At 50.0% G+C, this 71,420-nt stretch overlaps 2 long non-coding RNA genes across 2 annotated transcripts in view; both read left to right on the plus strand.

Moving 5' to 3' along the window:
* The first annotated feature begins 22,304 nt into the window (after positions 1–22,304).
* On the plus strand, positions 22,305–58,227 carry LOC146892505 (uncharacterized). Its single transcript, XR_015004370.2, has 4 exons — positions 22,305–22,423; positions 40,973–41,104; positions 48,889–49,037; positions 57,790–58,227. It is a non-coding gene; the product is annotated as an uncharacterized LOC146892505 (long non-coding RNA).
* An 11,321-nt stretch (positions 58,228–69,548) lies between these two features.
* The window catches only part of LOC146892504 (uncharacterized), a 15,792-nt gene continuing 13,920 nt past the window's right edge, over positions 69,549–71,420 (plus strand). Inside the window, exon 1 of the long non-coding RNA XR_015004369.2 lies at positions 69,549–70,031. This is a non-coding gene — a long non-coding RNA (uncharacterized LOC146892504). The remainder of the gene's footprint in view (positions 70,032–71,420) is intronic.

A 71,420-nucleotide genomic window follows, 5' to 3' on the forward strand; every position in this document is an offset into this window, starting at 1 on the left:
TCAGGGTGGGACAAGGCGGCATCCAGGCGGATCTGGTGCTGGAGAAGGAGCGAGAGTTCTACATTCTGATCCGCAGGCAACAGGAAGTGAAACTGTGTCCCTGGGCGTAGCTTGAGCATAGGAGACTCAAAGTCCACCCCCACAGCAGCACACTTCCTCCAACAAGGTCATGCCTACTCCAGCAAAGCCACACCTCCTAATAGTGCCACTCCTTATGGGAGTCATTTTCTTTCAAAGCAACACAGCAGGCTGTATGGTAAGAACGTCTCAGCAGCCGTGGAGGAGTTGGAACCCACAGGCTGTGCCCGTCTGCTCGGCATCTCCACCACTCTGATCTATCCAGGCAGAAGGTCTAGCCAGAAGACTCCTGTCCTTCCTAGGACTGGGCAGAAGTTGGAAAGTGGCTTCCGATCCTGCTATTTGGGGCTGCCACCCTCCTGGGAGTGTGTATTCTCCTGAAGGCGGTCTACGATCCTCAGCAGGCCATTCCTTATTAGGGCAATGTGAGAGAGACCAGATGCCCATACACTCACCCGGCCCACCAAAGTCCAAGTCCTTCCTCTGAAAAGAAGTCTGTGGTACTACCACCCCACTGTTCTAGGATTGGCAAGACAGCAACCACCACAGCCTCTGGGATGAGATGGGAGACCCACAGGGCATGTTAAGAAGTTCTGTCTTCCAGAGCCCAGACACCTCTTTGCTGGAGCCGACATCGAGATGTGCACTCACAAATACGGATGAAAGGGAGACAGGTACCACACCATGCAGCAAGCCAGGGGGTTCACAACGCTTGCGGATCCCAGAAGCAGGTCGGCAGGAAACATCTAGGGTAGTGAGCTGGCATAGTTACTACAGTCAGGAATAAAAGAGGCCTCTGGGCCAGTAATGCCTGACTCCACCTGGGTGGGGGTCACCTGAATGCACTAATGTAAAAACTCACCACTGGTCAAATTGAGTTTCCTGAAACCTGATGACATAAACATGCTCCCACACACACAGTTATACACTGCGCTGATGGCGTGCAGCCAAGATGAGAGCCATACTTTAGCAGTAACTTTTGTTACTTTTCTTGTTGTGACAGAAGGCAAGCTATAGAAGAACATGTGTATTTTGGCTCAGGTTTAAGAGTGTGGTCCATCATGGCAGGGAAGGCATGGTGGCAGGGGCATGAGGTGGCTGTCACGCTGTGTCTGCAGTCAGGAAGCAGAGAGAGATGAACACTGGTGCTCAACCTGCCTTCTTTTTTCTTCAACCCAGAGTCCAGTCCACGGGACGGTGCTGCCCACATCCAGGGGTATTCACTATTCAGTTAAATCTCTCTGGAAACCTCCTTGTGTACATACCTGGAGGTGTGTCCCCTGCAGATTCCAAATCTAATTAGCTGATGGTGAAGGCAATCGTCTCAGACACTTGCCTCGGGGGGGCTGCCTCCCACACCACCACCCTGGTCCAACAGCACACCCCAGTGGAAGGTCGCTCTGCTGTTTGCTGTGAGCAAGGCAAGCCGAGGCTGTCACATCAAGAAGTATCCGAATGGATGGAATGACCAAATGTCTCCTAGACAGGATCCTGGAGCAGAAAATAGACCTCAGGGGAAACTAGAAAATCTGCACAGCCATGGACTTTGTTGACAATGTGGGAATGGGCCCCTGAGATGCAGACATCGGGAAGCCAGCGTGGGAACTTCATGGGCTTGCTGAGCAATGTTTCTGTAGAACTCAACTGTCTAAAGGATGAGGTTACAATGTTTCTGTGTGCAGAGTAGAGAAAAAGCCCAGACTGACTGCTAGTCTTTGTTCGCTGGCTGGCCATGAGGGAAGGAGGCGGGCAGTACCACACCAGCGGCTTTTATGGGTGTTTGAAATCTGCATATAAACATGGGTTTGGTACTGATCGGCAGAAACCAACAAGACAATACTTGGGAATCCGTCTGCCAGGCTTGTAGCCGCACCCTAGGGCCTTGTTGAGACAGGCTTTGGGAATCCACAGCACACCTTGACTTCCGCTCCCTGACCCTGGAGTGGTTCCCATCCTGCAGATGGCACTGCCAGGACTCGGGGAGAGGGTGGGACTGGGCGGTCACACAGGAGATACTGAGACAGCCGCAGGATAGGGGTGAGTTACATTTCCATCCATGGGATGGCTCTGTCGGATTCCTCTTGGTTTTCTAAGTGACTCCTTCATGCAGAGTCTTGAGTTCTGGATGGGAGGGGAAGGAGCTCCTCGTTTGTTCGTTCACGGTCCAAACCTGTTCTTGACCTCAAGAGGGAAGAGACGCCTTAAGGACATAAGAAGAATGGAAGAACTCCTCTTCAGGGCCCAGGGAGCCACTGACTTCTCTAACCTCACAAGTGGGTTCATGGCACAACCATTCTAGGCTATAGACAAAAAAAAAAAAAAAAGAAGAAGAAGAAGGCTGGACAGGAGAACACTAGGCCCCCATGGCAGCCTTTGATCTCCCCTGCCTTCACCCAAACCCACAGCTCCATACCTGACCTAAAGATTTGCCTGCCCTCAACCAACCCAGTGACCAGTCCAGGGAGGGAATGAGGCAGATGCCTTGTGGAGAGCTTCCTATAGCAGGAGGGCTTTGGGTGTGGGTATGTAGAAAGTATGCCCCTCGTGGGGGCATTCAGGGTTTGAGGAACTGAACCCATGGTCACAGCCTGAAGAAGCATCTCATCACCTGCAGGGAGAAAGGAATTTTTGGCTACTCAGTTGCCTAAATAATGACACAGGGATACAGCCCTGGCTCCACAGACTTGGAGGGACTTTGTGTGGCTGGGAAGCCTCAGTGACCTGGACTCAAGTATGTGGCTGGGCTCCACATGTATCATGGATGACCATGGAAAGCCTATTTAGTTCCCTCCTGGGGCCAGACTGTCAACTTCGCACATGCCAGGTGACTCTCAGCTTCCTAATGAGCTAGGTACTGTTTCCCATTTTACAGCTGTTTCCCATTTTACAGCTGGGAAAACTGAGGTGTGAAAAGCTAAGTGGATGAGGGAGAATGGAGTAGGAGTGAGGTTCTTGGAAGGGCCTCGCCCCAACAGGTCTTGGCTGGTCTTCGTTTATCCCAGGGGGCAGAGAAGCTGAGGTCTGAAGTGCTGAGTGGACTTGCCTCCAGTCATGACCGTTGGAGAAAGAGGCGGAGACCTGAGCATGACCATCAGGAGTTCTGAACATCAGGAAAAGGAAGCAGACAGGCTAATAGCCTCCAGGGATTGGATCTGCCCACCGCTTGAATGCCTGAGAGGGAGTCTCCAGAGTCCAGCCCAGACTGCAGGGTAGACACCGTGTGTGAGAGACACTCTATAGAGGCCTGTGCCTCTGTCCTGACCTGAAAAGCAGAAATGGATGCTGTTTAAGCCACCCACTGAGTGGCAGCTGGCTATGCAGCCATCGGAAATGGATGTGCTCCTCCTCTGCCCGCCCCCCCCCCACACCAGGCTCAGGTTGTGTGCTCACACAAATGACTAATGTGATCATACAGGTGTGTGCACATGCACATGTAACAGGCACAGTGGTACATGCTTTTTTATACACACATGCATTCTGGAGTGTAATGCATGACTTACTTATGAGAGTTCTCTCTCTCTCTCTCTCTCTCTCTCTCTCTCTCTCTGTCTGTCTCTCTCCCACACAGACACACACACACAGACACACACACACACACACACACAAAGAGAGAGAGAGAGAGAGATGACTGGCACCTTCATACAGAGACCCTGTACCAATTTTGAGGCCTGCAGAGCTGCAAACATACAGACTTACACAGAGAGATGCCACACAGGCAAACCATGCAGGAGCAAAGGCTCAGGAAAGCTCTGGAATCCCAGGACTGCAGAAAGCCTTCCCCTCAGGTTGTAGGTCAGGTCATGAGTTCCCAGGGCCAAGTATTGCCAGAGCTGGGTGGCTGCGGCCCAGCACAGAGGGCGAAGCTTGCCCCCTTCCAAACCAGCATCCCTAGTTCACCCAGGCTCCGAGCAGGGTTCACTTGGGTAGGCTGCGTGGTTTGTGGGGTGGGAGGCGTGGGAGAGGTGGGAGGGAGGGGTGGGAGATCTGGGAGGTGTGGGTGGCTTGTGGGGTGGGAGGGGTGGGAGGTGGAGGTGTGGGAAGGGTGGGAGGTCTGGGAGGGGTGGGTGGTTATGGGGTGGGAGGGGTGGGAGGTGGAGGTGTGGGAAGGGTGGGAGGTCTGGGAGGGGTGGGTGGTTATGGGGTGGGAGGGGGGGAGGTAGAGGTGTGGGAAGGGTGGGAGGTCTGGGAGGGGTGGGAGGTTATGGGGTGGGAGGGGTGGGAGGTGCAGGGAGGTCAGAGGGCTGGTCTCGCCTTGTCCCTGTAGGCTCTAGTCGCTCACTTGACCGCCTAAAGGTTAGTTCCCATAACACAGCCCCTGGACACATGGGAGAGCCACGCGCAGCATGTCCACACTCACTGCCCATGCCTGCTGTCTATGGGACCACTCCACTTTTGAGAACCTAGGCGGCTGAGTGTTTTCTTAGAAACGGCTGAGGGAGGCAGATGCTGGGAGGAGGTCTCAGAATGACCCTTGGACGTGACGGGGCTCTGGCATGTGAAGGTGGTTGAGGAGGACACGGCGAGGAGGGGATCCAGCAAAGGGAGGTGAGGTTCGCAGAGGGCATAGCTGCTTACCAACGGGCATGAGCAATCCCCACGAAGGGCAGTCTCCTGTGTCCTGCTCCAGTGAGGAGGAAAATGAGAGCAGGCACCTCCCTCCCTCCAGCTTCTGGGATGGGGGTGAGCCACAGCCTAGAAACTCCCTTCCTGCCACCATTTGTGGGTGAGAGGGAGTTAACCCACCTCAAGCCCACATGCCCTCTGGTCTCCTGCCCGACAGCTCTTGAATCTTTAAACAGCATTTTCCGGGCTGTGCTCTGATGTTCCAGGCAGGGCTGACCGAAGGCAAGTGGGACCGGTGGCCAGCCCATGTCTGGATGCCCAGCTTCATCTCACCCTGCCGCTCCCTCTAGCCCAGCTATGGCCCTGGAGCCCCTGGAGCTTCCTGGATACTGCTGCCACCACCCCTGCAGAGCTGCCATGACCTCCAGGAGGGCTGTGGGGACCCACCGCCCCATGTGAGCCTCTGCCCCGTCACCTCAGATGTCTTTCTGTTCCCCAGACAAGCCCATGTACACCAGCAGACAAGAGCTGATACAGTCTTCCCCCTTCCTGTGCTTTCTCTCTCTCTAGGTCTCTCTAAAGACTCCTACCTCCTCTGGACCCTCTCCCAGCAGACCTCCCAAGAAGCTCCTGGTTTACCTGGCTTGACCTACGGGGCTGACACTCAGCTGAGCTCAAGCCTGCCTTACCAGCATGGACCATCCTCAATCCTCCTGTGTGAACCTGAGATGGGCAATCAGTCTGTCCTGGAGGTTCAATTTGCAAATTTAAATTTGCGATTTGGATTCAGCAGGGACAAGAGGGTGGTCAGAGCGCCAGTCGGGGCCAGGAACAAGTGACTTGGGGCTTTACCCAACAATTTTCAAGAGGCAATAGATGGTGAACAGCTGTGGAGGGGGGCAGGCATTAGTTCAGCATGGTAGGAACCCAGCAGCCTCAAGGAAGATGCGGGACAGGGGCACCAGAACTGTAGCTTGTGTGCTCAGATGAGAGGCCTGGAGGCAGGGCAGGCTTCATGGGACGGTGGATGGGATAGACTCCCTGCTCTTACGGGCAGAGAGAGGCAGATCTCCCCACCAGGTAGGTACTCAGAAATCATCTATGGCTACGGGTCCTCAGCATCCTCTACCTGGGACCATGCTTGAGCCTACACCAGATATGGCCTCTCCTGCAGCTTGCTGCCGCCCATATTACCCATCTCACTGTGCCTCGCAGAGCTGGCCCGTGGGGAGGTGCTGGGGGAGCAGTACCCCGCTGGAGGCTCCATTGCCATCCCAGGCCTAGGAGAAGGTGACCTTGACTGGTGTCATTTCAAGTTCTCTCTGCCTCTCTACTGGGTTTGCATCTCTTAGCCTCCCCAGTGGCTGCAGGCATTGGGGTGCTGGTGAGTCTTATTAGATGTCCCTGAGGATGGCTTCTCAGTGGACCCAGTCATCACCTCACAAATACCCTACCTAGGTTACCACCGTAGAGAGAGGGCCAAAGTTGAAGCTCTCGAGAGCTGCATGGGACCAACGCTCTGAGACAGTAGGCTGGTTAAGCTACTGCCACCAGTAGCTTAATCTGGGAAGTGTGCATAGTGTCACTTGGCAAAGGTCACACTACTGTTTTTATAAAGTGCTCAGTCAAGGTGGGTTAGTGTTTGCTCAGAGTCCCAGAAGAGCAGATGCCACCATGCTAGGACCCTCTCTGCGAAGTTACAGGATAGCCTGAGCAGAGGGGGCATTTCTCTGACTGACTCCCGGTCAGAAGCACAACATGGAGGTTCTGTGGTTCCAACTAAGGAATGAAAGTGAAGCGTGATTTGGCCTCATTCTGGGGTAGCCTGTGTTATTCTTTTGGTTTGGTCCCTTTAAGGGCAAGCCACGCCCACTCCCAGCCACTTCTGACCCCCTGGTCGCCATCTTAACCCTTTCCTTCTGTCCCCCTCTCTCGGTGTGTGCACATGTGTCTTCTCTGTGTCTCTTTTACGTCTGTCTCCATGTCTCTCTGTCTCCCTCTTCTTTAAGTAATAAATGTTTACCTTTATGTTTAGCCTTACGTCTATTTACTATGTCCTGTAAATCTTTTATCCGCTGCACCCGCCCGCCTGACTCTCCCGGCCAGCCTGCCACCCTGGGGATCTTGCAGGGACCCACAGCTGTCCTTGTCGGACTAGCGGCTGCTCTGCGAGCCTGCCGGGGCATGCCAACATTATTATATTTTTAAACAACAGCAGCCTGTGCCATGTACTATGACACATGATGCTACCCTGTCTCTCTGAGCAACTTTGTGGGCCCTGGACTTGAGGCTGACAGGAGGCGATTGTGTAAGGACAGGGGTTCATTTACAGCTGGGTAAGCCTAAGCATTAGGCAGACCTACAGTGTTGAGGACAGAGCCTGCCAATCTCAACTCCCCTAATTCAAATCTATCTTTGATAATGACATTTATAACTCAGTCACATGACAGCAGGGTACTTTGGTCTAACATCCACATTTGGTACACCAGGAATGGGGATGCTGGGGACAATCTGGTCTGTTTTGGGGACCCTTCCCTGCCCATTGGATCCTCACAGCTAGCCTGAGGAGCCAACGTTAATACTATGAGAGTCACCAGAAGCTTTTCGCTGGCCTTGGGAACTCAGCAGGGGCTGCCGTGTTCCTCCAGGCAACTAAATACACTTACTCAATAAAATTTTATGGAGTCTCAGTCAGGTCCTTGAGCAGGACTTTGGAGGACACAAGGGCAGTGTGGATCTTTAGCCTTCCTGCCAACTGTGGGAGAGACGGTCCTTTGTTCCTTCTGTGAGGCACCTTGCTTCAGCAGTTAGCTGTACTCTCTGGCTGTAAGGGGAGCCCTGGGCTGAGGAACCCCCTGACAGCCCTGTCCCGCCATTGCAGAGAGGGTCCGGTACTCTCTTGATGCTTTCCACAGAGTGCACTGTCCTCTCACCAGAGCCCTGTTGTCAATGAACCCTGTAAACCAACAACCAGACACCCCACAACCTGCAACAGCCACAAGCTTAATTAATCACCTAATTTAGAACCACAGGGCAAGAGAACTTTGAGACTGAGTCCAGGGCCTGATTCTCTAGCTAAGTTACTTCCATCAGGAAGATGAGAATGAAGCTGGCCAGTGGCCAGACATCAGGTCACTAGGCTGAGCTCCAAATGGGCAAGAAGGGCAAGTCGATGTCCAACAGGTAAATGTCAGGTCACTGAGGGTAGGTAAGCTTGGGAGATGATGTGCTGTGCACTGTGGGCCTGAGCATGCACAGAGAGGTGATGATGTGCTGTGCACTGTGGGCCTGAGCATGCACAGAGAAGTGATGATGTGCTGTGCACTGTGGGCCTGAGCATGCACAGAGATAATGATGTGCTGTGCACTATGGGCCTGAGCATGCACAGAGGTGATGATGTTCTGTGCACTGTGGGCCTGAGCATGAACAGAGGGGAGGCGATGTGCTGTGCATTGTGGGCCTGAGCATGCACAGAGAGGTGATGATGTGCTGTGCAGCTGTGCACTGTGGGCCTGGGCATGCACAGAGATAATGATGTGCTGTGCACTGTGGGCCTGAGCATGCACAGAGGTGATGATGTTCTGTGCACTGTGGGCCTGAGCATGCACAGAGGGGAGGCGATGTGCTGTGCACTGTGGGCCTGAGCATGCACAGAGGCACTCTGTCACACTTCCAATACTGTTAAGTATCCAGTCTCTGCTGAGTATGTCTACGGGTTAGGGTGCACTCCTGCTCTGTGAGTAGACGCCTCAATCCCTGGTCTGTGTTAGTGTTTGGGATCCATGCTTCTGTGCTTAGTGTGCTTTGGAGCCGTGGGTACAGAGAGAGGCATTTCGGTGATTCCGGCCACTGGCTGCTGACTGTGGTGACGGTGCAGCCTTTAAGAGATGGTGAGGAGGGCATGGTCTCAGTGTAGCATCCACATCAGCTGGAAATCGAGGTGCTGGGTGAGCCCTTGGGAGACAGAACTTTCTCTAGGAACTGGTCATAACCTCAGACTGCAGCCACAGCCTAGATTTTTCTCTAAGGGTTTCTGGACAGGTGATGTGTCTGTGTTCCCCTTTCCACAGACGAGGAAAGAATCCCAGAGAAGGAACAGGCATACCTGTGGCACATGGTCAGGCCTGTACAACCTATCCTGCCCTCTCTTCCTTTCCAGCCGCTGTGGGGAGTATCCAGCTGGGGCATCCTCTCAGCCTCCATCCTCAGGGAGCTTAGGAACACTCCTCAAGCTTGCGTCAAGCCTGGTGCCGACACCTACCCATCACCAGCCCCCGCTTCTCCCTGTAGGCACCGGGTTCTGTCTCAGGTGCCATCAGGGGCTTGCAGAGGCTCTAGCCAGTGTTTTACTGTGGAAAGTAGGCTTGGCCAGCCAAGTAAGTGCCTGCTGTTCTCTGTGCCAGGATTCAAAGGTCGCAGCGCCCGTCGACAGGGCTTGGAATCTCGCCAGAGAACAGCACGGCGGTAGAAGGCCGGCTTGACACCCAGCACCTACCCACAGTGTCAGGGTGCTGGGGGCTGGACTTCTGCTCTGCCTCGTGAGTGCTGCATGTCCAAGAAATCATTATAGTTGCTGCTTACCCAGCACACCCCACCAAAATGCTTCAGAGGCGGTGCTAATGTCCACTCTCAGTCCAGAACCCTTTTGCCTTGTTGCTCAGCTGTTTCTGCATAGACCAAGCCCGCAGCCCACAAGCCTAGGTCTGAGAATTCTACCTTTGCCCCTGGGTCTTCCTCAGCATGCCCAAAACCCAGAGTGGGGGCAGTCCCTCCACCCAGGTAGCATTTTTGCTCCAGCATCCTCACCCTGTTCTTGCTTCCTAGTTGGTCCTCATTTCTCGACCCTCCTGGCAGCTGACCCTGGTGCTGCAGCTCGGAGACCTCTGTGCACACGGCGACAGCCTGAAAGTCAGAAACCTGACTCATACCATCTGCAAAACACTGCCTATTTTCCTCAAGCCTAGAAGTTGCCACTAGAGATAAAACAATCTGTGTATAAGAAGTCCATGTTGATTGGGGTGGGCAAGGGAGGGAAGGGAGAGAGAGAAGGAGGGAGAGAGAGAGAGAGAGAGAGAGAGTCTGAGGAGAAGGAGGAAAGGAAGATGATGACACAGGAAAGGACACCTCAGTGACTCACCTGCACCTCCAGGGCAGCATCTGATGACCTCCAACAAGCAATGATAGCCGCATCCATACCACCTTAATAAAGACATGGGGTACCTGCATCACCCCTGAAGGTCCTTAGTCTCCCTGCTTCCCCAGCCCCAGGCAACAGTGGACCTGATCTCCACCATCATGGGCTCTCTATTTGGTCTCTTTGAGGACTTTATGTAAATGGCCAAAGTGTGTGCTTTTGTTCCTGGCTCCTTTTGGTCAGCAGAGTTTTTATGAGGGTGGATCTGAATTCCACTTTCACGGTGCATGCTCTCCGCTGTTTACTCTGCTTCTGCTGCCCCACGCCTGGGATCTCTCCAGGTTCCGCTGCTATGAAAGGCGGCTGGAGACAGCCGCACAAGTCTTCACAGACTCCCGTGATTCTTTCTCTTGGGTATGGGCAAATATCTAGGAGCAGCTTGACTGAATTGCTAATCTCACGTTTTCATTTTACTTCTTTCTGGAACTTCTGTATCATTGGCTCCTGGGTTCCCAAGCAAAGGTGCCCAGTCCAGAGTTCAAAGAATCCCGTGGATACAGCCCAAAATAAAGTCATAAACTTACTTAAAACATTGTGACTTTTTCTTTTCAGTTTTGGTTTTGAACCTCAACGGCATGCTCTCGGGTGAGGAATGGCGCTGTGTCCCAGGAAGCCAGTGTGGGGTGGTCACAAGCCGCCGAGCTGGTTTTCAAAGGGACCTTCCCAGGGCGGCACTCCTGCACGGGTGTGGAAGCGCTGCTCTCCACTAGCGGGGCTTGGCATCTTCTCCTATTCTGGGGCACCCCCAAGGGTGACAAGTGGCAACCCCCTCACTGTGGCTCCTGCTCTAAGATCTTCACGGTTTCTGGTGTCAACCAGCTATGTATGCAGGGAGTCTCAGTGTTATGTCTGCTCACTGCCCCTTGTCCTTTGCTGCTGCTTTGCACGTCTTCCTTATGCTGGCTGTGGGTTGCAGGCATTTGCCCAGCCATGCCTTCTTAAGACCAGAAGAGGGTTTTGGTTTTCTCATTTGTCCCAGATCAAGATGCTTCTCTTGAGCTGATGGCTCAGGACAATGGACAGAGGATTTGCTGTACACGCATGAGAACTGGAGTTCAGATGCCCAAAACCCACGTGAAAGCTGAGCAGGTGTGGGGACCACCTGCAATCCCTGTCCTCCACAGGCAAAGACAGGATCCCCGAAGCAAGCTGGATAGCTAGACCCAAGCAGAGAAGTGTCTAGTAAAGCAAGGAACCCAACAGATACGATGGCTGAAGAAGACACCCATCATCAACCTTAGGCCTCCAATATCATGCACGTACACGCACACATGTACACACACACTTGTACATGCATATACTTGCACACACATACATACATGCATGCATGCACACACACTTCTACACACATCCACAAATGTAGGCAGGCCATGCACATGTACATGAGAATTTTTTTAAAAAAAAATCTCACTTCATGAAACTATTTCCTCAAATTGAAGCATTCTCTTCTGGAGGGAAGACGGAAAGAGAATCACTGGATCCGGGAAATAAAGAAAACTGAGAAGGCTCAGAAGGCTTCTGAAACTTAAAAGCTTCACCAGGCCCCTCCCTCCTTACAGAAGCAGCAAGCACTGGCTATGGAGACTCTCCAGGAGACCGCCTCCTTGTGAGTTGTGCAGAAAGCCCCAGAAATGCAGATTTCTGAGCCTTTACCCAAGCCGAGACGGAAATCATGGGGGTGTAGCTGCCTTTGAGTCACCCATGCTCCTATAATCCCGGTAAATTCATGGCTCACTAAGCCAGACTTGGGTGGAATCAATTGTTTTTGCTCTGTTGCCAGTGCCCTACCTGGGGTGAACAGACTTCCTGTCTCCCCAGGAAAAGGCAAATAACACATATTTCCCCTCCCTGGAACCTCGGCATCATTAGCTCTCAGGTCTACATATAAAATCCACATCCAGACACCTGTGTGGACCCACGCGGGGTACAGCTTGTTGTCTCTCCACAATCGGCTCAGCATCGCTGGTGATGGGCTTTCCGCTCCCTGTGGAGAGGCCAGGGCACCTTTCTCAAGACCAGCTGATTGCGTGCGTGGGGTCTATTTCTGGACTTGATTTTGGTCCATCAGCATCTATGCTCGCACCTAAACATACAGTCCTGGACCCGGGAGCTTAGATTATGTCCTCAAATCAGGACAGTTCCCTCCAACTCTGTTCTCTTCCAGGATTTTGCTTTTCCTCCTTCAGGTTTTTGTATTTCCAGAGAAAATTTAGGACTAACCTGAAGGTCCCTACACAAACACGTCCTGCAGCTTTGATTAAGTGACATGGAGTCTGAAGTTCAATTAGTGAGGAATTGACCCTCACCGGCATTGGCTCAGGAGCAGTATTGATCTGTTGCCATGCCGACCTCACCGTCGGAGCTGATCTCTTGTTTATTTACATCTTCAAGTTCTCTCATAATGACTTTTAAAATAATGAAAACTCCTTTAATTTACAGATACAGCAGAGCTTTTGATAAATTCTCAACATTTAATTTCCAATGTTATTATAATTGTTTGTTGAATTTTATGTTTCTGTTGTTTCCCCCGAACACACTAAGAGGAGCGGAATCTTCTGTACTGATATTGAATTCCATGCCTTACTTCTAGTAACTTTTTCATAGAATCCTTAAGATTTTCTACATAAAAAGCTGTATCTGTCAAGAGAGGGGAATGGCAGATTCCAATATGTGATTGAAGATCATCATGTACATGAATAAAAATACCTGAATGCAGGTCTGGAGAGATGGCTCAGCCCTGAACCCTGGCTGCTCTTGCAGAGGGCCTGGCACGCACATGGCAGCTCACAATCCTTGGGAACCCAGCCCTGGGGGATCTGATTCAGGCCTCCTCAGGTACTGAGTGCATATGGTGCACATATGTACTTGCAAACAAAATGCTCACACACATAAAATAAAGAGCGATAAAAATATAAGAAGGTACAATCCACCTAAGAATGAAGAAAGAAGAAATTACATCTGTGAGCAGGGACATCTTACATCTGTCAACTTGAGCTGCAAGTCTTTCCTTTCCCAGCCGTGCCATCTCCCACGCCTCCAGCACAGCTGGCCTCGGGGCAGGTTCCCACAGGATGATGTGTGCCATTTCTAGGCTGTTGGCGATGCCCTCCACTGTCTGCAGCCTGTGGGGAGATTTTTTTTTTCATTTAAGCATTGATATGTACTGATTTTGTCAAATGTTCTCTGCATCCCTATTGGAGATTTTTGGTATGAAATTATTATCAATTTTTCTCATTGTTGTGACAAAACACTTAAGAGAAGAAAGTTTTCTTTGGGTTGGAGAGCAAAGCCCATCCTGACAGAGAAGGTGCATGTTGCCTGATCGTGTGTGTCCACAGTCAGGTAGCAGAGACAGATGAATGCTGGTTCCCGAGCTCACTCTCTGGTCTGGGTTTGTTATTGTCTGATTGGTTGATGTTAGCTGTCAACTTGACACAGCCTAGAATCACTTGAAAAATGTGTCTTGATTGAACAACTGTCTTTATCATCATGTTTGTGAGGGATTTTATTGTTTGCCTTAATAGACATCAGGAGGCTCAGCCCACTGTGGGCAGCACCATTTCCTAGGCAAGCGGTTCTTGACTATGTAAGAAAAGCTAGCTGGGCAAGAACCTGTGAGGGAGCCAGCAAGCAGCATCCCTCCATGGTTTCTGTTTCAAGATCCATTGCGGTCCTACCCACATTCCCTCTATAGTGACTAGGACCTGGAAATGCACCATTTCCTCCTCTAAGCTACTTAGTCAGAATGTCTCTATCACAACAACAGAAAGGCAGCTAATACAGTATCCTTCCTGGGTTTGCTAGCGTGGGAAGTAGACACGGAAGCATCCTCCTGTTTTCTGAAGAGTGCACATCCTTGTTGCTGATTTTATTTATTTTTAACTTATTGAGTATAACTCAACTGAAGAGACATGGTGGGCTTTTCTTTAGGGAGAACTTGTGATTATGAATTCAATTATTAAACTATATATGTGAGATGGAGGTATGGCTCAGTAGAATAGCCCTGCCCAGCACAGGCAAAGCTCTAGACTCCACCCCCATAACCACAAGCAAACATCTGCCTCACCATCCCTGTCTGCTAATGAGAAAGCTCATTGCTTGTGCCTCCGATGTTCCCCGGAATGTGTCCTGTCAATCACTGTTTTGCAGTCTGTATTCTACTTCCTCACCCTCTTCGCATCTCTCTGCTCCCTTTTTTAGAGTTAGCTGTTTCTCCCCACACTGTGTGCCACAGTGAATGTGGTACCGCGTATGTGAACCGCCACTCCCAGTCATCTGTGTTAGTGGAGCATCTCTGTGTGTTATTAATACACAATACAGTCTTTGCTTTAAACAGTTGTAGTCTTTAAAAACTGAAAAGAAATCAATCTTTTTATTTACTACTATGTTAGCCAATTTTCTTCCTATTAATTCTTTGTTATAGCCCTGAGATGCGGAGCTGGGGAGATGACTCTGTGGGTGAAGTATTTGCTACATAAGCATGAGGACTCATGTAACAGCAGGGCGTGGTGATGTGCACAGGAATTCAAGTGGTTCTGATGAGACGGGAGGCAGAAGTGGGAGAATTCCCAGAAATCCACACGTCAGCTTAGCCTGGTGCCTGCAAAAGTGAAAACAAAGGCTCTTCAAACAAGGAGGACAAGGGTTGAGAGTTCCAGGCATGTACCATGTCACATGCATGTCCACAGTCACATATAGAGACACACACACACATCAAACACACACAAGACAAATATGCTAAACCACCTATGGAGCATTTGCTGTCCATCAGGAGACCCTCCTGTGTGTATGATGCGTGCCCGTCCACCAAGGAAGAATCTGGTCAACTCGCTTGCCTGGAAGTATCTTGGTAGAGAACTCTGTGCGGTATAGAATCCTGGACAGACTTTTTCTTCCCGCTTCAGCCCTCTAAGACATTAATCTGTTGTTTCAGCCGTGTGCCTTCTATCCTTTCTCCCTGCTTAGTCTCAAGATTTGTTCTCTGTAGTTTTTTTCTTTTTTCCTGTCGTCTGTATTAGCCGCCTTTTCTTTTCTTTTTTTTTTCTTATCATTCTCTAAGCCTCTTGAGTCTCCATTGATCTTTTTCATCAGGTCCAGGAATTTTTATCATTAAAGAAAAACATCAGTTTACACGATTCTGTCTTTACCATCTGTGATGTTTAACCTTGACTGCTAACCACCATGGAAACACCCCCGGATGTGTCTACGAGGGTGTTTCTGGAAATGTTTGACTTCACAGGGGAGACACACTTTGAATGTGGCTATCATTCCGGGGCTTGGGTCTCAGGACTGGCTAAGGGAGAGGAAGCGAGCTACACACCAGTATCATCTCCCTCTGGTTCCCAACTGCAGATACAGTGATGTCACCTCCAGCAGCGCCTCCCTTGCCTTTACGGACCAGACCCCCAGACCATGGTGTGAATTCATATCTTTCATGATAGCTTTGTTGGGTATTTTACCACAGTGAGAAAAGTAAGGGACTCACTGTCCCCAACTTTAACTGCTTCTTTATCAGACCATACCGCCCCACCTGTCACGTGTTCCAGCCACAAACTACATTAGCTTAGTCTCATAAACTCAAGTTGGCTGGACTTCTGTGTTCTTCATTCCGGTGCACGCCTTAGTGATGTTTTGGTCTCAGCTGTCGAATTATAAATACAGTCTTCACATCTCCGTTTAGGTCTCTGGCATACTGTTCTCTTTCTGTGGAGCTTGTCATCAGTTTCATCATTAAGGCTCTGTTTTCTTTCTTCTCGGTCACAGTTGTTGCCATGTTTCTCTCTGTCTTTACAATATCCTGGGCTCCTTCAGGGTGGCTTCCTCTCTGTGCTTCCTGGAAGTGCTGCTCTCTGTGTAACATTGTTTCTGATGCGGCGTTGTCTTCTGAATTGCTCAGTGTTTTCTACATGTGAACTTGAAACTCTGTCCCGCTAGGAGACTTAGTCTAATATCCACTTGGCTGGTTCCACTTCTCAGTTGTGGTTCAGTCGTTATGTGCCCAGTGATCTAAAGCATTAAAGAACTTTTGCTAAATGACCAAGTGTCTTATTAGAAATTTTCTGTTTTTGTTTCCTACATGCTATTTTACATTTATTCTGACACTTTGTTAGGATCTATTGAAGTGCTGTGTTACAAATGAGCACATTGTATTATACTAAGCACTGTTCCTGTTTTCAATAACCATATTAGATGCCGCCCCTGCCACACTAACCCTTGCAGGTCCTTGACTGAACACGCAGCTGGCTTTTAATTACTGGTGTCTCTGGTTGGATTTGCATGCATTTGTTCTATATCAGAACTTGCCAGGGCCCTGCTTCCAGGTAGAAATTCTTCTTTTCAGACAAACCAGGTTGGGAACCCCACAGGCTGGAACCCCTTACTACAGTCACAGTGCACACCCGCTTGCACACCCGCGTATGACATCCTTTAGGTCTTGGGCTGCAGCTGCTGCTGGCTCCCTTTGATTGAGACAGTGACAGCCTCTTTTTACTCAATGTCTGTTGTTGTTGTTTGAAGAACATACAAGCCACAATACATGGTCAGCTTTTGGTTTCAGATTTTCCTTTCTTGTACAAAATTAATTAGCCAGCTTTCCAATATTTTTTAAAAGATAAACTGCATACAAGGAAAGGAAATGCAGCTCAGTTCAAAGAGTATTTGTTGCATGCACGAGGCCCTGGATTTAACCCCAGTGCTGCATAAACCGGATGGGATTGTGTGTTCCTGCAAGCCTAGCACTCAGGTGCTAGAAGCATGAGGACCAACAGTTGAAGATGGTTGTTGGATCCATAGCAAGCTCAGGGCCAGCCTGGACTACACAACATCTGTCTCAAACAAAACAACAACAAAGGGAGAACAACTTTTGGAAAGCAGCCATCCTTAAAAGTTCAGAGTGTCTCAACAGCAAGAGTCTGAGGCAGGAAGCTCTTCGGGAGGTAATTCTTTTCTACTTAAAAAAATTATTTTTCTAGCAATAAGGGTTTACTCATGCTGTTTAGTTTTGTTTTTTTTTTTTTTTGGACGCCAACTTATACAATTTATGTGCTTTTATTCAGATTTATTAGCATACAGCCATGCAAGTAATTTCTTGCTCATTTTCTAAATTGCCTGCTTCGTGTCTTACACAATTTAACATTTTGTTTAATGGCTGCTTCTTGTGGTAACTGGATCAGCCAGGGTCTGACCGTTCGTGGGCTCCTCACACACTTAGCTCTCCATTTATTTATTAGATCTCAGTTTTGTTTTTCCTAATTTAATAATTTCTGTTTCCAGCTCTCCTTTGGTGCTCTTTGGAACTACATTTTAAACCCTCATTGACTTGAAAACTGTGACCTTTTTTCTTTTCTTTTTTTTCCTGTTTGATGATGAATGCCTTTGAAGACAGGATTTCATCTCTGCAGAGCATTCTGGACAAACTCGTTCCTTTATTTTCATTATTTTCCTAATATTCTAGAGTTTAAATATTGCTTGTCTTCCCATTTCCCCTCACATATTTGTAGGAATACTTTTTAATTACCAGTTGGGAAGGACTTTTAACTTAGAGCTTTGTTAATAATTTATGATTTTGTTGCTTTGAGACGAAAGGCATTTGTACAAATTTATCCCTTTGTACATATTAAATTTATATGTATAATGTATACATTTATTTGCCTTGAAATCTGCCATAATCTGAAATATTATTTTAATTATCCAAACAAATACAAATGTATGTAAACCTACACTACTCCTCCCCTTTCCCAAGCTCTTGTTGCCTCCTGAGAGGAAAATCTCTCCTACCGTCCAAACTCATTAGCATGAGATAATATGTGATCAACAGAAATGTATCGCTTAGGGTTGTGAAGACCCTGAGCCTAAGACACCGGCAGGTTCCGCGTGTTGGCCCGCTGCTGTGCGTCCCACGCAGGAGGCAGAAGGGCGGGGAGCTTGAGTCAGCCTGCTTACAAGAGCTCTAATCCCACTCGTGAAGTTGGAGCCCTGCGGCTCTTCTCTGCGCAAAGGCCTGCCTCTGAGTATGATCGTGCCAGTGGGTTCTGACGAACGATTTCAGAAGGGACGCCCGTACTCAGACCTCGCACAGCGAGGGGGCTCTCTTGGGGACACTGTTCTGTGTGCATGCGTACAGATGTGTCATTTACTGGTCCACGGTTAAGCCCCTGAGTGGATGGCATTGCAGCCTGGTGTGTTTGCGCACAAACTCTGCTCACGTGACCGCCCGTCTTAGCTTACTGACATCCACGTCCCTCAGACTCTTCCCAGCGCCTACCGAGCACCCTGTGGCGTTGATAAACACTGATTGATTCATTCTCCCTGTGCGTGGAGTTTAGTTGTTTGGCTTTTGTTCATTTGTTTGTTTCTGTTGTGAACAACGCTGTCATGAGCGTCCTTGTATTTGCCTCCCTACCTTCATCTACTGGGGTTTTCTGTTCCATTTTCTTTGAAATGCATCCCACAAATTGAAAAGCAAGCAAACTGTAAACATGAAATTCACAGGATAATCAGGAACTGAGAATCTGATGACACCTGCCTTTAAAATCAGGTGAAGAAATATTCACGTGGGCTCTGTCAGGTTGGGGTGGGATGAGGAGGAGCCAGTTTCCTTCAGGGTTTATGGACGGCCATGTTCTGCGTGGTTGTAGCCCATTCATGTTGGGATCTGCAGCATCCCTTGTGTGAATATTCTACAAAACGCGGTTCGGGTCCCCACTGGCAGGCATCTGCTTTGCTGCTGTAAACAGTATTCCCTATAGAGTGTTCCCATTTCTGTTGGGTCTACATCTCAGAGTGTAAGCGCTGTGTGAAGTGTCAGAGCTCCTAACAAACATTTTCTCACAGTTTGTGCCAACTTACATGCCTGCTGGCGGCATGTTACATTTGGCCATTCTAATGGATATTGTGCTATCTAAGATTGCCTTGTATATGTATATTTTAATAATCTCCATTTTCTTCCCTCTGAAGGCATAAGGCACCTTTCCCTGCATTTCTTGGCCACTTGGCCACTGTACTGACTAGTTTTTATGTCAGCTTGACCCAAGCTAGAGTCACTGGGGAGGAGGACCTCAACTGAGAAAATGTCTCCATAAGATTGGGCTGTACACAAGCCTGTAGTACATATTCTTAATTATTGATTGATGGGGGAGGACCCAGTGCATTGTGGGCAATACCATCCCTGGGCTGGTGATCCCTTTTGTTCTATAAGAAACCAGAATGAAGTTGGATGGTGGTGGCACACACCTTTAATCCCAGCACTGGGGAGGCAGCTGAATCTATGTGAGTTCAAGGCCAGCCTGGTCTACAGAGTGAGTTCTAGGACAGGCTCAAAAGCTACACAAAGAAACTCTGTCTTGAAAAGAAAAAAAAAAAGGCAGAATGAGCAAGCCAAACCAAGGCACAAGGAGCAAGCCAAGCAGCCCCCTCCCCAGCCCCAAATGTTAAATGGAATAAAGGGAGTGGTGACCTCAGGACAAGATCCTGCCCAGCTACGCATCCAATTTATGAAAGGAATTAGAAAAAATCTTAGAGCTGGTTCTGGTGACACACACCTTTAATCCCAGCACTCAGAAGACAGAGGCTGGCAGATCTCTATGTCAAGGCCAACTTGGTCTACAGAGCAAGTTCCAGGACAGCCAAGTTTAGGCAGTGAAGGAAACCATTGAAAATGGAAAGCCAATGAAGATGTAACTGAATGAGGGGCCATGTTCCAGCCCCAGCGAGCAACCGAACTTGGCCGTTTTATCCACGTGGTTCTGGCTTTAGAGACAAAGATAGAGGAAAGGGGCTATAGAATCTCCCTCTCCAACTAAGGAGAGGTGCTAAGTTCAGGCAAGTGTTGGGGTGTCCCTGAATGGAGACCTAGAGAGGCCACCATGTGAAGTTGTGATGGTAAAACCCAGATTGTCCTGGAGACCCCACGATGCTGGCGATGTCAGAACTGCGGGACACTAGCTGAGGAAAGTTGCCAACAGGAAGTGGAACCAGCCTACGAGAAAGACGTGTGTCGCAGTCAACAAGGCTGAAGGGAGTTGGAGATTTCCAGAGCACTTTGACGTCAGACAGAGAACTGCAGAGTCTAGAGTGTCTCAGCAGACTTTCAGTCTTGCTTTGGTCCAGTGTTTCCTCACTATGCTCTCTTTTGAAGAAGTAACATCTAACCTGTGCCATTATATGTTGGAAGTATATGATATGCTTCTTTATTTTGATTTTACAGGAGATTGCAGTTAAGAGATTGCATGAGTCTTTCGGGGTTTTTAAACAGAGTTGAGACCATTATGAGAACTTTTAAAGTTGGACTGAATGCATTTCTGCATAATGTAACTGCTGTAAGCCTGTGGGGCCCAGAGATAGAATGTGGTAGTTTGAATAAAAATGCCCCCATAGACTCATGTGTTTGAATGCTTGGCCCTTAGAAAGTGGCATTATTAGGAGATGTGGCCTTTTTGGAGGAAGTGTGTCATTGTGAGAATGGGCTTTGAGGTCTCACATGCTCAGCTATGCCCAGAGTGACATGTAGTCTCCGGTGGCTTGCAGATCAAGATAGAGAATTCTCAGTTCCTTCTCTAGTACCATGTCTGTCTACATCCATGCCTCCATGTTTCCCACCGTGATGGTAATGGACTAAGCCTCTGAAACTGCAAGCCAGCCCAAATTAACTGTTTTCCTGTATAAGAGCTGCTCTGAGTTACCGTATCTTGCATGGCGCTGCTTCTCGAGAGAACACTGACACCTTTTATGTCCGTCTTTATACTACAACATTTATTTCCCCCTTTCCTGGAAGATCCTCTTCTCTCCCTTTGGCCCTGTCTAGCTGCCTAACCTCTGGTTATTCTTACTGAAACACACACATCAAAAGCTAACATACGCACATAAGAGCAGATAATCAGTATTTGTCCTTTGGGGTCTGGGTTGCCTTACTCGAGATGGATTATCTCTAGCCCTACCCAGTCACCTGAAGAGTTTGCAACATTTTTAACATTGAATAATGTCTTATTGCAGAAATGTACCACGTTTTCAATATCCATTCATCTGCTGGCGAACATTGAGGCTGCTTTCAGTTTCTGGCTGTTATGAATAGAGCAGCAGTGAACACTGATGAGGAAGTGTCTCTGTGGTAGGATCACGAGTCCTTCGGGTATATGCCCGAGACTGGTATTGCTGGAGACTGATGTAGATTGATCCCACCTTCCCGAGGTACATCCACACTATTTCCATCCTGGCTGTACCAGTTTTCACTCCCACCAGCAATAAATAAGTACTGTCCTTTCCCTGCATCCTCTCCAGCATGATTTCCCTGATGGCTAAGGATGTTGAACATTTTAAAAGCATTTCTAAGTGTTTCAATTGTGTTTTATCTTTTGGGAATTCTCTGTTTAGTTCTGTACCGTATTTTTAATTGGCTATTTGTTTTCTTGATATTCAATTTTTTATTTCTTTTTATAGTCTAGATACTAACCTGTCAGATTTATAATTGGTAAAAGGTAATTTCCCCTTCCATAGGCTGCCATACAGAAGCTTGCCAGCTTCATAAGGGCTACCTATCAATGGTTGCTCTTAGTGCTACCGCATCCTGTTCAGAAAGCCCTTTCCCATACCAAAGAGTCCAAGCCTATTCCCCACTTGCTCTTCTATCGTATTAGGGTACCTGGTCTTATGTTAAGGTCCTTGCTCCATTTTGAGTTGAGTTCTGTACAGCATTTTAGATACAGATTTATTTTCATTCTTCTGTACACAATCATTCAGTTTGACAAGCATCATTTGTTGAAGATGCTGTCTTTGCTCCAGTATGTATTTTTTTTTTGCTTCTTTGTCAAAAATTGGGTGTCTATATGTGTGTGGGCTTATTTCTGTACCTTCAGTTCTGTCCATTGATTGGTATATCTGTCTTATGCCCATACCATGCTGGTTTTAATACTACAGCTTTGTGGTACATCTTGAAATCTGAGATGGCGATACCTCCAGCATTTCTTTTATTATTTAGGATTGTTTTAGCTTTCCTGAACCTTTTGTGTTTCCATATAAAGTTTAATATTGTTTTACAATCTTGATTTTTGTAGATTTTACAATCTACAAGTATAGATTTTACAATCTTGAAGACTGGTTTACAGTTTCTGTGAAGAGTTGTGTTGGGACTTTATGGTAATTGCATTGAACCTGTAGATTGCATTTGATAGGCTAGCTGTTTTCATAGTATCAGTCCAACCAATCCATGAGCTTGGGAGATCTTTCTATATTCCGGTGTCTTCTTCAATCCTTTCTTCAGCGACATAAAATGTGTATTATTCACTTGTTTTGTTAGCGTTCTCAGGGTTTCTCTGAGATCATTGTGAAAGACAGTTTCACAATGGTTCCACTGATTCCTTTCGCAGTCTGTATTCATTTGTGTACAGGAAGGCCACTGATTTGTGAGCTATTTTGTATCCTGTTACTTTGTTAAAAAGTTTTTTTCAGCGGTAGACGTTCTGGGTGGAGTGTTCAGGGTCATTTATTCATGCTATCATATCCTCTGCGAATAATGATATTTGACTTTCTCCCTTCCTATTTGCTCCTTCAGTAGCCTTATTGCTTCAGCTATGACTTCAAGGAGACATTAAACAGGTATGGAGAGAGTGGACATCCTCGTCTTCTTCCTGATTTTAGCTGAACAGATTTAATATCTCTCCATTTAGGATGCTATTGCTTGTGGGCTTGGTGTAAACTGCCTTTATTAAGTAGGTTGTGTTGAGGTACGTCTTTGTATCCCTAGTGTCTCTAGCACTTCTATCAAAGAGGGATGTTTGATTTTTATCAAAGGCTTTCTCCACAGCTAATGAGATGATCATGTGGGTTTTGTTTTGCCTTTCAGTCTGTTTCTGTGGTGTTTGCATTTTATTGATCTACATATGTTGAACCATCCCCGCATCTCTGGGCTTAAGCCAACTTGATCAATCTTTTTGCTATGTTCTTGGATTTAGTCTGCAAGTATTTTATTGAGAATTTTTATGTCCTTGTCATAAGTGGTATCGGTCTGTAATTTTCTTTCTTTCTTGGGTTTTTGTGTGGTTTTGAAATAGGGTAATAGTGACTTCAAAAGTATTTGTTCAGTTTCTGTTTTGCAGAATAATTTAAGGAGTGTTGGCATTTTTCTTTGATGATTGGGTAGAATTCTGCACTGAATCCATCTGGCCCTGGGCTTTTTTTTTGTGTGTGTGGAGGGGGTGAATTTTAATTACTGCTTCTATTTAACTAGGGGATATGGGTCTATTGCATTGCTTAGTTCATCCTATTTTAACCTTGGTAGGGCATATCTTTTAGGTTTTCCAGCTTGCTAGAGTGCAGATTTTTAAAGTATGACCTTCTGAGTCTCTGAATTTCTCCAGCCTTTGCTATAACGTCTCCTTTGGATCCTCTTTCTCTGTCTTCTGATCAATTTGTCTAAAGATTCATCAATCTTGTTGATTTTCTCAAAGGATCGACTTTTTATTTCTTTGATCCTCTGTGTGTTTTTGTTGATTTCGTCTTTGATTACTCCTTTTACTCTACTCTTTGGGTGTCTCCTTCTTGCTTCCCTGTCTTAAAGCTGTTAGCATCAGATGTTTCTCTCGGTGTTTCTGGTTTGTGGGCACTTAAGAGTTTGCCTCTGAGAACTGGGGAGATGTTGCATTTTCACTGTTCTTAATACCTTCTTTATTTCTGTCTTGACTCAACTTTCTTTCAGTAGTGAGTTGTTCCGTTTCTGTGAGTGCTGTACTTTCTGTCATTTCTATTGTTAATATCCATTTTTAACTCATGGTGGTCAGGTAGGATACAAGATGCTATTTCAGTTGTCCTATGTGTGCTAACCCTTGCTTTGTGTCAATTTGGACCATGAGATGATGAGAGAAATGTGCATTGTTTCGGTGGTGGATGTTCTGTAGATGTGCTAGGGTCATCTGATTTACAGCATGGTTTGACCGCAGTACCATCTCTCTGTTTAGTTTGGTCTAGATGCCCTGTCTGGTGCTGAGAGGAGGGCACTGAAGGGCAGGGTCAATATGTGATTTTAGCTGTGGTAGTGTTTCTTTTGCAGACTTGGGTGCCCTTGTGTTTGGTGCATAAATGTTTAGAACTCTAATATACTCTTGGTGAATTTTTCTTTGATGAGTATGTAATGCCCCTCCCTATCTCTTCTGCTTAGTTTTGCTTTGAAATCTACTTGTTAGATATTAAAAATGTCTATACCCTCTCAGCTCTTGGGCTTATTTGTTCGGAATATCTTTTTTCTTCCTTTTACAGTACAGTGATAGCTGTTCTGGATGGTAAGGTGTGATGGATCCTGTTTTCTAATCCAGTGTGCTGGTCTATGCATTTTGTTTGGAACAGAGACCATTAGTATTGAGCGTTAATAATGAGCAGTATTTATTAACTTCCATTTTTTTGCAAGGGTTTGGGTTTATACCCCGCCTCTTCTTTTGACTAACCGTTCTGGAATTATCAATTACTTGTGTCTTGTGTCTGGTTAACTTCTCTTTAGGCTGACATTCTCTCGCTAGTGCCCCCTGTAAGCTGGGTGTGTGAATAGAAATTGCTTAACTTTATTTGTACCGTGAAATGTTTCTCTTTCCCCTGTCTTATGATCAATAGTTTGCTCAGAATAGTATCCTGCTCTGGTGTCTGTGGCCATCCAGAGTATACAGACTCCATACAGACCCTTCTGGTTTTTAGCGTCTCCATTGAGAAGTTGAGTACTGTTCTAATGACTGATTGTGTGTGACTTGGTCTTTTTTCCTTGCAGCTTTTAATATCCTTTCTGTTTTATACACTTAGTGTTTTGATTGTTATGTGTCATGGGGGAATTTCCTTTCTAGTCCTGTTTTTTTGGTGTTCTGTATGCTTCTTGTACCTTCTTCTTTAGATTGGGGAAATCTTCTTCTATGGTTTTGTTAAAAATATTTTCTGAGCCGGGCAGGTGGTGGCGCATGCCTTTAATCCCAGCACTCGGGAGGCAGAGGCAGGCGGATCTCTGTGAGTTCAAGGCCAGCCTGGTCTACAGAGCAAGTTCCAGGACAGCCAGGCTTACACAAAGAAACCCTGTCTTGAAAAACCAAATATGTGCATGCTTTTCCTATGACTTTAACCTGGATTTCTTCTCCTTATTCTTTTTACTCTGTACCTATTATTTGTAGGTTTGGTCTTAACATAGTATCCCAAATTTCCTGGGTGTTTTATGCTTGGATTTTTTTTTATTTAACATTTTCTTTGACTTAACTATCCATTTCTTCTTCTACCTTGTTTCCAACACTTGAAATTCTCTTTTCCATGTCTTTTAATCTGTTGGCGAGGTTTACATCTGAGGTTTTTGCTTCACAACGTAAGTTCTTCATTTCCAGGTTTATTTTTCATTTTTGGTCTTCTTTAGTGATTCTATTTCTTTGTTAGATTCTACTTTAATGTCTTGAATTGTTTTCATTATTCCCCTTGACTGTTTTTGTTTTCATAGTCTTCATTAAGGCATGCATTCAGATCCTTTTTAATGTCCTTGGGCAGGTCCACACTTGCTGTTTGTTAAGTCTAGTGCTTTGGCCAATGGCTTTTCTCAGGGCCGATCGCAGGAGGGTTGCTCACTTTTGAAGGCTATGTATTGTTTGTGTTTTGTGTTTTTGTGCTGGGATCTAGGCATCTGGAGTTATGATATTTGGGGTGTTCCCTGGTGTTTCTGGTCTCATCTTTGTGGGCAAGTATTCATTGTTTGGTTACTGTCTCCCAATCTGGATCCCAGCCAAGCGTGTTGGCTGTTGGCCCCTGGTGGAGAGGAGTTCTGCAGTCCCCCATTGCCTGCTTCTCCAGCTGCTTTCACAAAATACTGAGAGTGCAGTGTAAGAAAGGAAGGGCGGGTTTGTTATGGCGCCCAGTGTGAGGGTGCAGACCACCACGGTAGGTACGGCATGGCAGCAGTGGCTTGAGGCAGCTGCGCACACTGACCCACAGTCAGGAAGCAGAGAGAGATGAACGCTGGTGCTTGGTTCACTTTCTCCTTTTATTCAGTCTGGGACTCCAGCCCCTGGATGGTGTGAGCCACATTCAGGGTGGGCTTTTCCTTCTCAGTTAAGCCTTTCTGGAAACCCCCCTCACAGCTACACCCAGAGCTTTGCTGCCTTTGAGATTCTAAACCTGTCAAGTTGGTGAAGATTAACTACCACGCCCACGCAGGGGACTCTTGCCCTTGCCACTGTTCAGGTGAGCATGTGACTGCAGACATCCTCCTCCACTGTTTCCCGGATGGTGATGGGCCATCCGGACTCACACCATGCTGCAGAGGCCATTTCTATGCCTTTGTGTCTTTCGGCACTACCCTGTTATTTTCGATGTAGAGGTTGCCCCACCTCCTCCCTCAATTTTTCCTGGGTGTTTGCATTTCTAATGCTTTTGCAAACAGTCGGTTTAAATTGGTCATTTTCCAGTTGTTGTCGTGGTGCCTAAAGCTGCAGGTGCTGTTGCTGCTGAATGTGCTTCTGACTGTAGGATCTGAGCCGGGCCATGACTTTTCCAGAGACTCACTGGGGTGCCTCCATAATGGTTATTGCATGGCTTCATTCCCATGTGTTCACTTGCTGTGTGGGCCTCAATGTGTTTACTGGAAACCACACTGGTGAACGGAAATAAACATGGACCGTGTATACCCTGTCCCCTTTCTAATCATGTAGTGGCTGCTCTGTGTGCTCCATGTCTTCTCATCGTTCAGTGTATCTTCATCGTTTGTATGTGTGTATGTACACACTCATGTGTGCATGTGTCATTCAGTGCATTTCATCATTTGTATGTGTGTATGTACGCACTCGTGTGTGCATGTGTGTGTCATTCAGTGTATCTTCATCATTTGTATGTGTATATGTACGCACTCGTGTGTGTATCATTCAATGCACTTCCTCATTTATATGTGTATATGTACACACTCATGTGTGCATGTGTCATTCAGTACATTTCATCATTTGTATGTGTATATATACACACTCATGTGTATGTATGTGTCATTCAGTGCACTTCATCATTTGTATGTGTGTATGTACACACTCATGTGTGCATGTGTGCGTCATTCAGTGCATTTCATCATTTGTATGTTACATGTACATGCTCATGTGTGCATGTGTGTATCATTCAGGGTATCTTCATCATTTGTATGTGTGTGTACACACTCATGTGTGCATGTGTGTCCATGCATGTGGAGAAGAGAGAACGACTTCAGGTGTTGTCTGCTGCTTTGCCAACTCTTTTCGAAGAGACAGGATGTCTCACTGGTCTGAAGCTTGCCAAATAGGCTAGGGTGGCTGTCCCATGGGCACTAGGGACCTGCCTGTCTCTGCCTCCCCAGTGCTGGGATTACAGGTGTGCACCACCCATGCCTGACTTTTTCTTTGTGTGTCTTTAGGATCAAATTCAGAGCCTTGTGCTTGCAAGGCAAGCATTTTCCCAACTCATTCACCTCCTTGACTTCCACTGTAACCTTAATCAGGACCAAAGGCAGTCTTCGCCCAGATGTGTTCAGTCTGCGTTTGTTGAGATGCCCTCACGAGGTGCGTCTTTTATACACTATTGTTCGAATCCCATTGATGGGCTGTGTGTTCTTAAGATAGCCCTCTATGGCTCTGTGTATTATTACATGAATGTAACATGGGGCTCTGTCTGCCAGCACCTTGCTGTAAGCAATCAGGAAGGATTGAATTTTTCATTCTCCCTCCTGCCAATGTCCATGGGCAGCTGGGCATCGGGGAGCTGGCCTCACAGACTGAGCTAGGACCTACCTTCTCTCTTGCTCCAGGAGTGTATGCATGAAACATTTAGTAAATATTGGGAGAAAAACGCTGGTAAACCAAGATTTGAGTTGTCTTGGTTTAATAACAGACACTGTTTAAAAAACATTAAAGTAGTAATATTAAGTATTGTCTGTCAATTTTGATAAGCTGTGTCTTTAGGCGGAGAGGGAACTCTGCCTGTTTAAGTTACCAAGTTTATTAAAGTTATGAAGCATGTCCTCATCATTCTAATGACTTTCGAAAGAACAATCTCTGCGATCATTTATCTGTAGGGTTTTTTTTTTTCCTGTGATCACTTTGGTTAGACACACAGAAGCAATTGGCCGGCAACAGGATTTTCCTCATACAATTCGTCTCCATCTGATTCCTGCTCGTCTCTCCTTTGTCCACCCTCTCCGGCTTCAGCCTTTTCCAGTTTCAAGACGAGGAGGAGCTTCAACTGTTGGCATCCAGGCTCTCCACTGAAGATATCGCCATTCCCAGACACCGCCTTAGCTGTGCCTCTCAGTCCTGGCGCATGGCTTCAGATCAACCAGACCCGAGTTTTCCAGTTCCTTTTCATTCTCTCGTGTGACTCGATTCACAGGCACCAGGCATGATTTCCAAGCAGCCAGGCCCCTTCTAGCCATGTTTTAGTTACTGTCTCTAGCTCAATTCCGTGATGGCCAGAGACCACATTGTGAGCCCCGGCAACCGTCGGGCCTGGGGAGCCTGGCTTCATGAGGTGGCACCTGGCAGCTCTGCGACCTCCTGCGTGCTGGAAGGACGTGCATACAGCAGAGCCGGGTGCAGTGGTCTGTATCACTTGTCAATTAGGTCAGGCTGTCAGCTGCGACCGTCCATCCGGGTTCTGCCTCCTCCCTGACTTGTTTGCTTATGAAATCAGCCACTGAGAGGCGAGTTGGTTCCTGTGTGTGTGTGTGGGGGGGGGGTGCTTCTCTCTTCTCTCTGTCCTCTAGGATTCTGTTCCATGAATTCCCTTAATTGGTGCTCACTCGGGACTGTAATGGCCTCTCAAAGCACTGACTGTCTGGTACACACCTGTGCCACCCACCTGACCTAGACTGACACTGTCACCAGCTCCGCCTGCTTCGTGGTTGTGCATTCTACCATTCCCTCACGGCTTTTCCCTCTTCCTTCAGCCTGTTTTGGTCTCGACTCAGGAGCATCTCTTTAAGTGCTGTACACTTGAGTTTTATGTCTCACATCCGTCCAACTTTATTAGCCTTCTCCCTGGGCCCCGAGCCCGCTCGAGGCAGCATTATTTCTAAAGGTTTTGGTCTTAACTGTCATCTCGCATCTGCTTTCTGTTTGGCTCACCTGATTCATGCTCTGTTTCCCCGCGCTTCTTGGCTTCTTTGAGATTAACAAAATCTTTTTACTCTCCCACGTTCCCTGTCCTGACTTGTTAGCTCTAACACTTTCACGATTTCGGGTGGTTATCCAGAGCTCTTGGCACTCGCCCTTGGCTAATATGTGGTAGCTCGATGCGAAGACAGACCTGGCCAGTTTCCAGGGCTGCTGGGGCGCCCCAACAGCTCACTCTATCCACCCCACACCCTCCTTCCTCATGGTCGCTCTGCACTGCCTGTCTCAGCTGACAGATGCACCCCCCCCCCATGGCCCCTCATTCCTCCTGACATCTCCTGGTTCTGCTGTCTTCCGTTGGAAGAGCTGCTTTTAGGATTTCGTGAGTGCGAGCCTGTGCTGGCGGATTGTGGTGATGGCTTCCTGAGCGCTGCTTCCCCTGGAGGGTCTCCGCTGACGGGGAATCCAGACAGGCAAGCTGTTTTATTTCGGCACTTTAGACTGTCACCCCACTAGCTCGCTGCTTCCTTCTCAGTGAGGGTTCAGCTTTCAGCCTTGTTTTTGCTTTTGAAAGATAATGATGTATCATTTTCTCGGGCCTTCTTTACAGTTCCCTGCCCCCGTGGCGGGGGGGGGGGGTGTTTGCACCCAGAGCTCTGTGCAAGGCAAGCGCTCTTCCACTAAGTTCACCCTCCAGTCCTACAGGGTTTTCCTTTTGTCTCCAGTGAGTTTTTCCAGAAGGTGTCTGGGTGTGGCTTCCTTTGTTTTGATCCTGCTCGGGCTTGCAGGCCTTCCCACATCTGTAAGCCATGCCTTCTCTTGGTTTTAGAAGTTCTTAATGGCTGTCCTTCAAGTGTGGCTTCAGCACTGTCTGTCTCTCCCTTTCCTGCGTGGCAGCTACCCCTGCCCATGCGGCAGGGTGTTCATGGTGAGCCACTGTTCCTCTCCGTTCTTTAGTTTGACACCTTTTGTTCTCTTATCCCCTAGTCTTGCGCCCAGAGTGCCACTACTTCTAAAATGCTGTCTGCTCAGGTCCCACAGTTAAGTCTTTAATCCATCTGGGGATGATCTCTGTAGCTGGTGAGATCCAGGTCTGGCTTCGTTCTTTTGCACACAAACACCCAACTTTCCCAGAGGTGTTTGCTGAAAAGTCTCCCTGCCACCAGTCTTAGCACAGCTACTGGACACCAGTTGGTGGATCTGTGGCTTCCTTCCAGGCTGTCTGATCTGCCCAATGTCTACATCTCCTTTTTTTCAAGCTAATACCATGCTGTTTGATGGCTAAAACTTTGTGCCGTATTCTAAAGTCAAGTGCAATGCCCCCGGTCCTTTCTTTTTGCTTACGTGACTTTGTGCTTTCTGGGGGAGCTGTTTGGGATTTATTTGGGTTTTGTGGCTGCCGTGGGTCCGTACACACTGGGAATTGTTTTTCCTAGCTCTGTGAAGGATCCAATGGATATTAATGTGGGGATTATTGCATTGACTCTGTAGGCCACGTCAGATCGTGGGGACATTTTAGCGACACTGAAAGCGGAGTATTTTTCTCTCCTCCATGTCCTATTCCATTTCTGTCACACACACACACACACACATTTTATGCTTTTGTTGGAAAATCTTTAATTAATTTATTCTTAATTGCTTTATTACTGATACAGCAATTAAAAACACTTTTTACTTCGGTGGCTTCTCTTTCAGCTAGTTCACTGTTGGCAGATGGAAGAGCCACTGACTTCTGTCTGCTGATTCTGCACTCTGTGTCTTTGCTGGATTATTTCAGTTGTAATCAATTTGAGTAGTGTCTTCAAGGGGTTGCGTATGTTAGATTATCTTTTCCTTTCTGGTTTGGGTCTACATTTCTACCCTATTGAGCTCCCACTGTCATGCTGAGTAAGGGTTGTGGCAGTGGAGTCCTTGTCGGGTTCCAGCTCTCAGACAGAAGCTCCCACGTTCCCACGCTCAGGGCAACAGCGGGTGTAGGCTCGCTAAGTCTCGCTCTATCGTCCACAGCACGTTTCTACCGTGTCTACTTTGTTCTGGTGCTGAATCTCATCAAATGCATCCCTCGTCTCTATCGGCATCATCACGTAGGGCTATCTTCCCCTCCGTAGACGGGTTACACTGTATTTATTGATTGCGATATGCGGAACTATCCTTGTCTGAAGATGAAATTACTAGGAGAAACATAAAGGAGAAACTTCAAGATATTAGTTCAGGCAAAGTCTCTTTGCTGATGACCCCAAAAGCACAGAAAACAAAATAGAAAACAGACAAATGGGATTGTGTTGAACTAAAAAGCTTCTCTGCCACAAAGGAAGCAGTTGACAGCGTGACAAGATCATTCTGCAAATGGAGAGAAAGCACCAGCCAATTATGCATCCAATGGGGGTTAATGCCCAGAATGTACAAGGAATCGAATAACTTAATAGCAATAAAAATCCAATTTGAAAACGGGCAATATGCCCAAGTGAATGACCAACAGGTACCTCGATTTAAAAAAAAAAAAAAAAAACACCCTTAGTATTAGGGAAACAAATCAAAACTACAATGAGCCAGCCTCTCACACATGTTAAAATGTCTGTCATTGTCATTGGAAAGACACAAAAGGGCAAGTGACAGCACAGGTGTGGGAAAGGAGCGCTTGCACACGCTGGGTGGGAGTGTGAGTTAGCACAATCACTATAGAAACATCAGGAGTACACCCACGTGATCCAGCAATCCTACAGCGGGTGCACAACCCAAGGAAACCCACGCACCAGTCACCCGCACGCCCATGTGTACTACAGCACGCTCACAATAGCCTAGAAGCGGAACGACCCCCAGCCATCCACCAGCTCATAGGCAGGCAATGAAAACATAGTAATAAGATGGGAAAGGGTGCGATCCTGTCACCTGTGCAGCGTGGATGACCTAGGGGTCATTATGCTAAAGGGAATAAGGAGGCACTGAAGACAAGCCCTCACCCACACAGGATGTTTAAAAGTCCATCTCATGATGTCATAGAACTGAGAGGAGTTCCTGGAGACTGGAGAGTGGGCTGGGGCACATGGGGGAGGATAGAGGTTGACCAGTAGGTGCTAAGTTCTAGTTAGACAGAAAAATAAGTTCTGGGGTTGCATGGTGCAGACGGCACATAGCAGCAATGTTCTGTGTGTATCCTCAAAACTGGAGTGAAAGGTTTTGACTGTTTCCTCCACAAAGAAGCAATGAACTTTTGAGGAGATAAAAATGTTTATGCAGATTTGAAGATCACACAATGTACACATACATCAGAACATCATGGTATTCTTTGAATATGTACACTTTGTATGTGTGAAAAATTGAAAACTCGGATAATGTTAAATCTGTCTACTGTTTACATCTCCCTCCCTCCCTCCCTCCCCTCTCATCTTTCTTCTTTCCTTCCCTGTCTTTTGTGACAAGGTCACACTATATAGCTCAAGCTGACTTTGGACTCTGATCGCCCCATGCTGGGATTGCAGGGGTGTGCTTTCTGCCCCATGCTGGGATTTCAGGGGTGAGTTCTCCGCCCCAGGCTGGGATTGCAGGGTGAGCTCTCGGCCCCAGACTGGGATTGCAGGGGTGTGGTCTCTACCCCACGCTGGGATTTCAGGGGTGTGCTCTCTGCCTCACTCTGGGATTGCAGGGGTGTGTTCTCCGCCTCACGCTGGGATTGCAGGGTTGTGCTCTCCCATGCCCACACCATTGGTTCTCTCATTTTAGAAATTTAGAATTTCATTTAGCTCTTTTTATAGATTCAATCTCTTTGATAAACGTTTCTCTCTCCACATATTTTCTTACCTTTGCCTCTATTTCCTTGCTGGCTATTTTAGCATCCTTGTAAAGAGCTCCGAATGAACGTCACTGTCAGCCCTATTTTCCTCCTGGCTCCGGCTGTGTGTCTTTTGGCGTTCTGTTATTGGTTGTTATTGGCAGCTGGATGTAGCTTTGTCTCTGCCAGGAAATGCGTCCCCACCTCTGATGGTTCAAGAACAGGGTGACCACCAGGAAGGATTATACAGAGTGGCTCCATAGAAGCTCAGATGTGAGCCTGAGTGGCTGCCAGGGCCAGCACTGGCATCTTGATCTTTTCAGCAAGAATAGGACTCAGGACCCTGCTCTGCTCTTCAGAGGTCTGGAACTTCGAGTGTCTTCCCCACTGTGCAGCTGAGAGCCAAGGAGCCTGTAGCCAGTTTCTGTTACTCTGCTAACCCTGTCCACAGGCTGAACCACCGCAAGAGCTCTCTCGTCCTGCCTGCTCTGGTCCTTAGACTGTGGCCTGAGTCCAGAGCTCTAGCAGGCCCACGAAGAGGTGCCTGCAGGGTCTCCCCTGGCCTCCGGGGCCCCTGGCCTAGTCTAACCCGCCTGCCTTTTCCCTTGACTCTCATCAGAAGCTTCTAGCTGCTCAAAGGAAGCCAAAGGCCCAGAGAGGGGATGCAGGCTCACACGTTAGCCACTGAAAGTTGTACAGGGTCTACTGAAGTGTCCTCTGTGCAGGTCAGGGAGGGCTGGGTGTGCTGTGGTCCCCTGAGCTCCAAGTCCTGACAGCAGGATGCTCGCTAGCCTACTTCATGTCACTGTGGCAGGTCCTTCCCTCTTTCTGGGACACTGCTGGTCACGGGAACAGAGAGAAAAGAGAAAGGACACAGGCTGGGTCCTCTACAAGGGGATGGCACAGTCACCATGGCTCAGTGGTGCTGGGTCTTGTGGAGTGCCGGTGTCTGGAATCTGCACTCTCCCCTCTGTCACCACGTTTGTTGGTTAGGATACCCTTCCTGTTGCTAATCCGGCAGCGGGACAAGGGCTCATTTCTTTAAAAATTGCATGTCCCTGATGAGTGAGATCAGTGGCGTTTTATGTTTCTTGAATTTATGGGGAAACAGGCAGCATTTCAAAATTGGAGAGGAAACAGAGCTTGTGAAGCTCCCATGGGCCCTCCGTTCTAAACAACCGCACCCCAACACCCTTCTTACTTCTCACACTTCCTCCCCTCAGACTAACAAAGCTCTGCTGAATTTCTATTACAATAGGTCCAGTAGGTTTCCTTCCATATCTAACAGTTCTTCTGTGTGCATCTGTGTCAGAGGCTGAGCGTGCACAGGTTTAAGCTTGTCACAGCTGAACTAGGTCTGATGCCTCTATTAACATACGCGATTTGTGCTGTGTGAGTCATTTTGACTGAGATTAGCTTTGTCATTGCTCTGGTCATTTCGCCTGTGTTCGTATCCACCCTTTGTTCTTCGGCCACATATCAGAATTTATGAACGTGTCTCTTGTAGACAGCACATGATCCGGACTCTGACTCCAAATGTGACCTCACTCTGCCCTCCCTGGGCGGCTGAGCAGAACTCCGTACCCGTGGCTGCTGCATCCCTAATCTCCCACCCTTTTCTCTTCTGCTTTTTAATCTCAAGTCAATCAGAAATGCACTCAAGTCTTTTGCGCCTATAGAAAAGCAAAACCAACCCCCTTCCCGACAACACAAACGCCCCTGGTGTGTGACTCAGGCATTGTCCAGATCTTGTTTCTTCCTTTCTTCTTAGGAACTCAGAACTGCTTTGGGGCCCCCTCAACCATCCACCCCTGAACTTTTTGATGCTAGGCATTGCTCTGTTGTCCCCACCTGCCTGCTCTCCCTCGGCCGTTTACAGGACCTGCTGAGGTCACGGCTGTCATGCTGAGCCACCGCCTTCCACACTGTGCTGGTCACTCTCAGCTCTACACCCCAAGGTCTGATTGGACTCAGTATAGGCCTCTGGCCTCAGCTGTCTGTGGAGTGAGCACCTGGCTCTGCAACCGGACTGGGGCTCACATCTGTCCAGACCCCAGGTGGTGATTCTTTGTCTCTTCTCTCTTTCCTCTGAAAGGTGCCCCAGCTTCCTTTGCATGGAGTCACTGTGAGTACCCGGGCAGAGCCCCCCGAAGGGTGACCCTGTGGATACCTGGGATGTTGGGAGCACAGTGATGGGCTCTGAGATGCCAGGCACTCATCCAACCGGCTGAGCAGACTATTTTTAGCTTCCGAGCTCTGCCTCACTCTATAGTGAATCTGAGCACCCTCCAACACTGCCAAGTGGAAGATTTCCTATTGTAGATCTTCAGTGACTTGTTTTGTGTCTGTGCCTATGAATGACATTTATCCCATGGTGACATTTGTGGGTGGCAAGTTCTCCCGAGGAAACCCTCGCAGTCACCTGCACTGTGACTTGTAGGTCGTCAGAGCTGATCGCCTCCAGACCAAGTGCTTGGATAACGGTGGCTCTGTGACTGCTGAGGTTAGGAGGCAGAGATCTGCACGAGACTGATCACACTGTGGCCCACACGGTGAGGCCTCGACCTGCTCCTCTTTGCTTGGGGAGTGCACAGAGATTCCCATGGCAGAATGGGGAAAATAGCAAGGAAAGACCTTGGCTAGACCGTGAGTCAGAGATTGGCAGGAGGATTGGAGGGCAGAGGTCATGCAGGCACTGGATCGTCACCAACATCACCAGCCCTGCTGTGCTGGGGCTCACTGGCCTGCTGGAGCAAGCGTTTCTCACCACCACAGTGCTCCCTAGGCCTCTGGTGGAGGTCCCCTCTGCGAGGCTGCAAGAGTGCTGGACCCCATCTTTCCATGTTTACCCGGCATGTGGACGCACTTGAGAGAGACACTGAATCTTAGATTTGAGACTCCAAGGATGGGATGCCAGCAATTCCATGAGAATATTCTCCTGGGGAGGAGGCAGTGGGAGGAGGGACAGTCCCCATCTCATCCTGGCCTTGTGAGAAACTCAGGTGGGACACTGTACTTCAGCACTTTCGTGACGAGCCATCTCTCCAGCCCTTGCCCTGCCTTTTACCTTCACATCATTTCTGTTTCTTCCCCTGCCCCTCCTCCCGTGTTTCTCAAGCCTGATCCCATTGTCGCTCCAAGTTTTGGGAGATGTCTGTCTTTCTGCCAGAGTCAGGTGTGGCCTCGGTGTAGTTATTGGCTATTTGTTGCTTGCTTTGACCTCTGTGCTGGCACCACACCAGACCACAAAGCACCTGTGTGCACTAGTCACCCCACACCTGAGATGTCCATGCTGCCTGACTGCAACCCAGCAACGCTATCCACACTGGGACACAGTCTGCCCTGTATCCCTCCTCCTACACCCCATGAGCTCCCCTTTAACATGTCTCCAGGCTTGACCAACATCACACAGCAATGCTGTCCACAGTGGGACACAATCTGCCCTGTATCCCTCCTCCCACACCCCATGAGCTCCCCTTTAACATGTCTCCAGGCTTGACCGTCATCTTCTAGAGTTAGACAGGAGTCTCCGGATGTACTTTCCACCCAGCAACCAGAGTGACCCTTCAGAGCAAGTCAGACACACCCTGCCCCACTTCCCCCAACTCTGATTAAAAATAAAGTCCATATTGCTCAGCACCTCCAATGAAAGCATCCAAGAGTGCCCACTCGCTCCCTGTTCTCTGTACTTTTCCTATCTCGTAGGCTCCTGCGGCGCTGCCCAGCCCCCCACTGTTTATCACACAGGCTTCACACCTGAAACCTCTGAAGTGGCCATTCGTGTAGCGTTTCCCCCATTGTACCCCCCCCCCCCCCGTCTAAAGGCTTCTTGCCTACGATCTCAGAATGCAGGTTCCTGACATAATCTCTGGACCAGTTCTCCCCCAGTGTGAACTGGCAGGCTGTTTCCAGCTTACTCTTGAGTGTAGACTCTAGCGCGGTTTTCCCAGTAGACAACATAAACCGTTAGATTAGTTTTGTCGTGTCTGGGCCGGTAGCTTTCACTCAACACTTTGGAGCCAATTCCTGACACCAATAGGAACCTGGGATGTAGAACTTTCCAACAGATTCCAAAGTTCTGATGCTGTGTTTCTGATGCTGGATCCTTCATAGACATCTGCTCAACCAGTGCCAGGTCTGGGCAGAGCAGGGCAGAGCAGGTTAAGGTCACAGGATCAGCCCCAGGCTGGCCCTTTGTGACTGTGGAGCTGTCAACGCCATCCTTGGATAGGAAGCGGCCTGTGACTCTAGTCCACCTGCCTAGTGGGATCCAGATGAGGCTGGCTCTTCCTGAATGGCTGAGCAAGAAGATGAACTGCCCCACCCACAATGACTGACATTAACTTCTCTGTACTGTCAAACAGCGGAACAGACCTGCCATCTTCCCCTGGGGTCTGGCAGGCTGGCCTAGGGCCTGAAGCCAAAAATGTCAGCCTAGGAGGTGGGATTGAGGGTTGGCAGGTGCGTGGCCGGAAAGGGAGCTCGCTCAGCTGACAAGGAGTCCCCAGTGGGACTGTTGGGAGGTCTGAAGGTAACCACGGGGGCAGCACTCTGAGGCTAGGGGTCTGCCTCTGCTTCTGAAGTGCCTAAACTTGTTCACACATAGACGTGTAACACAAATCTGCACACACACATATACACACATGTACACAAACATGTACACACAGGTCAGATGACTCAGGGTTCTGGTAGGATGCTTGGTCCTGGATATGCCATGTGCTCAGCAGTCAGAGGCTCCTGGGATCCCATGGTCTTGGTCTGCTCTCGCACTTTGTCTGTAGAGTGGAAGCATCCACCCCACAAGGCACCTGGGAGCATTAAAATAGTTCTCACAGTAACCACCACCGCTGGCACATCTCCAGGCTCTGTGCCCAGTATTCTTCAGACTGTGCCCAGCTGTTTAGTGAGGCAGAAGGCTCCTGGGAACCATGACTACAACTTGAGGGCCCAAGAGCTCCTTCTATCCTCAGTCACCAGGGAACCCCACTCAGCCTACCTTTCTTGTTGGGCTGTGCTATCTGCAGTTCTCTGGTTCCTCTGTGCCTCAGTTTCCCCACATAGAAGAGTCTTCTTGGCTCTGACTATACTTTGGCCTGCAGGCTCCAGCCCCACTTTAGCTCCTGACTGACTGTGGTGAATACAGAGGCAGAGGTGGCTGGCCAGAGCTGCAGATACTTCCTACAGGCTTTACTCCAAGATTGGAACAAGAACAGGGAAACAGAGGGCGTGGCACAGGCAGCCAAGCAGCTGGGGTTTTCCCACAGATGGAACAATGCCGGGCAGAGATGGCCCAGGGCCCAGCCATGCCTTGCAGGCCTGGGAGCCAGTGCATGTGAAGCTGCCAGTGACAAGAAGAATCACACTGGGAGCTGAGTGCTGGCACCAAGGTCCCACCACGCCTGGAGACAGGTAGGGTGTGGACTCTATTAATGCTGTCGCAAGCCCAGACACAATTGTGTCTGCAGCTCTCTACTGGGCTGGGCTGGGCAGCTCAGCCAGGCCAGCAGTGTAGCCATTGCAAGTCTCCAGGCCAGCTACAAGGAGATGGGATGTACCCAAGAGTGAACGAGCCTCATTTGACTCACAAAGCTCTGCTCCTACCTCAGTACTCCCTGCCCTCCCCACCCACTGACACCAGTTCTGGTCCAGGCACAAATGACAGATGGGGAAAAGGGTGAGGGAGCAGGGAGAAGAGCTGGACACGGCTCAGATCTCCTGGCTATCGTTCAGGTCTCCTGTCGCACTGCTGGGGGATGCCATCTTCACTACCCTGAGGCCATCAAGGTCACTCCAGGAAGATGTGCCACCCAGCAAACAGCGACCTTACCCCACACCAACAGGCATGTGGGCTCAGGGGATTCTGTGGATCCCATTTGTGCTGCAGGTTCTTCCCACCGCCTGTGACCGCAACTGAAAACCAGACAGGTGTTTGCTGGGGGCAGACCTCTTCGCTTTACACTCAGACCGCCAAGGTGTTCCTTCAAGGGCCTGCGAAACAGCCGTCCTCCTTACTCAGGAAGTACACGCTGAAGGTGTTCCATAAAGCCAATGAGCTATGTCTGCACACAAGCAAAACCGCCATGAAACATTATTGCCTTGCAATGTGGCGGCACTGGCTGGCAGCAGCACCAGGTGGCAGCAGCACCGGGTGGCACTGAGTGGTGGGCAGCCAGCTGTAGGAGCAGATCCTCCAGCCAGGACAGAGACAACCCCCTCTGGGTAGACATTGGGTACCTTGACTGCTCCCCCATCCCCCTTCAGTTTCTTTCAAGTTTGTTGTTTTGAAGTCACATGCTGCTGACATTCCAGCCCCATTCTTACACTCCCATGGAGCACTGAACATGTTAAACTGGAGTCCAAATATGGCTCTTTGGGGCTATCCTAGGCTATCTGGGGCTATCTTGCTGCTCCTCAGGAGAATTGGCTTGAATGACATAGAGCGTGGGGTCCACTCTTCTCTGGCCATCTTGGTATAGTTGACCAGGCTGAGCTGGGATTGGGCCACGCATGAAACTCAGGGTCCATAGCTTCCCAGCATCAGATAGTGGGGCCCAGGAAGGTGAGGACATTGGGAATTCACAGCTCTACAAACTTAGGACGGAGCAAGACAGAGCTCATGCTGTGACCCCATAAGCCTGTGTCTTATGCCTAGTTGTTGCAAGCCCTGGTTGGCACTAATTTATTGCAAATTGTTTGGGGAAAGTCAGTTTAATTAAAATCTAAATGAAGCTCCCAGGAGGCCCCTCCCCCGGCCCTGCTGGGCATAATGAGGAGGCAGGGGCATCTCACCATCCGAATGGCTTTCATGTTTTTGTCATCACGAAGCCCCGAGATAATAAAATTTATTCATAGAATTCACACTCCAGTGGTGTAAATAAATGCCGGGCTGAAGTACGCAGAGAATAGTGCAGAATCCAAACCGGAACCAGGCGTCGACCCTGCGACCATTTCCTCCCTTTGTAAATCAAAGCAGGGTGCGGCGTGGAGTACAGCCTCCCCAAGATTGATACAGACTTGTCTTCAACCAGTCTATGGAAGCATTGGTCTGGGCTTGTTTCAGCGTGGACACATTTGTCTGAGAAAAGGGGCCTCTGTGGAGCCCCAGCCTGTGCCCAGACCAGAGGAAGCCAGGACAAGGTGACTCCTGGACTTGGAACCTTGTACACCCTGGCCACGTCTTTTGCTCTGTGGAGCCTCAGTACCACCCTGTAGTAGGAGGTACCTGAACTGGCAGATCCTGCCCACCCATCTCAGGCAAAGTTCTCCTCCCTCTGGGTCCCATCCACTCAGCCCTTGGCTAGTCAGCTTGCCAGAGCCTGGGTAACCTCAGCTGTAACCAGAGTCATCATGGCTACTCCGGGGTGGATGGTGAGAGCGGCACCAAGACACAGCAGATGCCAGTGGCGGCCACTTCGTCAGGAGCAGCCATTTGCTCAAGACCCCAAGGACCCAAGGCAGAGTCTGTGTTGCAAATTGTGTCACAGATAGAGGCAGATGGATGCATGGATGGACGGATGGATGGATGGATGGATAGATAGATGGATGGATGAATGGATAGATAGATGGATGGATGGATGGATGCATGGACGGACAGGTGTGTACGGTTCGAGGCTAGAGAATCCCAACAGCCCTGGGAATTTGCCAAAGGCTCTTTCCTCTCTGCTCTGGTGGCTGTCACTGCTGAAGGGGGCAGGGTGAGACAACACTTCATCCCGGCACTTGAGAGGCTCAGCTTCCAATCACTCTTCAGACAGGATTGGAACAAGATGTCACTTCTGTGCTCCACAGCACACAGCAGCTCCACTGCCACTATGCTTCCAGCCAGAGGACTCCCCAGGGGGCAGACATGCTATCCCCACCCTCCCCTCCCACAGCTGGGCGTCCTCCCCTCCCCAGGAGCCTTCCGCCAGCGCCGGCTGCACCTGTCGCCCTCACCGAGGCTGCAGTTAAACACACTTCGGGGCTTTTTATCGTGGCCTTCTCCGGTGTTATGATAAATAATTGAAACTAAACCACATGTGTCAAAATAGACGACACTCTTGCAGAGGGGAATGAATCTCTACAGCCTTAGCTATCTTTCTCCTGAGATGCCATAAAATGAGGACATTCATTGAGGGGCAGACCTGGCATCCAGGCTTTGAGAGACAGGAATGCCTGAGGACTCCTGCCAGGGAGGTAGCGAAAAATGCATCTTGAAGGGCTGTGGCCCCCTCGTCTGGTGGCTTCACTTATGCTCCAACTCAAAGACCACATGCAGATAATGCCCCTGGTCATGACTGCCTACTGTTCTTTCTCCCACAGGTGCCATGCCTGAGCTCAGCACTGTCCAGCCCATCGGAACTCCAAGATGACTGGCTGGCTCTTTTGCACAACCCGAGAGCCGTGGCGATTCTGTCCAGGAGCGTGGCCACATTTCTCTGAGCAGATGGCATGGTGAGCTGTCTCTGTGTGTGATTCCAGCTGTGAACACGGCTGGGAAAGGGGACACAGTTGGGGCCAAAGCACTACCACATGCCCGGAGAAGCCTGTCCCAACCTCTGCTGGGATCCCTGAAGGTAGAGAGGGCTGAAGCAAGGGATGATCTTGTCCTGGCAGCATGGACCAGGCTGCCTCCAGCAGGCTACATGCATATCATTACGCCGTGATTTACATTTCTAGCCTCGCCAGGTGCTCCCGCCCACGTCAAGTACATGCACCGATTTTTTATGCAAGATTGAACAACTTAACGGCCTGAACAAGTCTGATGACAAGACTTTAATTGCTATTTTTCTCCCTCCATCCCTCAAGAGAGCTATATGCAGACATTTAGAGAGGTATTTTATAAAACAGAAAAGAAAGCAATCCAGAAAGTTCCTTGTAAATTTGCCTCCTGAGCCTTGTGGTAGCAGGGCTCTGCCGTGCAAGGGGCTCCGTGGCTTTTATCACCTTGGCTCCAGGGTTCTACAGTGCCTTTTCTGGGGATACATGGGGATGGGAAGTCTTTGGCCTCTAGCTGGCCAGTGCCTGGCAAGGAAGTCCTGGGGGGACAGATCTGAGACCCAGATTCCAACCCAATGGCTCTCTCCAAATAGCTGAGGATTCCTGCCTCATCGCTCAGGGGCTCCCATTCCTGGTTCTCTATCAAAATACACACATTTTCTGCCCTCTAATCCATTCATGTACACATCAATGTGTACACAGTGAGTACTGTATGCAGGCCTGGGCTCTCTGGTGAGCACAGTTCTCCTGATAGGCCTGAATGGCAGGCATAGGGAGTAGATAAGAAACCAACCCAAGGCAGACATGCACTATATAGTCCACCGAGTGGCTAGTCTGGGGATGGATTTGGGGCAGGTACAGTGAGCCAGGAGCAGCAGAGAGGGCTGAAGATTGGGGCGAAGTCCCCACAAGCTGCTGCACATTGCCCGTGGGCTGTGGGCGTCCATCCACATACATATGCTGGGGACAGCGCAATCAATACCATCAATACTTGACTGCCGTGAAGACGATGCCAGCGCTGTCTGTGGAAGCACGTTTTGTCTGGAAAATGCATAAATTCTTGGGTCGGGGATGGAAAAGGGAGGGAGAATACCAATGATCATAATTTGTTAGCCAAGGATCCCACCTCACCTTTAGTACAAGGCATGATAAACACCTCGAGAACACGGGAAATGTATTCAGGAGACCAAATGGAAATCAATCTCTCTTTTCACAAATCTGCACCCTTTGGTAATTCTAAGAAGCTGTCTGGGCTGTGTTCGTTGTTCATTCACAATGTGTTCAAAGGACTCTTTAAGGTTAGAATTTTCCTTTTAAGAAATTGCTCAGGGCGGTGAGCTCTCTTGAAGAGCTACCGGCTGACACCTCTCATTAGCGGCCTCCGCGGGGCTGAGGACCACTTGGGCTGAGAGCCAGGTCCCAGCTGATCTTTGTCCTGTACAGAGGATGGGGTAGAGGGGAGCTGGTGGCAGACAGAGCAAAGCTGGGAGAACACAGCTGACCAGGGCCTCGTAGAAAAGGACTCCCGGACCTTAGCGCCCCTCTCCCACCTCCCAAGTGTGGGTTAAGTTAGGAATCTGCTCCCTGACCGTATGTACGTGTGTTTGCCCTACAGGCCTCTCTTATCCAGTACCTGTCTTGTGACCTGGCTGGTCCTGTCTCCAGAGGTGAGCCAAGATCAGAGCATCCAGTAGTGTAAAGGAGATGACAGGAACCAGGCTCATCCCAGGCCTCTGGGCTCACAGATACACAGGCACACATACAAATGTGCTCGTGTGTTCACATGCATACAAGTGCACACAGTCATCAAGCAGGTGTGCATATATGTGGCATACATACTTATAAATGCCCAGGCACACTTAGGTGCATGTGTACATCCATGCTTACACATGCGCTTACCCTCACAAACATGTGTACACCAGGCCAGGCTAATGCACACAGCAAATGTTAGGTTCAGGAATGATCCAGAGGTTCAAGTCTGAGATCAGGTGTCAGTGAGGCTCCTTGTTAGTTCCAATCTGGCCGAAGAAGCCTAACAAGGGCACTGCATGGCTGCAGGCTCTAGGGCCCTGCTGCTGTGGGTTAGACTGCACGGTAGGGTTGGGGTGGGGTTTCTTGTCATAGCTGCACACACACATGCACACGTACACGCACACGGGCACATGCACGCACGCTTATTCAGTCATACACTCCAGTCACACACACTCACACGCATGTACATGCACATGCACACTCTCACACACACATTTTGCATACTCATACACACGCACACAACATGTACACATGCACATGCACACGCACATGCTCACACATGCACACGCACATGTGCTCACACACACGCACACATACACACACACTCACACACACCTTATCTCTACCCCCCCACACACACACATAGCCCTTGGCTCCTCCTGGTTGTTCTCTGGGACTGGTTTTGACACCCAGTGAGGGGGAGAGGCTGGGCCAACTGCCATGAAAGGCCTTTGGTGTGGAGGGACCGGAGGATCCCAGCCCAGCAAAGGAAATATTGAAATTAAATCCTTTCCCGGGGTTGAGAGAACTTCCGTCCTAATTAAATAGAGGGGACTCCTGGGCCTTCTGTCAGAGCCGGCCTGCCCTGGGAGGGAGGGAGGAAGCAGATGCTGTCCTTGGAAGGGGAGAGGGAAGGGGTGGTGGGCGGCTGTCCCCCTTTGATGCTGATTCCAGGCACACACACTCATCACGTCTAATTAAGGCCAAGCCTGTGCCTCCTGTCCTGAGGCACAAATCCATATTCAAGGGCTGGGTGGGGACCACAGGCAGCCTATGTGGGCAGCTGGGAGAATCCACCCTCCCCCCCGCCTGCCGCCACACACACACATACACACACCGTGTATGCCGCTCCTATGCCTGGCCCACTAGCTTTGACGTCTGTCATTGTTCTTCCTCAGCTGACTCTCTACTGAGGAAAGCCCTATTCCTGGGGACAAGGGGCAGGAGGGCCCAGTGCAGAGCCCTGGGGAACCTTTGGCACTAAGTCCCACGGAAGGTGGGATAAGCAATGTGCCGCAGGAGAAGTCTTTGATCACGGTGTGTGGTAGAGAGAAAGGAAGCAGGTACACAGGATACAGATGCCTGAGCCCTGACCCTGCAAGGCAGCCTTCAAACCACCACCATGGTCTCCCATAGGTCCATCCTAAAACAAGGTAGGGACACAGGAGGGACAGAGAATCACTCTGTGAAAAATTCAGAAGGAAGTCATGATGGCCCTGGACCCACACCCCTGCACTTCCCATCTCCCAGTAGACTCCAAGAACCAGGGAGCCCAGAGCTGCAGAGCAGAGTTCCCACACCCCTACTCCAAGACTGCCTCCTGCCCTGTCATTTGTACTCAGGGGCCTGGCGGCAAAACTGGACAGTGGGGGACCCCCATGTGAGTTAAGAGTTCTCTGTCCCTGTGTGTCTGTGTGAATCGGTGAGTGTGTGGTGTCTGCTCCCACAGGTACCCCATGTGAGTTAACAGTTCTCTGTCCCTGTGTGTCTGTGTGAATCAGTGAGTGTGTGGTGTCTGCTCCCACAGGTACCCCCATGTGAATCATCACTTCTCTGTCCCTGTGTGTCTGGCTATGTGATAGCGCCTTTGGTGGGCTGTCAGTGGTCAACAGGATTTGGAAGCAGGATGCTGTGTCTGTCATTGCTGTGGGTGAGTGAGTGAGGAGACAGCAAGCTTAAACCTGGAGGCCCCAGGGATAAAAGCCACCCTCAGTGGCATAGGAGGAAAACCATGGCTGAGCCAGAGGCTGGGAGACAGAGGAAAACCTGCTCCACAGTGTGGCACTGAGGGCTCCCTCACAAATAGCTGATGTTCTGGGATAATTCGTGTGAAGGTATGAATGAGCTCCCAGTGTGGTCCAAGCTGCTGTCTTCTCCCTTTACCCTGAGTCTGGGAAAGGCTCAAAAGTTCAGGACTTGACAATGAGAAAGAACAGGTGATCACAGGTTAAGTGATGGTTGGAGTTGTGTGTGTGTGTGTGTGTGTGTGTGTGTGTGTGTGTGTGAGAGAGAGAGAGAGAGAGAGAGAGAGAGAGAGAGAGAGAGAGAGAGATTGTCACCCAGTCTTGTCTCCAAATCTTAAATTTTCTACTTCAGTCTCATGAGTTGAGTCCTGGAGTCATAGGCTTATACTCCTACACCTGGCCAACATACAGGTTTTATATACATAGATACCCAAGCCAGCTGTCTATTGGAACCCATGGCAAAGTTCATGGGAGCTGGACAGAAGTGAACCAAAGACGATCTTGACCAAGTAGGAGTTTCTCAATAGATACAAGGGAAGAAAGATTCTAGGGAAGGCTAACTTCTCACAATACCCTTATGCAGAGCAAAAACATTGTCTTTTGGGGGTTTGTTTTCTGTTGATTGATTTGATTTGACCTCAACTTTCCACGCAGCAAAAGATGACCTTGGGTTCTGATTCTCCTGCCTCCCTCCAAGTTCGAGGACTATAAGGTGTACCCGCGCACCAGCCCTTGCAACAACATTCGTCAACAGTGAGGGTGGGGCTACGCTCCAACCCATTATGTACCTACATGGAAATGGGCAGGTGTCACATGGTTTATAAGCATATTACTATATAATAACGAGCAGTCTCTTTTTAGAAATCAAAGAGAGAATAAAGGGAAGGGGGATAGGAATAAAAAAGTGAAAGAAACTCTCTGAGGAAAGAAAGCAAATGGTTTCCATCAACAAATGTGAAGGAGGTGAAATACCCCTGAATGGGAGGAGGTGAAGCACCCCTAAACGGAAAGGTGCAGCTCCCATCTCAGGAGTGCAGAGCAGTGGCCTTGGTGTGAAACACCATGAGACGCTGAGGTAGGAGACCCAAAGCTCCCGGCCAGCCCGGGCTGTACAGCGAGACCGTCTCCACACAGGCCAGTCCTCCTATAAACCTGTGTCAGCCTCGAATGGAGGTCGTCTTTAGCCATGATTTAGTTTTTAAGAGACCGTGTATGACTTTCCTGCATTTCAGGCTGCACTGTCCTGCCCTTGGTGGCAGCTCAGGTCTCCATGTCACTCCTGGCTGCTCTGGGTTGTGTTGAACCAGCCAGGACGAGTGTCAAAATCTACATGTGCCATCTTTGATTGCCACTCTTCCAGCCTTCCTGCCTGCCTACCAGCTCCCCTCTTCCTCCCTCCCTTCCCTTCCCCCCCCTTCTCCCTCCCTCCCTTCCTTCCACTGGCAGCCAAGGGGCCTTAAGCTCTGCTTGCGTGTTTTTCACTGGACTTAGTTGCATGCCATCCTGGTTGGTGTTGGTTGCATGCCATCTTGGTTGGCGCACTCAGGAACCTGCCCCTGTGCTGTCCTCCTCAGAATCTGCTAGCAATGACTGGTACAGGCCACCACTGAGTGTTGTCCTACCTCTGCCCAGGGTTCTCAGACGTGGAAAGGTTTGTCTTGTAAGAGTGTACTTGGCTGCTACAAGAATCTGAATTCAGAGGTTTGCTTTCACGGTTGGTAGCAGTGACTTGTCTTTATTCTGACTCTAGTGTATCATCCAGCAAGGCTGTGGCTTCTCCAACTGATTCACCACAGTGCCTGGGGTGTTGGCAGGTGCTGCATTGTGTCCCTCCAAAGTTAATTTGCTGAAGCCCCTGACCCCCACACAGCAAACTGAAGATAGAGTCTCTGGGGTCAACTGAGGTCACAAGCGGCGCTCTAATTTGATGAGAGTCCCTCCCTCTCAGACTTCCCTTCTCCCTTCCTGTCTTTCTCTCCTCCTCTCCTTCTTCCCTCATTCTCTCTGCGCACTTCCCCCACCCTTAATCACTGAAGATATAAATGAGAAGCAGCCAACCGGAAGCCAGAAAGTGGACCCCACCAGAACCTGGAATGCTTCTAGACTCCAAACCAGAAGGAACCAATTTCTACCATGTAAGCAGCACAGCCTAGGCCCTAAGGACTGAATACTGCCATCTTAGTTAGACCTTAAATGTCCCAGCACCATGTCCGCTCTAGAAGTGTCCAGCCTCTCACTTCCTTTTCGCCCTCTGAGCGACCCCCATGGAGTCCACCCCATGCCCTTACGAGTTAATTAGCATAGATACCAGGGGACCCTGTATGGGCATCAGGACTTGCTTCCGGTTCTCTTCTTGGTGTCGTAACCTAAATTCTGACCATCTTACTTCCACCCCCAACCAGGCCTCTCCATCCCGATCTGCATTCAGGATAGTGCCTCCAATGGAGGTGGGGACACTAGAGGGCTTGTCTCCCTTGCCTCCCTCTGTCAGGAATCACAGCCCCGAGCTTTCTGCCCACCTTCTGGAGGGAATGGCTCCTGCCTGCTACTGTTCAGAACAAAGGAACAACCTCACTGGTTCTCTACTGGTCACAGCAACTGTCAAGGCTACCTGTAATCTTAGCATTCTGGGTGTTCAAGTGGGTGGATTGCAAGTTCAAGGCCAGCCTGGGCAGTGAGTGAGAGATCCTGTCCTAAGACTGTAAAAAAGTAACAGTGAAAAGCAAACCGAACACGTGCCAAGCATGCTCACAGCTCTGGGTCCAATTTCTACCCCTGACAAAAAGAAACAAAAGATACAGCTGTTTCATTTATGCTCGCATGCACATCAGCTAAATTATGCGTTGTGGTGCAGCACATCCTCACAGATGTGCACCCCGGAAGCAAGGCCGACTTTACACAGACGAGAACACCTGTAGCTGGAGCCCAGGGCAGACGCGAGCATCTCCAGCCTCACAGAAGCCCCGAGTCACGCCCCTGGCTTTGACCTTTGATCAGAGCATACGGGCACTCTGTCCTTCACCTCTGGCTTCCTTGGGTCATGCTGCATCCCCTGAGCTACACACAGCAGTGGCTAGTTCGCTCATGGGCTAAAGTCAGCAGTGTGTTCAGTCATTGTGGGTAGTCACTGGGTATTTCTGGCTTGCAACTACTGAAGACAGCTCTAACTACTTTGAACAAGCAACAAAATACGGGGCTCTGTGAGGAGACTTGGTGGTGGGGACACAGGACTGTGTCTGCTCAGCTTGGCCAAACAGTGCCCACTGCACAATGAAGTGACACGGGACACTCTCAGGTCTCTGCTCGCAGGTTACATTTTTCCCACTTTCCTGCGGTCACTCACTGTGGAGATCAGGTCACACTGTGGTCACAGCTCGGGTCCTTCTGATGACTGTCAACATTAACCTTCGCTCTTGATCCATGTGGGCCCTTGGATGTCTTGTTTTCTGAAGTTCCTAATATTTTTGCTTGTTTTTTCTATTGATTTGTTTTAGAAACTGTGTGTTGGGTTTTTCATCAGATAGGTGCATTGTGAGCCTGAACTCTTGGTTTGTGTTTTGGCTGAGCCATGCCTCTGAGCTAACAGCCAATTATCAGTGCTCCTGTAGGGATAGCCCTGCTGCATCCCTACTCAGTGCTCCTGTATAGACGGCCCTGCTGCATCCCTACTCAGTGCTCCTGTATGGACGGCCCTGCTGCTTCCCTACTCGGTTCCCCCCACCCTACATTTTGAGCCATCTCCACTCAGGATGATCCTGAGCTATGGCCCTGCCCTGCATGCTCTTCTCATCCTTTGTTTCAGCACCATCTTGACAGGCAGGCCTTTCCGTCCCTGCCTACATCATTGATAAAGAGTATCAGACAATGCCGGACTGATGTCAGTCCCCTGTGGCGCTGCAGACCTCCCTGCAGGGTTACACGGGGCCATTAGCTAACGCCTTTGTCTATAATTATATACAACAGGCAACATTCACTTAGCAGATCATCTGGGATGCGCTTCCCATTTCATCCTCGCGAACCACATGGCAGACTCCACAAACGGCTGCCCAAGTCACGGCAATCACAGCTCCCTCATCTGCGGGCTAAGGACCATGACAAGGAAAGACAATGAGGTTAGTCTCACACGATCAGCTCTCAGAAGCCAGCATAGTCGGGGAGCAGAGGCCTGGGGGGGCTTGCCAGCGCTCTCAACACCGCGCGCATTCTCTCTGCTCTGGGATGAGATGTGCGCTAAGAGCTGATATTTTAAGAAATCGGCAGGGGCCCTTCAAACCAGAGCAGATTTTCCTGACTGAGCTGAGGCAGGTTGCCTAGCAACTAGCTTTCATTACGTCATTGCCAGACAGATTCTGGGTACCTGGTACTCGGAAATGGGGTGAGGGGCACACAAGTAGAGAGGACAGGAGGGTCACTACTGACTGGCCCGGGCAGGCCTGAGAGGCTTCCTGGAGGAGGTGATGCTTGGTCTGCGCTCTGGGCTGGGTTTAGTAGTGGAGTCAGTGCAGATGGTGTCGGCGTTTGGGATGAGACCTGGTGTATTAGCTACTTTTCTCATTCTCGTGACAAAATATCTGACAGAAGCAGCCTATGTAAGGAGGTGTTTGTTTTTACTTGTGTTTGGAGGCTGCAGTCCAGTACTGTGAAGAAGGCAGGGCAGCCAGAACATGAGAGAGTTGGCCATGTGTCTGCAGCCGGGAAGCAGAGAGATGAGCTGGTGCCTGCCCACTTTCTCCTTTTTCTTCCGTCCAGTATCCATGCCTGTGGGATGGTGCTGTGACCTTCAGCGTGGGCCTTCCCTTCTCAGTGAAATCTCTCTGGAAATGTTCTCTGAACACGTGTTGCCCAGATAATTCCAAATCCTGTCAAGTCGATGATGAAAATGAAAGTGTCCCCCAGGTTCTCCTCTGAGGTGCTCCAGAGACACTGAGGCTCCTTCCCTGAGGATGTTGATTCCTGGAAGCATCTGACCCCTAAGCCACAGCCTGGAGGTCCCCAGAACGTCTGAGTTGGTGTGAAATCAGACAGCAGCCACAGGGCTCTCAGCTCTGGAGTTCCAGCCGCTATCGCTGGTTCTGGTGTGTCTGGAAGGGCTCTGTGTACATGACAGCCGGGACCATGTGTCCTTGACAGTCTTCAGACAATGGCATACCATTGTTAGGAAGAGAGGGGCCTCCTGCTCTGTCTGATGTCTCACAAGCCTCCAACTCTGTCCAGTCGGGCCACCGGAGGTGAGTGTACAGGGTCCTACCTCAGAGGCCAGGGTCCATCATGGCTCTGTGGTCACCATCTCGACTTTGCTTTGGAATGTTCCAGCATAGGCATCATGCTTTGCGCTGCCCAGGGTCTGCCACAGGGGAAACTCGGCTGACTCAGCTCGTGGATGTCCCACAGTGCATCCTCTGTCCTGCAGTTTCTGGCCCCACAGGGCTCCTCTGTGTCCATGTCTACTCCCTGGATAGGACCATTGCATCCCTCCAAGGTAGATATCCTCTGACCTCACTGCATCCCTCCAAGGCAGATACCCTGACCCCACTGCATCCCCCCAAGGCAGATACCCTGACCCCACTGCATCCCTTCAAGGCAGATACCCTGAACCCGCTGCATACCTCCAAGGTCAATACCCTGACCCTTCTGCATCCCCCCAAGGCAGATACCCTGACCCCACTGCATCCCTCCAAGACAGATACCCTGACCCCGCTGCATCCCCCCAAGGCAGATACCCTGACCCTGCTGCATCCCCCCAAGGTAGATACCCTGATCCTTCTGCATCCCTCCAAGGCAGATACCCTGACCCCACTGCATCCCTCCAAGGCAGATGCCCTGACTCCACTGCATCCTTCCAAGGCAGATGCCCTGGCCCTTCTGAACACCCAGGAAAGAAATTTCTTTTCTACCAGTCCAGGTTCTCACCACATTAGGTATGAGTCCCCAAGGCACTGTCCCCAAAGGTATCTACTCAGCCTGTGCATCGGGAGCCTGAGCAGCAAGAAAGGTATGGCAATGTGAGGGCCCTGAAGTAGGGGTGGCTCTAGATGTGATTATGGTGTCCCAGCAAGAGCAGAGTCCAGTGGACACAGCAGAAGCTGTCAGAGAACAGACCCGTGCAGCTGGATTTGAAACAGGAAAGGTGCCGGGCCCGGAGCGTAGGCAAGTCTAGGAGCAGAAAGACCAGGTGGGAACATCTGGGTCCTGATTGGGGCACTACCTTGAAGACTTTTGTTATGGGGTGAGTTTAAGTTAGGGTGAGTTATTTTGCAGCAGGAATTTCACAAGGGACTCAGCTGTCCCACCTGCAATGTACCTCAGCCCCTCAGCTCCTGGGACCCCCTCCATACTGACCTCCGTGGGATCCTCTTGGACCTTGAGAATTTCGTCTCAGTGACATCTGCCTGGCAGTCCCTTGGGGAAGCAATGTCTCTGCCTGGGAACACAGGAGACACCCACACACAAGCAGCTGGGTTGAGAAGCTAAGACAGGCTGACTGAGAGATAGACACCAGGAGGGGGAAACACTCCATGGTCCCACCTACCCCCCCCCCCACGTCTATTGAGGAAGTCCTGCCCACAAACAGTGGGAGATGCCCTTGAGCACTCCCCCATCCCAGCAATCCAGGGAGGGGCCAGGTGAGACCCGCGTGTGGCTTCACTGTCTGATGCTGCTGCTTCCACGGGAGGCCTTAATTGACGCAGCAAAACAAACATTTGCTTTGGTGATCCACGCTGAGTTAGATACATGGCATTATTTTAATTAAGCCTTGTGACTGATGAATCTCAATAAAGCAGCTGTTCTGGAGTATCCAGGTATATAAATAAAAATAACATCAGGCCAGTGGCTTTGCGCAGGCTGTGTGTCATCAGGAGGGAGCCAGTGCAGGCTGCTTGGCATAGAACACTTGGGGACACGCTGACCTTGGGAAAGGCTACCCAGCGCTCCAGAGAAAGGGATTTTTTTCTTAGGGTTGGGCCTAGAGGGGGACCAGAAGCACTTGGGAAGTCTAGACCTTGGAGGAAAGGCTGGCAAAGCTCCCCTGGGAGGGGAATGGGCGGGCATCCTGACACCTCGTGCTCTTCGGCCATTACTGGGAGTCCACAAAGATCTTTCGCAGGAACCATCTTCAGCTGGGAGCTGGGGCTCCAACCCCTACAGTCCTGAAACTGCGTGTTCCACCAGGCACAGTCCCGGGACACCAGGGCAGGATGGAGGTTATGGGAGACGGCAGCGGGATCCTCAGCTCAACCACACACCCACAGCCTTCCCTCCTCCAGAAGATCCTATCCAATGTGGCGAGCATTATGGCCTGGATATTTACCATTTCGGTCCACCGTGAGATCCCTAAAACCCATCAAGGATCACTTACCCAACTCCCCTGGATCCTGTGGGCTCCGCTCCCCGATATAAAATGGCGGGCTTATGCCTCCTGCACATCCTCTCTGTGTGTATTCTAATCCACCTCCCCATGTCTTGAACTACCGAACTACACCATGGACAGTATGAGGAGCAGGGAACCACACAGGGTGTCTCCAGTTAGCATAGCAACCTGGGAGTATGGCAGGGTGGGTCTTGGTGAGATATCACACTTCCTGAGCAAACCAGCCAGCAACTCCAGGGGTAGAGGCCTGGGATCGCCCACAGGGGACATGGTCTCCACAGTCCTCGGTGCCCATTCGTCCCCCACTGCTAACTTGGCTTTCACAATGACTGTGTTTTTCTGGAGAAAGCCCTTAGGTCCTTTCTGATTTCCTTGTCCATACATCTCTCTCCATCTGGGACTTCAGCACCAGCATTATCCCTCCCCAGAGCAGCAGGGCAGGCCTCCATCAATTAGCTCCACCGTTAACTGAGCGGATAATGATCTGCGAAATTGGTGGAAGTTACGTTAAGTAGTTTGGTGGTTAATTCTGACGCTGTTGATATTTCTGCTGAAAAATAATTAAGTGTCTCTCATTGGCAAGATTTCGGCTTACAGTTGTAATGCATCTAATAATTTTATCATAAGTCATTTAACTTGGGGATTTGCTTAAATTCATTGCAGCATGCAACTGTGATAGACTCCACCAAAGGGGCGTGGCTTAGCATGGGCAAGGATTGATGCTGTGTTCATCGGAGACCATTACGCAGGGCCGCCAGCCTTTCTCCTGTGGTGTCTTATTGGAGTATTACTAAGTTGGCTGTCTTCCCCGAGGGTCCCACACTGGTCACCAGCTTGGCTAAGTTACACAATGGTTCCTCCAGTCCCAAACTTCTCCTCACTACACGCCACGCTGTCCCTGAGATCCTGCTGCTCCTCTGGCGCTGGCACCTGTCCTCATGGTGAGCTTATCCTGTAACTCAGACCCCACTGAGCCTTGCAAGGGGGAAGCCAGGCAGATGCCCAGGGAGACCCATGTCACCGAACTTAATACAGGAACCAAATGGTCCTGGTCAGCCAGGATCCCTAGGAGTCCCAGGGACACTCTCCTACCAGGATGGAAGAGGAGCTGAAGGTACCAACCCTAATACTAGAGTATTAGGCTTCTAGAGTAGCTAGGGCTTGAGGTCTCATCCAAATCCCTTCTGGGATAACAGAATCTTTCTCCTTGGGAATTAAGTATTGGTGATCAAAGGAGACCAGTGGGGGCTCAGTAGCTCAGTGTGCACTGGCCTAGAATAGGTATACCTGGAGTTTTATCCCCAATACCAGAGAGAGAGAGAAAGACTATATCAGATCTGAGCAGGGCCTCTGGTCTGTTTAGTGAGGCTGGCCATCTGGGTAAACACAACTACAAACACATGGCTTTACTCCCTCCCTGTGAGTCACTCCAGATGAGAGAATCCCCTGGCAGGGGTTCTGTACCCACACTGCTCCCCCTGGCTCCTCCACGCCAGAACAATGAGGCGGTTTTTATAGGGAGCAAGAGCTGACGATAGCTCATGGCCCAGAGACCACATGTCCCAATCTTCCATTGCCACCGAGAGACAGAGGACCAGTGAGAGCGAAGGGCTTCCAGTTGCTGAGAGTCAGGGCAAGGAGCAGAGCAGAGGGTAGGTCCCCTCTACCAGGGGCAAGAGCTTCAGATGCATTCTGTTACCTCCAGTGGATGCAGTCTTCACTCACTATTAGTCACAGCTGCAGGGCAATCATTCCAAACTCGGACACTGAAAGCAAGACACACTTTGTCTGAAAGCGCCATGAGTCAGGAATATGAGTGTGACTTAGCCCAAGCCACTGGGTCAGGTCTGTTAGGACACTGTGTCCAAGAACCAGTCACAGCTGCTGCCATGTCAAGGTTCAGTGCAGACGGAGTTCTGTTCTGGCTCTCCCCATGGCCAGAGCATCAAGTCCTAGCCATTATTTCCTTGGGACTCCACACAGGGCTGCCTAGTACCACAGGGCTGGCCTCCCCAGGGTAAGGATAGAAGGACCTTGAGGAAGAAAGCACAGCCAAATCAGAAGCCACAGTGTTTCGGGACCTGTCCCTGTCCCGTGGCTCTGCAGCATGCTAGTCTCTTGGATTGACTCTCCCGTAGAGAAGAGGCTGCAGCAGGAGGCCAGAGCACTGGGATACTGTGATTGTCACAGCCTCCTCCCAGGACTCAGCACCCTTTCCCATCACACACATTCTCAAATTCATGCACAAGAATGGACAGGGACTTAGCTGTCATTATTTCCCACCTCTGGTTTGAAACATGCCATCATGGGAGCCCCGTCTCTTGGAAGCTGGCTCTGGAATCTTCCCAACCCTCCATCGTTGATGTCACTACCCCTCTACAACTGGGAAGGGTCTACTGGCAGCTTCAGTGAGCTCTGGGCCTCTCTGTCTTCCTGGACCCAGCCACTGGCCAGTGGAGTATTTGGGACTGGTGCCTTGTCCCGACTTGGTATACAAAAAAATCTAAGTCCTTTAGAGCCATGAAGCCAACCATAGATGGGGATTGTGAGGCAAAGCCCATGTGGAAGGGACAAGAGTGGGCTCAGGAGAGAGCTGGACTCACCCTGGGGACAGGTGTCCGACAGAAGGAGACACCCAAGCCGGGGAAGTTCTCAGGACCTGGAAGGCAAGTTGAGGGTGACAGACTTTCCTGAAAGGAAGGTGTCAGCTACAGAAGGGCATTCATCAGGTGGGCCTGACCCCGTTTGCCCTTGGGGTGAAGGCCGTGCAGTGAAGGGGAACCAGAGCCCTGAGTGGCAAAAGCAGTCGCCATCTGACCTCTCCTCCAGGTGTGGCCTCAGCTTGTCCTGGTCACGCCTGCCTGTGTCTCTATCACATCTCGATAATAAATGAGATGCTCTGAGCAGGCTATCAATTTTGGCACAATTGGCTTTCCAGGGTCCAGGCCGTCTGCACTGCCTTTGGGTGGATAAACACGCAAGTCGGCCTTTGTTCCCAGTTTCCAAGAGACCGTTTGTCAGGGAGATTTATACCCACTTCCTGCCTGGGAGCTACTGCTGAGCCTCCTTGCTCATTCCGCTTATCTCTGGAGGGCACTGGCTCACCTTGAGTCCTTCTGGGAAGGATTCCTTGATGTGAGCACTGAGGCTGCACAGAAGGTCCCAGGTGTGGCACACGGAGCTCCCAGGCCAGCCTTGAAAACACCTGCTGGTAGCAACCAGTGGGAAATGAGGCCACGAAACTCTGGGACAGCCGGGGGAATTAAGGTCCCCTCAGGAACCTGGTATCACTACTAGGTCTGAGAGTCAGGAGGAGGTGAGCAGTGAGCCCACCCTGGGGAAATCTTCAAGTCCTGAGGGCCATGCCCAAGATTCCTCCCACCCCAGGTTTCTTGTGGCAGAAGACTTTGGATCAAGCTACCCTTGGCCCAGACAGCGTAACCTTGGGTTGATCAGCTGGTATTGGACACACATCTACAGGAGCCAGTTTGGTTTGGAGATGGGGCTGAAGCACCCTCTTTCTTTCCTATGTCTTATTTCTGTTTGGCAATGGAAAGAGGGGCATAGGATGCCCAGGGCTGAGAGTTTTCAACTCCTTCCCTGAGGGCTTTTCCAGTTTTGTTTTTGTTGCTGGAACAAATATCCAGACAATAAAACAAGTTAGGGGAGTAAGGGGAAACCAAGGCAGGAGCTCAAGCAGCTAGCCATGTCACAGCTATGATCAAGAGCAGAGAGAAACGAACACGCCCATGCAGCCTGTGTCCTCTCACCCGCTCTTTTCTGTTCTCTAGAGTTCAGAACCAGCCCCGCCTAGGGAATGGTGCTGCCCAGAGTGGGCCTGGCCCTCCTACATCAATTAACAATCAAGACACTGCTCTAAAGACAGCCTCACAGGCAAAATGATCTGGGCAGGCCCTCAAGCCAGACCCCTTTCTCAGTAATTCTAGGTTGTATCAAGTTAACAGATAGAACTAACCAGCACAAGGTCATGACTGCTCTGCCTCAGGATCCCCAAACATGGCTCTGGCAAAGGGAATCTGTAGACCAGATGAGTTCACAAGAAGAGGGAGCATAAATGAATAACAGGGATGCCTTTTACAACGATTCCGTTTTTTCCTTTGTAGACTTGGAAACTGTTGGGAGATCTTTGTCCCTCGATTGCCCCCCTGCCCCTGGGTTTGCTGCTCTTGCTCTCCGTCACTAGACTTCCCCTGGAGGGAAGACGGGCAAGGTCAAGTCTCTGATCTCCAACTCTGCCTGTGTGTTCCCACAGCATGGGAAGGCTGCCTCAGTGGGGTGACGGGCTCTCCCCCTCTTCCCAACACACCGCTCCACCTTCACAGCTTCCTGACTGCCTGATAGATGTGTATTTAACAAATCCAGGCCACTGGGTCCTGGCTAGCGGATTTGTCTCTCAGCTATTGCTTTTGGATCAGAACTCACAGGCACAGATAATTCTCACCTGGCAGAATAAGGTGAATGAACTCTCCAGTCACTCTAAGTGTGTATAATATTTTACACATTTTTCTTAAGTACTAAACTTCTCTGTCCCTTTTTGGGATATGTGTATGTTCCTGTGTGTGCAGGTGAACATGTGAGTGTGTGTATGTGTGGACACGCGTATATGGAGGTGAGAAGCGCTGACATTCTCCAGGAGTCACCCACCTTGTTCTTTTGTGGTGTGTGTGTATGTGTGAGTGTGAGTGTGTGTGTGTGCGTGTGAGTGTGTGTATGTGTGAGTGTGTGAGAGTGTGTGTGAGCGTGTGTGTGTATGTGTGAGTGTGTATATGTGAGTGTGTGTGTGTGAGTGTGTGTGTGTGAGTGAGTGTGTGTGTGAGTCTGTGATTGCTGATGTAGAGGCCAGAGCTGGTCCTCTGTCACTCAGCAGCTTGTTTTTGAGTCAGGGTGTCTGACTGGAGTCTGACTGGAGTTTGAGCCTGGAGCTCACTGATTGGCTAGACTGGCTGGCCACTATTCCTAGGGGTTGTGCCTCCACCCTCACCCCCCACTGGGACCACAGGCCACACCACCAGGCCCAACTTTTGATGTTGTTGCCGGAGATCCAAACGCAAGTCGTCACTTTGGCACAGCGAGCACCTCATCCTCTGCGCTGTCACCTGAATTCTACGTTTTTGTTTGGTTGGTTGGTTTGGTTTTTTGAGACAAAGTCTCTCCTCCAGACCTGGGGCTCACTGATTAGGTTGGGCGAGCTGTAGAATTCTGTTCCTGCCTCCCTAGTGCTGTGATGGCAAGTGTCATTATCTCGCTTGGCTTTTTAATGTGGGTCCTGGAGACCGAGTGTGGGATTTCTGGCTTGTAAAGGAAGCAATCAATCTCCCCACCCCCAAGTCAGAGTTCTGAATAAAACCTCTCTGGTGTGTTTTGAGTGGGAGATTCTACAATAAAGTCAATTTCTTAATAATCAGAGTGAGGATGTCCCGGGTTTCCATTTCTCCATGTTGCAGTTTGGAATAATGATTAATATATTTTTCTAGAAATTGCCTGTGAAGGTTAATCTTCATTGTCAGCTGGGCTTAACCATGGGAATAAACCCCGAGTGTCAAGAAAGGTGGGAAGGCTCGTTCTGCGCGTGGAAGATACAGGAGCATCACTGGGGTCCCAGACCTAATAAAAGCAGGAAGCGAGCTGAGCACCAGCATCCATCTCTCTCTGGGTCCTGACAGTGGGGGGCCGGCCACCAAGGACGCCTGCCGTCCCGTGCCCTCAGACAGAGTGCAAACCAACCCTCCTCCTTAACGGCTTTGGTCACATATGGCATTTTATTTCAACAATGAGAAAAGTCACTAATAAATTACCTGTTTCATCAATGTCCCACATTTATCAATATAGGTTGCTTGTGGTATGGATTTCTAATTTTTCTTTTCTTAGATTTTATATCAATAAGACCAATAAAGACACTATTTTCACGGCTACTGCTTGCGTGTGTCTTCTCTTATTTGTGTGTGTGTGTGTGGTGTATGCATTGCATGCTTGTGTGCATGTGGGGTTGTGTGTGCACACGTGTGAGTGTGCATGTGGAGGCCCACAGTTGACATCAGGCATCTTCCTTAGTGGCTGTCTACTTTATTCACTGACTCCGGGTCTCTTTCTTGACCCCAGAGCTCACTGATGTGGTCAGTCTTGCTAGCCAGTTTACTGCCATCTCTGTCTTCCAAACTATGAAACGACAGGAAGGCCCCCAAATCTATGTGGGTTCTAGGATTCGAACTCTGGTCTTAAGAGTTTCTTACAAGCAGTTTGTCCTTGCACTGCTGCTCACATTTTTAAGCAGAATTATCAAAACTTAAAAAGCGTTTCTTTAAAAATTACTTATGTTTGATTTATGAACAATAACGACACACATTTATAGAATACACTGTGGTGTTTTGATTGATGTATGAGTCACAGGAACAGTCGACCAAGGCAGTTGACATCTCTGCCTCCACTCTAGTCCATTGGTGGTGGGGACATCTCTGCCTCCACTCTAGTTCATTGATGGTGGGGACATCTCTGCCTCCACTCTAGTTCATTGGTGGTGGGGAGGATGTCTCAAACCTCTTTTCTTGGCAACTTTGAACTGTACAGCAATGCTCTGGACACATGTGCTGCAGAAGGTGCTGAAACCCGGGTCCTCTACAGGGTGTCTGCAGGCTCGACTTATCCCTTTGTTTAGCGGGTTCAGCCCCTTTCATCAATGTCTGCTCTTGTTTTTTATTTCCTTCCACTAGTTTTGGTGCCCTCTTTCCAGTTTATTGAGCGAGACGCTTAGCCTACTAATAGCCAGGCCCTTTTCTTTCCTAATTGAACTATTTAAACCAATTGAAATTTCCCACGTGCAATCCAGCAAGTTTTATTACTAAGTACTTGATCATTGTTATTTCAAAATTCCAGCTACCTCCCCGTATCTTCTCCAGCTGAGACTGTTGGTGAACTTCTGGGTGTTGGGTGTTTCTGGTTTGTTCTTTTGGTCACCAGTCGTGTAGCACTGTTCAAGGTACACACACTCTGTACAGTTTGACACCTTGGACTGGCTTCCTCGCCCTGATGGTTCCTGGTCTCCAAAAGTTCACCTCGCAGGGCTGGAGAGATGGCTCAGCAGTGAAAACGGCTGCTCTTCCAGAAGAACCAGGTTTAATTCCCAGCACCCACATGGCTGCTCACGACCATTAGTAATTTCATTCCCAGGGTGTCCAACTGCCTCTTCTAGATCCTCAAGCACTGCGTGCACGTGGTGCACAGACATGCATGCAAATAAAACACTCATACACATAAAATAAATAAGAATTTTTTTTTAAAAGTGCTACTTGCGTTGGAGGTCAGTCAGGAATGGTGTTCTGTGGAGTCACCTGGCGGGCCTGAGGCCTCCCTGGTCCCTGCTATCCAGAGTTTCCATCCAGAATCTCAGATGCCACATGACTCAGAAATCTGAGCAGATGTGAGGGAGGAGCGTTCCAAGAGCCTCCGGCTCTCAGGGATGATGATGCTGTGACCCATGAGGAACCCAGGAAGTCTCCCAGAGGAGGTGATACCTAACCTGCCACTTGGGGGTGCCCACTGAGTCCCACCTGTTGCGGGCAATGAAATGAAACAAAAATCAGCCTAACTCAGCCTCTTCCTGGTGTTGCAGGGCATTGTCCTTCTCCTGCTGTCCTGGCTAGGGGCTGTTCACACAGCTGTCCTTTGTATCTGGGGTGAGTGTTTCCAGGACCCCTGCGGATATTCAAATCTGCAGATGTTCAAGTTCCTCGAAAGTGCCAGCGGGCATCTGTGGAGCCCACCTCCTCCCACTGACATCACGTTGTGTCCGGATTTCTAACAAGGCTGACGTAGCCAACCGCTGTGTAAGGGCTGTCACGAAGTATTTTTTAGGGAATAGTGACAGGGGAAGCCTATGTTCAGTGTAGATGTAATTTTTTTGTAAGTATTTTCCACGAATGAGGATGGCCAACTGTATTGTCATGTATGGGTGTGGAAATTGGGGCAGGGTGCAGTGTGGTTACTTCACTAACTCAAGGCTGTTCAAGTGTGAAATGGCGCAGTCAAGATGGGGGGCCCAGGTGTGCTGTCCCCAGATTCTCCCTGATATGGCAGAGTCCTTCTCCCTGCAAGGCGAGGCTGATAATGGCACTCATGACAAATGCTAGCAGGAATAAGGAACTAACGGTCTGCAGGGCTGAGTCACAGCACCCACCCGTTCCTCAGATGTCCTGGAAACAAGTGTTTCTGTAGGAAAGAGCCCTGGGTGGCACTCTATGAAGTCTAAGGGATTGTACCCCTTGTTACAGAATGTTGAACTGGATAGCATATCCTGAGTGTCCTGAGGTGAACCCTGGCCATTCCTGCGATCTGAACAGTCCTTGTTCTGTCCTGACACTGAATACTGGGCAGCAGAGCCTATGGCCATGAATCTCACACACACAACCCCTTCAACCTGAGGGGCACCAAGGCCAGCTCTGTATCTGAGGTGCGTTTCTGAGATGGCCTAGGGTGGCCAGCGAGAAAGGGGTCCTAAGTCAAGTGGGCCCAGCTCCACTCACAGCTGGCAGTCAGGACTTTGCTTGTTGTGTTACATGGGACTGGTACAGGAGTGTATCCCTGGGAGGAGGCTGTGACGGGGAGGTGTGGGGCAGTTGGTTTTCAGGGACACAGGAGATATGTTCTAGGGACAGCCATGTGTCTGGCCATTTTGGGCCATTGAAGGCAGGAAGGCAGTAGCTCTGGGGAGTGGAACTGCTCTGCTCTCAAGTCAGCTTGGTGTACCAGGTTCTGGGGTCTGGACAGGTCCCCAGGAGCCACTGGGACAAAGGAGGAGAGGGCGGTAAGTCCCCAGGGTCCTGGCTTTGGGCTTGAGTGCTCTTCCCGTAGAGGAGCATGTCCTGCAGGTCAGTTGTCATGGTGTTCATGTGGCCTCTGTTCTGAGAGCAGCCTAGCAGAACAATTTCCCCAGCACCCAGTAGCTGTTAAGTGTCTATGTCCTGGTCCAGTCATTGTCCCATCTGGCCAGCCCAGTTTCTCCCCAGTATGACCAGGCTGCTTTCCATCTTCTGAGTGGTGGGAAGATGCCCACACTGGCTGTTCCAGCATTGGTAGTGAGGCTGAGTGTGGGAGGCTGTCCCTGGAATGTGCCCAGGCAAGGGGCCTGGGATTGCGGAAGGGCACAGTGGACTCAAGGATGGAAATGATGGAACAGTCCCCGGTCCATCGGTTCATCTCTCCATCCTCCCGCCACACCAGCCCTAGGCAAGGAACCAAGGGGACCGGTTCAGGGCACACCGAAAGGCTATTCCGCTCCTCCTTTCAGGGACACAGAGAAGAAGAGGGAGCAGGCGTTCTCCAAGGTGAAGGGACCTGGAGACCTGTCTTCCCATGTGGATGCTCCCAGGGCTGACCCAGAAACATCTATCAGGCCTCACCAGGCTTCCAAACACCTCTACCCGATATGGATGGTCCCCCAGATGGAAAACAAGGTGCAGAGGCAAAGGGGTGGTGAAATGGAGGCCCTGTGTTTTATGACTTTGCCAAGTCTGGTTTTAACACGAGGACTGGATGCAGAGAAAACCTTTAACCCTGAGCCCACAGCCTTTAAAAGAACCAATATTCTGCCTCACTCATGGTCATCTCTCCCTCTGTTGCTTACCTCTCACTTTTCTCAGCAGAAGCTCTGCGCTGGTCCATCTGTATGTTTGGTGTTGAAGCTTCTCCGACGTATCGCCTTGCAGGCAATCGTGATTGTTTGTAGTTTTCTACTTTGGCTTCTAGTTTGGGTGTGTGTACCGGGGGATGGGCAGGCTAGCTGGCATTCCCAGGGCTCTAATGCTTTCTGTTCACCTGGAGCTGAGGCTGGCTCAAGGCATCTTTGAAAATGAGTCATCAGATTCTATCTGGGGCTCCTTTGCTCCACATCTTAGCTGGCTCGTGGTGGATTGGTGGCAGGGCTGTTCTAATAAGTGATGTCCCCGTGTGGTTGGGGCCATCATTGCCCTGAGGGCTTTAGAGGCTGAGCAGTTTTCTGTGGACCTTCTGCCACTGATGTGTCTTCTGAGATCTGTCTTTCTTGGTCCTCCACCAACTTTGTCAAGTAAGATCTTGTTTTGTTTTGTTTTCTTCCTGTTGTGTTGGCCATGTGCATTTGGGGTTTTCAAATATTCTCTCCAAATCTATAGTAGCCTTTCCTGCCTGTGGCTGTCTCCTGAGTGGTGTGGAAGCCTCTGATATTGATGCCCACTGCTTGTTACTGTGTGTTGCCTGAGTATTTCATACCGTGTCCAAAGAGTCACTGCCCAGGCTGCTGGGGGAATCTTTCCTGGCTTTTTGTCTGTGAGTTTCATTTGTTTGAGTCTCACATTTGTCTTTAGCGCATTCTGAGTGTGAGTTTATTTGGGACAAGGTGTGATCACATACACGTGTGTTCGGCACAGTAGTAGCTCACTTCTGGGCACTCGGTTACATTCTTGGTCTTCACTGACATGTGAGTCTAAAAGATAAGAGTTAGCATAAAGGTTTTGGTTAAATCACCCAATTTATGTCACTCTGGATCTGGTGTGCCAGACATTTGGAAAAGGCTCACAGAGAAGGCTTTTGACTCCATGAGGTGCCTACTGTGGCCATTATTTCCAAGATGGCATCTCTGCTCATGTTGGGGCCTAGGGACTGGTAGTCTCTCCTCAGGCCTAGCTTCTCTCCTTGTATCAAGGGAGCAAACACCTTCCACATGACCTGTCCCTCAGGACCACTGTCTGATGGGCCAGACAAAACCTGTGTGCTTCTAAGGAACTAGCTTTAGACCTCCCAGACATCTCTCTGACATGATCTCAAAGCTGAAGAAGTTACCACTAAGGCCAGTGCAGGCCTGGCAAAGAAGGAAGGGGAGAAGTAAGGTGTTTGCTCCACCCTGTGTCTGCCACATTCCTGGCTTAGCAATCCAGGGCCCAGCTTCCTGGCTCCTCAGACATCAGGCCCAAGATTCCCACCCCCACCCCAGAGGTGGTTAATTTGAACTGTTACATTTATGGAATTAAAAACAGGGTATTATATAGGCTCATAGTTGGCTGGGGCACTGAAGGAGTAAGACATACTCTGACTGAATGACCTTATGCATGGCCTGGTTCCAAATGGTGTAAAACAGAAAGAAGACTGTATCCTGCGGAGCGCCAACACGTATGGCTCTCTGTGTCCTGACTGTGGACTCAACACGACTGACTCTGCAGCACAGTGACTGGTGTGCCCCTCCAGCTGCGAGCCCAGAGAACACAGCCCATGAGGAGGATGGGAATTAGGGTCTGCAGGCCTGCCTGAGGTCCGAGTCACTCCTCCCATGTCTGCCTTCTCCAGTCTGTGCCTGAGCCATGGCTCCCCTCCTGGCCTTGCTGCGACTACAGCCTTCCCTCTGGCAAACTCCTTGTCTACAGACGAAGAAAAGGGATCCGCCCATCTAACAGCCTCCTGGGAAGATGAGGCAGCACATGGTAGTCTGTGCTGATGGGGCGGGAAGGCTAGAACCGATAGGGAGACCCAGAGTGGACGGCTTGATCGTGATGGAGAGATGAGGTGGAAAAGGACCTGGGGTGGGGGTAGGGGATTAGGCAGGTAGATGCCAAGCTCCGCTATCTGTGGCTTGTAGAAGGCCACAGCCACATTCTCCATCACAAGATGGCGCTGACATCCGGCTTCACCGCCAGGTGAACGCACACATGTTGGTATTTTTCCACTACTGTCCCCGCCTACTCCCGAGGCATTCACCTGGGATTATGGACAATTGACCAATCCAAGAGTGACACGTCCGAAGCTAGGACTGTTTCATATATAAGGGATGGCTTCCTTCATTTCTGGGTCTCCGCCATGTTGGCTTATGCTCTAGTTCCCAAGAGACATTAAAGCTATTTCTGCAGAAGGATCCTAGTGTCCCGCGTGGTTCTTGCAGACGAGGCCGAGCGCAGGACATCTGGTGCCGATACCCGGGAAGAAGAAGAACTTTGCACCGCCGGAGACCAGGAGGATTTCAGAACTGCAGGCATGCATGCTCAGAGAGGTATGCTCTAAAGTCCAGAGAGCATATCAGAAACTGAGCAGCAGTGGGAGGTTGTGCGCGCGCACCCAGATAAGTTAAAAAGGACCCCCCAGTGATTCTAAGAAAGTAAAAATGGGGGAGAAGGCTGATTTACAAGGTCAAAAGCTTTATGTTATGTTGTTCATGCTGTCTTTTGTGTACTGGATAGGAGAAAGATATTTAAATTTAGAAACTGCTAAGGATATGATGTTTTGGAAAAGAGGTTCTGTTTTCGTCTCCACAGAAAAGGAGAGCCTAAGGGTGTACTTGGGATTTATGTGGTTTGAATCACCGAGACCTCCTGAAATGTTGTAGTGTTTACCCCTAAAATGCAGCGTCCCAATACAGCAGGAAGCAGCCAGAGAGATTAACGGCGCCCAAATTCCCTAAAAGATTAAATGAGGTCCTTTCAATGATTGCAGAGCAGCAAGCCTGCTTCTCTGAATTCCGCTTTGCTCCGTACACCGGTTTGGGCTCGGAATGGCTAGGGTGGGGGGCACGTTGCGCTGGCTCAGTTGGTGCCTGGCCTGGAGGGTGTCACAGCAGTACCGAAAATGAGAGCGGTGCCACAAGCAGCCAGGCCAAAAGGCTTGCAATGTACCTAAAACTGTGAGGGTCTCTGAGGCTAAAATGACTCTGGTTCCATTTGGCTACGCTAAACTATGCTAACTTCAGGCCTGACTGGTCGTAATTATCATAATAAAAGCGCAATTAAGGTTTAGCCACAGTACACAGGCAGTACCGTATTACATCTACATAGTGTGACTTAAGTTTTTAAGAACTGCTTAGCATTTTAAGAACTCAAGTCCTCCTGAAAGATTGCTGTGTATACGCTTGGCTTGTCTGATGTTTCGGGTTTCGCAGGGAGATGGATGCGAAGGGCCCTTGGATTTTGGGGTGATTGGGTCGTTGGCTGGATCTGTGAGAGTTTACAGCCGCTTTTGCTGTGGCACAGGTGTTGAGAGTTTGCTAGTAGGGAAGCGACCCTGTTCGCCGCCTCTCCCATCGGCCCCTTGAGCACAGCGGCTCTGGCGCGGACCTTGAGATGTTGCCGGCCTGTGCCGCCTCGGTCTGGGTGTCGGCTCCCGCCACACTCCCCCACCAACACAGCCGCGGAGGACTGGGCTGGCCCCGTGGGGAAGGCGGGGGCGCCTGGGGGTGGAGCTGCCACTTCCTGGCCTGGGACACGCGGAGTCACGCAGCAAGCAGGTCCAGGGCCGCGCACAGCCCTTGGATGGCGGGCGGGCTCTGGAACCCGAGGCCACCGTACCCGGCAAGGAATACGGGAGCCAATAAATCTTAAACCTAATATCAACAAACAGGGCCTGGGTTTTTCCTAGGCGCCACTGGGACAACACGGCCTATACCATGGAAAACAGAGACCCTCAATCAGTTATCTACCACAGTGGCTACAGCCCTGGATCAGCAGGTTACCATAGATACATCTATTAGAGGTAAAATAATGGTTCTTAAGCAAATAATTGACCTAGTACAAGAACAGGTGAATATCTTATGGCAGCTTGCCCAATTGGGCTATGAATGGAAAACTCCAGCCTTATGTGTGACCAGTGTACCATATGAGAACTTTATAAAAGTGGCTAACTTGTCCCGAGAATTATCTTTGTATCTTGCAGGAGAATTTTGATGATTTGCTGTCCTCCTTGAGACGGTCCATCGTGACAATCAACTCCACGCGAGTGGACATAAGCCTGGCCAAAGGATTCCAGTCCTGGGTCATGTCCTTCATCCCCTACTTCAAAGAATGGGTGGGGGTGGAAATGTTTTGGAACGGTTCTATGCTATGGAATAGTGTTTCTCCTCTGGATGGTCTGCTGACTCAAATCCCAAAGTCTTAGGGACGAAGTGGTTTTTGCACAGCGCTGGCTGCCCTGGAACAGGGAGCCTCTTCTGATATGTGGTTATTTATGTTAAAACAGTAAGGTTTAAGCCAACCAGCTCCTGCACCCCTAGGACTGTGGTCCATGGCACAGGGTGGAGTGCTTGGCTTAGCTAGCCCTGAAGGTTGTCGAGCTGAAGAGCATCACACAGAGAATGGCCCTCTCTGAGAGATGAGTCGCCCTGCATAAGGTTTTCCTGCCATATATTCCCTTTCCCAGAAAAATGGCAGAGGGTAGGCCGGATAAGTTCCAGGTGTCATGAGCCTAGGGGCAGATTCCGTGTAAGCCCATTTTAATGTTTCCATTTTGGGAAGTGCGACCTCTATCTTTACCTTCTGAGGGAGTTGCCTTTCTGCAAAGAAGTAAAATTAGGGGGAGATGTAGAAGGCCACAGCCACATTCTCCATCACAAGATGGCGCTGACATCCGGCTTCACCGCCAGGTGAACGCACACGTGTTGGTATTTTTCCACTACTGTCCCCGCCTACTCCCGAGGCATTCACCTGGGATTATGGACAATTGACCAATCCAAGAGTGACACGTCCCGAAGCAGGGTCTGTTTCATATATAAGGGATGGCTTCCTTCATTTCTGGGTCTCCGCCATGTGGCTTATGCTCTAGCTCCCAAGAGACATTAAAGCTATTTCTGCAGAAGGATCCTAGTGTCCCGTGTGGTTCTTGCAGACGAGGCCGAGTGCAGGACAGGGCTGATGACCTTTGCCATCCTACCACAGCTCTCGAGCCTCAGTTTACTCAGCTGTAGTGCAGAAGGCAGCCCTGCCGCCTGGAGTTGTCAGAACACAGGATGGCCCAAATCTGCATGTCCTGCTAGCAGAGGATCTGGGGGGTAGGGAGGGGGGTCAGGCATTCCCTATCTTATGGTCCAGTAGGGAGAAACACAGAATCATGGCACTTCCTACAGTGTCAGGACTAGAAGAACAGGTGTCAGATGAGCCCAGGGAGCAAGCTCAGGCCAGGCTGGATCCTCCAGGCAGGAGAGCCTGAGACTCAACTTGGTTCAGAAAGATCGATAAGGAGGCACATGGCTCTGCTAAGAGGTGATTGGGGCATTCAGTACTGGACAGGGGTTAGGCCTCAGAGGGGAGCCACAGGCCTGAGCTGTCATAGAAGTGACGATCCGAGCTCTGTGCACCATCAAGTACCTGGAACCCCTAGAATGCAGGCCCACGGGTGCCACGCCAGTGTTTAGTCTCCAGCAGCCCCAGGGGGTCCTCCTGGGGGACAGGTCCAGTGTGGGTGGATAGAACAGCCTTGGTGCTCAAGATGCTCACTGGCCATCGGTGAGTTCAGAGTCTGCTGGGGAGCAGCCAGGGACGCTGCTATGCATGGTAATGACACTGGCTAGCTCTCGTGGAAGGATGTGACATTCAGTACCCAGGAAATTCATTGTTATTGCCGCACACTGAATGTCAAATGAATCCATAATGGTGGTAGAGCTGAGTTAAAATATTGTCCATGTTTCAAATGACGAGGATTATAGAAACCCCACGTGGGCGAGAGGAGGGGTGGCTGTGCCTGCAGACAGACTCATATGGGGGGCGGGCAGTTGGCTGGTGGGAAAGGAAGGGAGGGAAGCGGAGGCAACAGGTGCTGGCTGTGCAGGCTCAGCTTAAGGATGAACTCCAAATACGGCTCCAGGCTCAGTTCTCAACAGGATTGGGGCTCTGGTTCAGGTTCACTCCAGGCTCAGCCCCAGGCTTGGACTCAAGACTCAGCTCCAGGCTCAGGGCCAGGCTCAGCTCCAAGCTCAGCTCCAGGCCCAGCTCCAGGCTCAGCGCCAGGCTCGGACTCCAGGCTCAGCTCCAGGCTCAGCGCCAGGCTCAGCACCAGGCCCAGTTCTCTACTCAGCTTGGGGCTAGGCCTGGTCTTCAGCCCTTCCAACCCATGATGTCTTATATTTGTGACCACTCTTTGTGCCTGAGATGGTGGTCCACCTATGCCCTGAAAAACCCAGGCTCTCCTCCTGGATACTGGAGTGCAACCTCGGAGCTGTGGGCTCCATCTGCCACTCTGCTAACCAGCACAGCCCTCACTTCACCTCCTCTGTCACGAGCCTCTGAGGTCACTTCTGTCTGTCCTCCTCCCGCCGTACCTCTGTCCAGGGCAGTCGTCACACCAGTGTGGGTGTGGAGTCTCTGCAGACTCCAGCTCTGTGACAACATCCCAAGCAGGGCTGGGAGAGGGAAGGGATGAACAGGCAGTGCTGTGTGCAGTGATGAGGGGCCTGTTAAGGTTTCCTCTGAAATAGTGCCCGCCCCGACTCTGGCTCATGTTTTGAATTCTTGGTCCTCACTTTTTAATATTTTGAAGGACATGTAGTCTTGAGGAGGTGGGACCTGACTGGTGGAGGTTTGTCACTCAGTGTCTTTGAAGGTCTGGTCTTGGCTCCCTGGTCTGTGTCTTTTGAAAGTGCCCTGTGCCCCTGCTGCAGGTGTAGCGACTGCTGCCTCCAGGCCTTGGGCACATGAGCCCTGCAGAGCTCCCTGAACCGTGAGCCAAAGCGAATGTCTTCTCCCTTAAACTCTTCTGCCAAGTATTTGCATGGCTAATGCTGGACTAATCCTATCCACCCCACCACACAGAGGGAACTGGGACAGAGGACAGTGGCCCCCTCATTCTCAGCCCCCAGCCAGACTGGCTGCTGTGTCCCTGTGACCTCAGGTACGTGCCAGCTGCAGGTGGCCTTCTCTCCTCCAGTCTTGCTCTGCTAGTCTTGGGGATACATGGATGGGACGTCACTGCATCCATGAACAACAGCTTAGGAAAGGTTTCTTGCTTGAGTTTCTCTGAGTCTCCGAGCTTTTATTATGAAGCGAGAGTGCTCTTATTATAAAGTGAGTACTAGTGTTTCTCAGAAGCAGACCACCCTAGTATTGTCTTCTTCTCAAAACACAGAGCAGAAGTACCGCACAAGGCAGCAGCAAGTCTCTCCTCGTGTTGTATCTGAAGGGAATGCTGTCTGTGTGTGGGAAAGGCATCTGCACCCCATGTTCGCTGAAGACAGAACATGAACCAACCCCAGTGTCAATTAACACTGCAGGGGATAAAAACTGTAGTACATGTACCCATCATGGACAATTATTCAGCCTTTAAAGGGGGGGAGGGCATGACTCCCATTTGCAAGATTGTAAATGGCCCAGGACACAATGGCACCGCAATAAGCCAGACAAAGATTGAGAACATTTCATGATCTCTCATAGACCTGGGAACTATGGCTCATGACTCTGACAACATGCCGAGTGTACTTCCTGTTCCTGTCTCACAGAAACGGAAACAGGAGAGAGGGCTGGTCACCAGCCAGGCTGTAGAAACGACCTTTCTGTGGATAATCCCGTTTCCTCAGCTTTTCTACCTGAGTTTTGTGCTTTTAATGATATAAAGAAATTGGTTCCTTAATTTGGGGACAGGAGGGTAGTAGAAGCCAGAAGGGCTTGGGCTGCTGCGGGTGGGGGCTCTGTGGCAGCAGGTACTTTCTTGGAGGCTGGGTACCAGCTCTCAACCACACGGTGACAGAAAGTCTCCCACCTGAGGTAACATGGAAGAGAAAGGACTGCTCCCGGTCTGGCTGGGGCCATCGTGGAGAAGGCTGGCAGGAGACTGAGAGCCTCACAGGGCTGCTGTGCAAATCACAGAAAAGAGAGGCTGCTAAGGCCAGAGAATGCCAGCAAACACTTGCTGCTTCAAAAGTAAGGCTGCCTCACCCCAAACTCAGCAAGAGACTCCATATGAACAACAGCATTGCGACCAAGGTGACAGCTGTTGGGGATGCTAGGTAAAGGTGGGCTGCTGGACGCAGGGGAGGGGGGCTGGGCAAAGGTGGGCTGCTGGACACTGGGGGGCTTTCTGGATGAATGTGTGCTGCTGGACGCTGGGGGGGGGACTGGGCGAAGTGTGCTGCTGGATGCTGGGGGGGGGGACTGGGTGAAGGTGTGCTGCTGGACGCTGGGGGAGGGGGGGACTGGGTGAAGGTGTGCTGCTGGACGCTGGGGGAGGGGGGGTCTGGGCGAAGGTGTGCTGTCGGACGCCAGTGCAATGAATTAGGTCAGATACATTTTGATGGTTGTTTGAATAGGGTCAATTGTATTTGGGGGGCTCTTGAATGGGATAAAGTATTTTGTGAGGCCTTGAGTGGGGTCCACGTGTGTTTGGGGGTGTTAAGTGGAAAACAAATGTATTTGGGGGTGTTAAGTGGAAGTCAAGGGTATTTGAGAGTGTTAGTAGAGGCCAAGTATATTTGGGGGTGTTAGTAGAGGTCGAGTGTATTTGGGGGTGTTAGTGGAGGCCGAGTGTATTTGAGGGTGTTAGTGGAGGCCAAGTGTATTTGGGGGTGCTCCCTGGACTGACTTGTGCTTTCTCTGTGAAGCACACTAGACTGTGCACAAGTTAAGTGATCTGTTGACGAAGGAAACTAAAGACAAGGAGGCAGAGAGGCGGGAGGGTGGAGAGGGTGCCTCCAGAAAATGGCATCCGAGTAGACTCCAAGGACCAGGCAGGTGCAGTCTGGGATTTTCAGCCTAAAAGCAAGGTCTTCCCAGTTGATGCCTCCTCTGAGGGTAGGTGTGTTTAGCTCACAGCTCCCAAGGAACATTTCTGTCTTTGTGTCTTCTTAGGCCACTTTGTGAGTCCCAGGAAGAACTGGGCTCAATGTATGGGGCGTCTGTAACGGTAAGGTAGGGCCTGGGCAGGACAGGTCAGAGAGTTCTGTAGAGGTTAGGATGGAAGCTGGGGGCAAACAGATCTGCGGAAGGTGCCAGGGCTACAGAAGGCCCTAGCCCAGACTCACGGAGGACACGCCTAAGGGAGGAGACTCTGGGACTTACTCAGAGCCAGGAAAGTGCTGGTAGACCAGCTGGATGATACTGCTATAACCATTGGTGTGGCCCCTGTCTGCCCAGGGCTGTGAGCCTGGGACCTTCCCTCCCACCCCCAGCACAGCATCAAGTACTGAACACCGCCTGCAGAAATACATTTGAAGCTGGGTATGGTGGTGCAGACCTGTAATCCCAGGACTTAGGAAGGATCAGGAGTACAAACTTAGCCTGAGCTACATAAGCAAATTAGAGGCCAGCCTGAGCTACGTGAGACCCTGTCTCAAAACAAACAAACAAAAACCACAAAGAAATTTACGCAGAATTAAAGTGAGCCACATTACCTGTCCAAA

This window comes from Myodes glareolus, chromosome 11 (genome assembly GCF_982192425.1).
Source record: "Myodes glareolus chromosome 11, mMyoGla1.1, whole genome shotgun sequence".
Taxonomy (NCBI): Eukaryota; Metazoa; Chordata; class Mammalia; order Rodentia; family Cricetidae; genus Myodes; species Myodes glareolus.